This window comes from Vigna unguiculata, chromosome 8 (assembly GCF_004118075.2).
Source record: "Vigna unguiculata cultivar IT97K-499-35 chromosome 8, ASM411807v1, whole genome shotgun sequence".
In the NCBI taxonomy this organism is placed as follows: Eukaryota; Viridiplantae; Streptophyta; class Magnoliopsida; order Fabales; family Fabaceae; genus Vigna; species Vigna unguiculata.
The window spans coordinates 2732657-2804745 of NC_040286.1; the positions used below are offsets into that span (position 1 = coordinate 2732657).

Genomic DNA, 72089 nt, shown 5'->3' on the forward strand with positions numbered 1-72089 from the left:
ATGTTCTAATCCGCAACATTACATTCGAGTAATGAACTTTCAAATTAGCAATCCGAAAAGTAAAAAGGGAAAAAAGATAAGAGAATTTTACACCCTGTAAATTAGCATTTACTTGACAATTTTATTTTAAAAATATAAGATATATTAATAATTTAGTTTAGAAAATATATAATTATAATATAATTAGCTGTGGAACGATTTTTTATTTATCATGTGAAGATATCATCCTAGAAAAATAGCATTCTAAATTGATGTCAAAGAAATTATTGAAACTAAGAAAACATATGCACTTCCATACATACGTATTTATATTTATATTTTTATCAAATAATATAATTTCAAAAAGAAATATTGTAGGAAAAATATTAAAAAAATATTAAAACAAAATAATTTAAAAAATACAAACAACTTTGTAAGAATAATGTTAAAAGAAACATGTTATAGTTATTTTAAAAAAATATACTAAATTTTTCATTAAATAAATAGACTATATTTTATTTATTAAAAGATAAAATCATACAATCAAAAGATTAGACTAAAAGAAATTATCTAATAGTATATCATTATGTAAATTACAACTCACTGGCCTTTTATTGTGTTAGCTCCACCACTTCACAAGTGAAGTGGATCCAATCTTTCTAATTAAACTCCAAGTTCCCTATTCTACCCTTATGCTCCTATGTCCTCATTTCAATGTTGTGCTCCTCTTTTTTATTGGTTTTTCTTGTAGTGTTCTCTACTATGTCTTCAAATACATTATTATTGGTATTTTAATTTTTTTTAATATATTATAAAACATCGAAATAAGTGTTCATAAGTATATTTTGAAAGTACAGAGAAACATAAGAGAAGAAGAATCTAAATCCCTATCTCACACTCCTACTTTGCATGCACACACGAACAAACTTGCTCATCATCACAAGCTTCTATCCATGGCTCTTCAAGTTCCACCATACCATCAACTTATTATGCTCTAACTCTAAGCAAACCTTTTTCTCTACTTTCTTTTCTGACACAAAGTGCAAACAATTTAAAGGATAGTTAAAAATATCTTATCAGCACTTTATAAGTCAGTAGAAACCTTATTTATAATTAGTTTTGTAAACATTCCTTAATAATTATCAGTATATTTCATCATTGGATGCTGTGAAGCGAACCATTAATTATTGTTCAACACTTATTACAGACAAAAGTTAATATCATGTATAGTTACTACGTATTAGGCGTAGTTTACAACTCAAGCTGGTACAGTTTTCTGTATTTAACATTCAGCTAGAATCTAACCAAGAAGTATTAGAAAAAAAAAATAATGCTTCTGTGGTGATTCACGAAGCATTACTAGAAGGTGCAGCCGCAAAAGAGGTAAAAAGAAGAGAGCATGAAGAGCAACATAAGAGTCTCAAACGCAAAAACAATCTTAAAAATGACGCAGTCCATGAAGGAGAGTGGCAAATAAAGGTTCTTGAACTTGAATGCAGACCTCAGAAGCTTCATCTTCCTCATTGATTCCTTTCTGAGCCTCTTGAAGGACCATCTCTTCATCATGCTCCCCATCTTCTGCATATACTATAATTAATCAATGAATTGGTTATGTTGAAGATGAAAGAAAAGTGAGTAGTTAAAGGCTTCCAATGGGGAATCAGTATCTTCTTACCATCAACTTCATTTTAGCTTTTGTATTCAATGAACTCTCACCAAAAGATGCCTTGCAAATAAAACCCCAAGATTACGTTCAAATTCAACAAACAACTAATCACCATTACACTTTACTATGGAATAATTAGTAGATAACTATTATTTTTTAAACAAGATAAAATATCTTTTTAATTTTGACGTGAAAATATTTTTTTTTCCTAAATTTTGATATATTTTTATCTTTAAACTTTAAGATTTAATATATATATATATATATATATATATATATATATATATATTCTTACCTGTTCAATTATATTATATTGTTTTGACGTGTTAAACGATATTTTAGACAAACCTTTAAATTATTTATACTTTTTGATATTTTTTCGTTTAAATGACAACCTATAATGTGTTTAACTGGTAAAAGATAAATTAAATGCATAAATATATTATATTCATTTATTTTTAGAATTTAAATATCAAAAGTTTAAAGGATGAATTTTAATTTTAACTCAAAATTTAAGAAATAGAGACATATTTAATCATAAAAATAGCACATTCATTTTATTACCAAAAACTTTTATGTCATTTTATATAGTTATCAAATCAAAATTTTGTTAAGATTATTGCACTAAATTATTTCAATAGTTAAATTCAATCACAAAAAGAACATATTTATTGTTAAACAAAAAATGGTTAACTTATTGAAATACAACTTTCATCTTAACTTCTACCGAAAGCTTAGACATACAACTTTAACATATTCTGTTCAAATTTCGAAAAGTCTTGGGATGTTGGTTTTGATTACCTAATGCAACATACAATTTTTCTTAATAAAGAATATTGACTTTTTCAATATTCTTTCAATTATCTTTTGTACACCTTTTCAAATTTTCCACTGTTAAAAAGTGTGATCTTTGTTAAATTAGTATATTAGTCCATTCTTTGTTATTGGAATACGTTAAAATCTTGTGTATGGAATTACTATATTTCATGCATGGAATCTACCGAAAGCTCAAACATATACAACGTTATATATATTCCATTTTATATTGCAAAAATTCTAAGGATATCACTTTAGTACGAGTGGTTCATTACCTAGCACAGCACCGAAAAACGTTCAAGAATAAAGTATGTTTGTGTTTTAGAAAGAGAAAAATTAGAAATGATTAATAAATAGATTTTTTGAAAAGAGTTTCTATTTTTTTTTCTCAGTAAGTATTCTATTTGAAAACTTAAATTTTGAGACATTGTTAGTACTAAGTCTACATAGAGAATTTTATTGGAGAGAACAAACACCAAATAAAATCTGAGTCCAACCCCATAAGGTATAACACCATTATCAACTTAAAATCTCAAGACAATATATCGAAATCTTTATCTTTATATACTGCTCTACTTTCTCATTTCTAATCAATATATATAACTTAAACTCACACTTCAATTTCTAAGATACTAAATATAAACCCATAGATTTGCTTGAGTTACCAAAACTAACTCCTTCTATTACTAAGGAGAAGAGGGTAAATTACTACTATCAGTTTGAAGAACAACGTAACCTTCATTTACAGTGACATCCCATTTTTTTCAAGATTTGTCAAGACAATAAATGAACGTTGCAATTCATCATTATACATATTAATTTTGGAAAAAAATCATATGATATTCTATAATTTTAAGCCATTCTTATTTAATTGTCAATATTATTCAATAATCTGGATTGAAAGTTATGCTTTTAGAAAGTGTTAAATAATCAACATCATAAAAACTATTTTACACTCAAACGGTATCAAATAATTTCTTTTCTTTATTTAAATATTAGAAAGCAGGAGAACAAATAAGAAAAATTATCATTAAATTAATAATATAAAAGTCATTGGAGTCGAGCTTTTTTTTTTCTTTTTGTTATAAACATTCAGATTTGAGATTTTTAGATGATAAAATTGTAATTGAAAAGAGATATATAGTAAAAATAAAAAGCTAATTCTCTAAGTTTTAAGTTTCTTGTATATTGAAATATTTTTAATTGAATGTTTACAAAAATATTGGGTTTTTCTGAATATTTATAATTGTTATATCTTTTAATTAAGTTTTTATTATTTATATAAAAAAAAAATAATTTAATAAAGTTTTAAAATTTAAATATTTTTAATTGAGTTTTTAATAAAAAAAACTGTTCTGTCTTAAATGTTTAAAATATTTATATTTTCTAATTGAATTGCTGACATCAATTAAAATTATGTGACCGTTTAATTTTATAGTCTTCAAAGTATTATAAACTTGGATAAAAAAGAATAAAAAAGTGAAGTATTTATCCTAATTAGCTTTATAAAAAAATATCATCTTATTTTTGTTATCTAAGTCTAGGGTGTTTGGCTTGAAAACTCAAAGTGTTATATTATTTAATTGATGAGAAAAACTTATTTAAAAATATTAAAATATTAAATAGAATATAAATTCTTAATAAACATTCAATTAAAAGTGTTGAAATTTATAAAAAAAAATATTTATAAAAAAAAAAAAACATACTCATTAAAGCAAGAAATCACAAAAACAGAAGAGGATGTTGTTGATGAGTATAAATGTTATTTATGAGTATTCGTGATTCTTCATCAAATGGAAAATCTCCTCAGAAAATAAAGAATAGAATTAGGCACTTCTCCATTTTCGTGTTCCATGTTCTAAACACAAGCCAGTCAAGTCAATGGTTTATTGCTTCTCCTTTCTGTCACTATGTTCAGTTTTGCAGTCACTTTCTATGGGCAAAGGCAAAGGGTGCAAAACTTCACCTTTCTGCAACCCAAATAAAAAATTGAGTCAATTCCAATTCCCAAAGCTTTTTTCAACATTTGTTTTCAGATGAAACAACAACATAGTGAAATATTCCACGAAAACCAGACATCTCGTAAACTCCGATGAAGAGGAACACACACATGTTCATCATGTCCCATTCCCCTCCAATGGATCCCAAAATTTGGAGCAAATTGCCACCTGAAATCCTTGAATACATCCTCTCCTTTCTTCCTCTCAAAACCTTCTTGAATCTCAGATCCACTTGCAAAGGTTTCTGGTCTCTCGTATTCTCTCCCTCCTTCATTTCCAAACACTCTTTTCCCTCTTCTTCTTCTTCATCTTCTTCTTCGTCTTCTTCACCCTTCTCTTCCTTTCTCTTACTCTCACACCCTCAATTCCACCGCCACTTCCCTCTCTACGATTGCACACTCGGCACGTGGCGCAACATCTCTCTCTCACTCTCCGATTCTTCACTGCAATGTTTCCCTTCCCTCACCACTCTCGTCTCCTCTGGTGGTCTCTTCTGCCTCTCCGATTCGCTATCGTGCTCCTTGATAGTGTGCAACCTTCTGGCCAAGTCTTCTAGAAAGATTCAGTACCCAAGTTTCTCTCTTCACTTGGAGCATCTCACTTTCGTCACAACCCCAACAGGGTACACCATATTTGTTCTCTGCTCTGAGGCCGCTACGAACTCCGCCTTTGTTTATGACTCAAAAGTTCGAACTTGGAAACGGTTCGACGGTTTTGGACCGGTTCTCGGCGACAATCACCACCAAAAAGGTGTTTTTTTCAAAGGGGGTTTGTATTTTGCAACCGCGGAACCGTGTTGTGTGGTGATATTTGATTTGGGGAGTGGAAGGTGGGAAAAACCCGTTGTGGGGTTACCGAGTCAGCTCACATTCGTTCGATTGGTGAGTGACGGAGCGGGGAAACTGTATTTGGTTGGTGGGGTTGGGAACAACGGAATCTCGAGGAGCATAAAGTTGTGGGAATTGGGTGGAGATGGGAATTGGGTGGAAGTGCAGAGTTTGCCTGATCTTATGTGCAAGAAGTTTGTGTCTGTGTGTTACCATAACTATGAGCATGTTTATTGCTTCTGGCATGAGGGAATGATCTGCATTTGCTGCTACACTTGGCCAGAGATCTTGTATTACTTGGTTTCAAGGAGGACTTGGCATTGGCTTCCCAGGTGCCCCTCTTTGCCTCTCAAATGTAGCTGTGGTTTCAAGTGGTTTTCTTTTGTTCCAAATCTCTATGCTTCAGTCTGATAGATAAAGTGGTGCTGCTGTTCTTGTTTTACTTTTTTGATTGCTGTGTATCTGTTTGTTTTGTATATTTTATCATAAGTTTTTGAATTTTGGGTTATGTTATGTTTGCCATTTTCTGAGGGTTTTGTTGTTACATTTGTATCATGTACTGCTTTTAGTCACAGAAATGGGTTTGCTGATAATTTTCTACCATTGTTGAGGTGTGTATACTGCTAGTGGAAGAAGAACTAGACCTTGTTCTTTCTGCTAAAATCCAACTTAATTGAAAATCCTATGTCATCAATTTGGAGACAACTTTTCATCATAATTAGGATCAACAACTCCACCGAAATTTGTGAAATGTGAGATAACGTAACTGCACAAACATACAATTCGAACAAGTAGTCTTCTCTTTATCTGATACTTTCTTGCTGTAAAATATGGAGTTATCAGAGCTACAGAAAACATTTGAAAGTTCATAATAATGTATAATTTAACTGTAAAAAAGAAAAGAAAAAAGCTTTGATTTTGGGGAAGATTAAAAAACTGATCTTTGTTAATTGGAATCGGTTTTGTCCGTACCGACAGAAGGGTGATCTGCATAATCAATCTGCAGAGATAAGTTCAATTGAATGAGTTGTTGACGACTATGTTTTTGTATTGTTTTCGTTGTGTGGAATAGAAAGATACAACAACCAAAACCAATAAACTACGTCATGTGTTTTGTTGCTGAAATCTATCATATACTTCTAGAGCGTCTCAATTTTTATAATTAATTGAAAGCTACCCACAAATTTATTATTACAATTTTTCCTTTCATATTTATCTTAAATTTCTCCATTTGTTTAGTTAAATGTTTGTCGGGTTTAGTAAATAAAATATAAATAAATCCAATATGAGATATTTTTAGGTTGCTTAGTAAAAAAAATACTTATTATATATATATATATATATATATATATATATATATATATATATATATAACATGATATAAGTATATGTTTATTTTCTCCTTTTGTTAAAGATTTTATTTATAAGTGATTTATTATTCATTCAATTGTTGTATAATAAAGACATTCACATGTGTTTTTCTTCTATATTTTGGCCACGACATAGACTTATTTCATCTTTTAGGTGATCTATTTTATGAAGCCTTAGTTGTCATGCAAAAACATGTTTGAATTTTATGGCTAATGGTCAAATATATATCTAAGCATTTCTAAATTCGAGTTGAAACAAGTGTTGTTTAAGATACTCTTGAGGATAGGGAGATTTGAATACCTATTTAATTATTGTACACAACCTCTCACCTTCAAGTAATAAATGATCTTGAGGCTTAAAATATTTATGAGAATAAGGAGATTACGATATACCTCATAGTACAAATATAAATGAAAATATTTGACTTTTACCGTTCAATAAAATAATTCCCATTCAAGCTATCGATAATATTTATTTTTGTTTAATCTCTATCATTTGTTTGCATTTGTTAAGTGGTAACATGTTTATTAAGTGATACATTAATAATTAAATATGATTAAATCTATATTGTTTCTTGCTTTTGTTCTCCAATAACTTTTACTTTACATATCGCTTTTAGTACTCTAATTTTTTTCCATTTTTTTATTTCTCATAAATTTTTTTACTTTTGTTCAGTTGTTCCATAGTTAGTTGACATATTTTAAATAATGCTTTGTATGTTAATGGACATGTGATACATGTTATTATCGTACTTTAAAAAAAATAATCATATTTATCCAATGAAGTATTATTAGTTTTTTTTTTCTTTTTGGTGAATTTGTATACTATATCTGTATTAGTAATCTTTCCAGGCTTTTAATAAAAAATAGAAGCTTGAGAACTTAAGAAGAAAGAAGTCACTTGTAGGATGTTTTGCTTATTCAATTGAACACGTAAAACAGAGAACTCCAACTTTTGGATTGCAAATATGTTGATGTGATTGAGCAAAAATCCTCAAAAACTTCAAACTTACCTTGTCATTTTTACCCAAAGAGACATCAAATTTAATGAGAGAAATCAATTTTTACACATATGACACATAGAATTTTTTTCTAAGAGGAAAATGCCTTCTTTTTTTTTTCATTTTTGGAGTTCTTGTAGATGGCATGGAGAGCATTAAATGAACTTTCAACTTCAAGCTTTACATTTTTTATTCATTTTTTGTGTGTTTCAAATCTCTTGAAGTAGCTAGTCTCCTATTCATTGTGGTTAAATATAACAAACCGTGATTCTATGTAGTTTTTTTTTTTTTAATTACAATAGATAATTCTTTTTATGATCTTATATTACCTGTTTTTTCTTCATGGTCCCATGACTTGATTGTTTATATTTGTTTTAAGTTTCATTGCATTGAAAAATAATTTGAACAACTTAAGGATTTCCTGTGAGATATAAGATTTGGTGCTTGGTTATTCTTATATCAATAGCTCTTCATGTAAAAGATTAGCGTTTTATTTTAAGTTTTAGACTTTTACCATGAGGGATTCTAATCCAAGTAAACTAATAATATAAATAATAGAGTTATAATAAAAAATGTATTGAAATTCAACTGCTATTGAGCTGAATTTATAAAGTTCAATCTTAAATATGCATATAATTATTGACTTAGTTAAGTTTTATATTAATTACAGATTAATTGAACTGCTCCGTTGTATGTACTTCGATATAGTTAGAAAATCAAAAAGCTAAGTTTAGATTGCTTTTTTTAAGTAAACATTCAAACTAATTACACTATAACATCTTGCTGATATAAGTCAACTTAAATTTTAGAACATGTTAACATGTATCTTTGACTTTGAATATATTTGAAGAAAAATATTAGATCTAATGAGCGTATCCCTGAAAATTACGTTGAAATATTCTTTTACAATAAATAAAATTTATATATAATCTTATATAATAATATCTAAAATATTTATTATTTAAAATTTAAATCAGACCAACATTTATCATGTTTAAAAGAGAGAAACAAATTGATTTATCATTGACAAGTTCAAAGATGGTACTGTGCAGTGTTGACTACCCAGCGTTGAATTTTTGGTTTAAATTTTGCCACTGTAACCTACACATTTTATCTAGTGAATATAATATTTCAGTACGCTTTTATTATTGTTTTTTTTTATACATTGGTTTTATTTTATTTCACTTATCTACCTTTCCAGTACACTTTTGCGAAAACTTTACTATCTGAATTGTAACCACTCAGAATGTTAATAAAACTAGTCATTAGACGTCCTAGGTGAATATCATAAATATACACATTGGACATCAATAATATAAGTTACAAATGAGATTTAGGAGTAAAGTACAAATTAATGTAAAAGAAATAAAATTGAAGGCTAAAGCAAAATTCTTATGATGAACAACTCTTTCTTTAAAAAAAAGTAACTACTATTTGAGCTTCTTTAAAAAATATTTGTTTAAAAGACATTCTTCTGTTCCCTCTACGTAATTCTCCCTAAAATAAAACTTGATGAATACTATTTGAGCTTCTGCAATTGTACAATATAATGGAGTTGCTTAACTCACTTTTGATAGGTCCTATTATTAAATGACTTAAAAGCTTAAACATAGTTCTCTCCTTAAGAACTGGAATAGGGTCTACAATTGTTTCAACTTTCGAGAACAATTGAAGAATGGATAGTTCATAAGATATAATCACATTAATTTCTTCAATAATGAAAATACTTTAAGAATTCCATATGCAATTCTCACGAAAAATAAATGCTCGAGGCATGGTTTTTCAAACCAAGTTTTGTATTTCTTGAATTAATATAACTATAAAAAGTTCAACCTCTTTCCTAAATAATCTATGATTATTATCAAGAATTTGACTTCTCACTTTTTCAAGAATTCATTATCGAAGTGGTAAAAAAGTCTTAATACAACATTCTTAATTCTATTATATTAGTTTTATTTAATTTCCATTAATGAATTAGATAATTAATTTTAGAAATCTTTTACTCTTTTTTTGCTTCTTTTTTAAATTTATAATCAATACTAAATACCAAACTAATTAATTTATTCTTGCTAATTTGGAGTGTTTATAAGGCTTGACACTTAGGTGATGGGCATAGTCATATGAAAGGTTAATCATGTGATCTTGAATCTTGACCTAGATGAGGCCTAAATGCAAACCTTATTTCCTATGCTTCTGTTAGTTTTTAACAAAAAAAATTATTCATACACAGGTACCCATATTTTTACAAAACTAGAAGACAAGACGAATCGTCTAGTACTCTACTCCAAAGTATAAGAGTCTTCTTTTTTACTTGTTCTTCAACCCTTCTAGCTATGAATGTGGTGGTTGGATTCCAGTGCTTTAAATGTCTTGGAAGAGGGCACTGTTCTTCATAGTGTCCCAACAAAAAAAATAATAATAATGATTTCAAAGGACTAAGATTGAAAAAGGCAGGATGAAGTTCATTCTTCACCTATATATAGAAAAGTTCTAGAATCTGGGAAGGAAATTCTCCCTTGTGAAAGAGATTTATTAGTGGTAAGAAGGCTTCTTGAAAGCAAATCTTTTGAACTTGGACCACAAGGAGAGAACCTATTCCACACTAGATGTAAAATTTTTTAAAACACTTCTTTAATTGGATACAGACTCTTCCTACAACACTCGTAATTCTAGGTTGGTAGACAAGGTAGACTTAACTCCTGTGCCCCATCTGAAATCTTATGAAGTCCAGTCGATTAAAGACGATGATGGGATAATAATTAACCAACCAACAAATATGCATATCCATCTATAATAAGACGAATTGCTAACATTTTTGCATTTTTCATGAAGAGTCGTGCATCCTTATAAAGAGTGAGAAGTAATATCCCATTCAAACTACTCTCATGGTCATGCTTTGAGCGCGTGTAGCATATTCCTCGATGGAGCTCAACTAGAACATATTTTACTTGATCATCACCTAGACATTTTAGTAGGAGAGAATAGATTCTCGTCCGAAGAGTTGTTTATTGAACATCACATAATATGAGGTTTGTCATCATATCTTTCTGGCATCTTGTCACACACGGGAAAGTATGTCATTAGGACATCAATAAATGATTACCCAAGTTTATTTGTAGCAAATTATCATGATCCCAACTCAATGCTCTAAAAGTTTCTTGTATTAGGGTATGATGTTATCTTACCATATGGATGCTAGCAAGTTTTGGGAGGATGTGACTCAATTATTCTGCTCTTTTGCATACAATCTATCAAAGTGATCAACCATATTTTTGGCAATGTAATAGTAATTTTGTAAAAGCGATTATTTGGCTCCGCACTTGTCGTTCATCTATTTGGTTTGGAGTTTCTTTGGCATTTTAATGCTTGACTCCCACCTCATGGGCGAGAGTCAGACGAGTTGTGATTGTTACATCGAACTACAACCGTGGCTTAAGAATGAACTCCTCATGTCCTTCGACTAGCAAGATTATGTCGACACTTTCAAAGCTTTGACGTTGTAGATTGACAACGCAATCAAGCTAGCATTGTAGAAACCTAAATTAGCAAGAAGGATGACAACATGGTATGTTGAATTGTCAAAATTTAGATTATTCTTTGGAACTCAATGTCCTATGAAGGCACGGTTTCCTTTGATTTCCCTGTCGAGCTACTCAAACTCAATGACCAACATGAATGGTGGTCTTTAAGCGTTGGTGACTCTAACAAAAAAGTAGTGAAGCCAATGTGGTACTCAAATCCTTGAGCAAGTCTTACAGTTCGACTTCCAAATGTCAAACAATTAGATTGACTATGAAACACTCGTTCCCAATCTAAGACTAGCCCACAAAGAGGGAGTCAAATTTTTAAAATGCCAAAGTAACTCCCCAATGATCACTAGACACAAGATCAACAAATACCAAACCAAAGGGGCACTTCTACAAAAATATTATCACTTAAATAAATTCAGCATTGCTCAAGTCCTAAGAGAGAAAAATGATTGAATCAATGTCCTTTCAAAACTTGCAACTATTGAAAAAGTTGGACAACATCAGACCCTCGTACACAAAACTCTCATAACATCAAATTTGGATCACAATAATGTGTTGGTAATCACACATGGATGACACCTATCATTCAGTTTCCACTTAACAACATACTTCCTAGAGAGCCACAAGAGACTAGAAAGATACAACAACAAAACTCATATTATACAATGTTCAACAAAGAGCTCTTTAGATGAGGATCTCTTCTCCCCTACTACAATTTCAATGATGAAGACAAATACATTCTAGTCGAGCCCCATCAAAGAATATGTGGTATGTATGTGCTCAAAGCATGACCTCTCTATACCCTTCCTCCGTAAGAGTTACATATCATAGTTATCACTTGGAAAATGGAATATTTTCAGCCTATTCCCCTCGCCTAAGGGACAAATCAAATTCTTAATAGTAGTCATTGACTATTTTACTAAATAGATGAAGGTTAAACCTTTGGAAAACATAAAGGCTGAGCAAATACAAAAATTCTATTGGAAGAACATCACTTGTCAACATGACGCTCATCCAATCAATTGTCACAAGCAACGGTCATCCATTCATAAATAAAGGTTTAGAGCAGTTCCTGCAAACAACTAGGGATAAAGTAATGCGTTTGATCAACTGAACACCCACAAACAAATGGTCAAACAAAGATGGCTGACATCAATAAGAACACGCTTTAAGAAAGTCTGTGTATAATTTGCCCACCTTAGTCTAAATGCGTAACTGATTGGGTAAATAAACCTTATGAAGCTCTTGCTGAAAAATAAGTGTGCATGACTTTATTTTATAATTGATACTATAATGGTATCAAATTATTTCCGTACAAGCTTTAAGCTGTTTCCATAGTATCCATATACCCTTAAACAAGTGTTTGTTTCATAAGATAAGTCAATAAATTCTAAATAATTTTTTCCAAACATGCTATCTTATTCTCCTAAACATCAGTATCATGATTCTGAGTACATAGCAAGTGATTGTGAGCATGATACATACCTGAGGTCTCACAATACCGTTGAGCACCCAATATTTGAAGCAGATGATAAGGTATTAAAATAGCCTAATGTCGCAATTTATTAAGGACAATATGCTTACACAACTTCAATCTGCACAGACCGCTTCAGGAAATTTGCTATTGTTTAAAATGGTGCCTGAACTACGAACACAGTGGATTTCTCACCAAAATAGTCCACAGGATCAGGGTTAAAGGATGTCATTCGTGTGACATTTATGTCAATGGGAGATGCTGATTGAGCTCAGATCCTTGATTTGTGGTAAATTTGAATTATAGGCCATTACATTTATCTTCAAAAGAATTCAAACATAATCTATATCCTGGGATGTCATTGGCATTTAGCAAACAAAGGATGCCCTTCAAATATATACAGTTAAGTGTGTGTGAATTAAGCAACATACGTAGTGTCAACATCCTCAAGACAAAATTCACAAACTTCGGACAATAACCAGAAGTTCAGGATAAATAAAAGCTTTTTTTTCAGACAACTAGTTATAAATCAGATGCCATAAAAAAATTAGATGCATTCCCAGTGACAATACCTTTCTAATCTCATACTGTCCAATGAATCACTTGAAGATAATGAGATAAAAAAAATACATCAACAATCTATACCAATTTCCTCCACTTTCTTCCTTTCATTCAACTTAATCGAAGGAAGCTGCGAGATATAACTTAATAAATTACCTCGATTTACGAATCCATTATGGTTTGAGCAAGAGTGAGAAACCAAACTTGGGATTCTTGTCCAAATCCTTTGTTTCAAAAGCGCCCGAGATTGTCAAGAATGATTTGCGTGTTAGCTCATGCTGCAATAAAGCCGCAAGGTTGCCGTGGTTGTTCAGCTTTGCCTTCAAAACTGTCTGAGAATCAACGACATACGAACATCCAACTGTTAAGGTGTTCTCATTCGTAGAAAACCTTCTGCTAATCTCTCCAACAACAGCTCCTCCATTCAATCTTTCTAGCTGGTGTAAATATGACACCTTCATGGAATCTCCCTTATCACCTCTGCAAAAATGAAAAGTGTACCTATGTACCAAAACATAAATTTGCCAACATTGAGACTAATTTATGCCCTTTATTTGTAGGGTTTATCTACACAATCAATGCAGGTAATACTTATTCGATAACTCTTCCAGGGTCAACAATGTTATAAAACTGGATGTGATTTGACAGTAAATGAACAAATCTTTATAGAAGAGGCCTAGCTCCAAATCCTGCAGCAACGTGGGTATAATATCAAGAACTGAAACTATACAAGTAATAGTCAATATCCTGGATATTCAAGATACTCGGGACTCTCCCAAGCCACAAAACTAACTCTCCAATTGTCTAGTCACTCCTCTTAACACCTCTTCCTATATATGTATATAGGCAACATGCCGTATTTATCTAATTACTCCAACTCAACTAACTCTAATTACTCTACTAACTAATATAACTAGCTATAGGCGTTACCTATCACAATGTCTTAAAACACCTACACAAAAAGAAAAATGCTGGTAATACACTCTCTAACACATTTTTATTATTGGTTCAAATTTATTAGAGTTAAGTAATTGAGTAAGTCTCACTTCAATTTAATGTGCCTTCGCTCATTATTTTGTAGTTACCACTAAACTTCAACCTGTAATAGGTTCAACAGAACAAAAGTTTCAGAAAATGTGTTGCTAACACTATCCTCCCTGGAAAAAATAAAACTGAAAATTGTTATAGAAAGAACATTCCAATTTCATTTTACAGACAAATAAATATTCCATCCATAAATACTTGGCTTTGCAAATAGGCGTTCAAAGTACTGATTTAACATTGACAATTAAAAAACACCTCAATTACTTACAAAATTACTGAAGCACTGGAACTTGGCATTTTAAAGCACAGACCAGCATTGTATTTTGTAAATTTGGCAAGACTTGTTGAATAGCTCGTTTCTGCTCCAAAGGCAATGCTAGGAGTGCCCATCGTCCCAGAAAAATCAATTGCAGGGGAGCGGGTTAAACCAACACCAAGAGTAAAAGCCACATGATCATGAAGATACTGAACCTCAAACTACATCAAAAGCATATAATCATTACAAGTCCACGATAACAGACTTCAATCCAAAAGTCCAATCTCAGTACCTTTCCAGAATTGTAATCAGGCAAACGAATCGAAGCAATTGTTTTCGCTGACGGCACAACATCAGAGACAGTGAATGTAGTCAGCACCTAAAGCAAAAAAAAAAAAGAAAAAAAAAAAACAATTACCAATCTAAGTAGAAAACATTATATTGTCAAATTTATAAAATGGAAGAAAAAATAGAGAGAAAGAGAGAGGGAAATACATTTGAGTCGGTATCAACTTTGAAATTCACCACTTTGTTCTTATACTTAAATTCCGCAGTTACATCACCGGAGGAAAGCCCTCTGCTCTTCACCAATGTAGATTTCAGGTCCTGAATTAGTTCACGTAATAATTAACAATCACTATTTCTCTCAAAATTAAGGCTTACTTGATAAACTTCTTCGTAAAAACATAAAAGAGAATGAAAAATAAATAAAGAAAGAAAGAAAATGAACTTCCCGAATAATCTATCTTCTCCAACGGACATGCGTAGATCGATTACACTTCAATTCATTTTACATTTCTCTCATGAATATTCATGGAACATTTTATTCAAACAAAACCTAACACGGCTAAGTTTTCCGTTTCCTTGAGATGCAAATGAACGACGTGATTAAAATCATCAGTAAAAAAATTCGGAACGAAATAATTATGAGCGAATGATAAGATAGAGAAACATAGGGATCGGAAAGTGAAGTGGAAAAACGGAGAAGAGAGAAAAACGTGAACGCACGAGACCGGAATTGGCGGAGGAGGAGATGGTGAATCTCTGATCGGAGTTGTAATCCTTCGTGAGGATATCTGCGAAAGTGAAATAAGAATTTGGTTACTTACGAACGATAACATAAAAGAACTGAGAATGAATGAGAGATAGTTGAATACCTCTCCCACTCTTGCCGATATCGGAGAAGAAACCTGGTCCTTTGCCTGACATTTTCTCTGCAGCACAGAGACTCCACGAAGAACCAAGGGTTTATGTAAACCCTTTCGAGAACCAAAATAAAAGATAAAAGAGGGAAAGAAGAAAAAAAAAACGAAAAAACGAAAAAAAAAAATAAAAAGATATAAAAAAGGAAAGAAGAAAAAAAAACGAAAATAATTGCTCTCGTTGAGAGTCGAACTCAAGACCTCCCGCTTACTAAACGGGTGCTCTAACCAACTGAGCTACGAGAGCTTTATATTTAATTTAGAATTTAGTATTTTGATATATATTATCATTGTATTCTCAACGTCACGTACATTTTTGGTTTGACACAGTCATTTTACTTGTTCAAAGGCAAATTGCATAAAAGAAAAACTTTTGTTTGATAATTTGTGGTTAGTTCAGGTTATGCATGAGTAAAGTCATGCCACTCTAGGATAAATGGAAGACCAAATAATGATTTTGACTTTACCGAATAGTTTATAAATATGTATTAGTAAATCATTAATTTAGATTTAATATATTTAATTTTTCTTTTAATTATTTAAAATATATTTCTCCGAGAGGAAAACTCGGAAGAAAAAAAAAATCATATACAAAATTTGTAAAAATTAATCTTACATAAATTAATTTAAACTCTTAGAGATATGAATTGCTTTTCGCTTTAGAAGAAAAAACAGGGTTATCCAAACACCTTAAGAGTAAGCGCGTGTTGTGTGTATGATGAAAAGAACCCATTGAAAGACTAAATTACTATTTTACAAACGTTTTCCAATTTTAAAAGCTTTCATATAAAACAAAAAATAGGCATGGTCATAAAGAATATATATACATATATTCCAAGTACAACCGAGTCAAAACCAGTAGTGAGTCAAAACCAAATGGCTGAACAAGCCAGGAAGAAGAAATTTGTGAATCTCATGACTCAGTTTCACAATGGTTGGGACCATAACGTGAATTTAACCCATAATTAACAACTATCATAATCTTTTTATTAATGTAATCATACTGTTATTTACTAATAAATTACTGCGATTTAAAAAAATATTATAAAAAATAATAATGCAACCATACACAATCACTTATAATTCGATCTGAATTAGAAAATAAATAAACTATTCATACATTACTTATTACATTACTTATTACTTTAGAAGTTCTTATATTCCATGATTGAAATTCCATGGACAAAATTAGTTATATTCCTGTGGCAACATCAGTGGAATTAATGACTAAGTCCAAAAGTTTTAGTTATACCAGCATGATCAAAATCAGAAAATTTATTAAACAGAAATTTCTTCTTTAATGAATGTCTCTATCCATAAATGACCTTTTATGAAAAAATTGGGTAAAAAGTGGCATAGTACTTAAGAGACATAGCTCCATAACCTCAAAGATCACATTATACCTAGATGACCAAATAAACACCATAATAAGTATATTACATCAATCATTTCAAATATAGTTGAAACTGTCATGGTGGGTACAAAGTACCTGTACCTATTGGTTCAATTTTGACACTTCCTTTTCATTTTAATTATTGATTAAACTCATATCCTTTTGAGAAAAAAAGAGAGAAAACCTATAATAAGAAAATAATAATTTTATTGTGTCCATTATTTGTTGTTGGCTTGTAATTTTCATGATTGTGGTCACGTTATTTTGAAGTTTTTATTTGTAGAATATGAATTTATCCAACAATGTGTTACTTGACATAATTGTAGACCATACCGACCGACTCGCATATATGGCTAATAGATTCAAAGTCCCACGTTCTGGTCCTTAGTTTTATTTAATAAAGTATATATTTTACAAGTCTTCAGAAACCAACCAATGGTAGAATAGCTTAGACATTACAAAACGCTTACCTTCTAATATCCTTTGCGTCACTTTTGTTTCTCAAATATTAATATTATATTACAATCAAATATTTATTTAACCACTGAATTAAACGAAGATAACATTAAAATTGTTAGCATAGAATGTTTTTCATTTCATCAATAGTCAAATGCAACTCTTTATATTTTAAGAGTGTAACAATTCAAACATCACAATTCAATTATGATCCGACTTACTTAACCTCTGTTACGAGATGATTGACGTTACATGCAACAAAAACTAAACTTACCATATGATTATGTATCTTATATTTATAATGCACAAACCACCATATAATAGAAATTTTGTCTAAGTACAATTAAAATTTTTCGAGTTAACTATAATTTTATTATTTACCCCTTCCTTACCCGATTTTTCTTAGCTCTCTTTGACAGAAGAAAATTCTGCATTTGCAGTAGTTTTGTAATTCTTAATAAACCATCATAACAAAGACAGATTTTAATAATCTTTTAGAAAGCAAGAGAAATGACCTTGGTGATTTTATCATGCTAATAAATTTCAGACAACTAAAAAAAGTATATTTCTTCGACAAAAAAGAATATAAATCCAGTGTGAAAAGTGTATTATTCCTATTGGTATCATTGGTAACAATGTTTGATCTACTAACAAATGGGCTTTAATAACAATAACTATATCTGGGACGTATTTAATTCAGCACTTATTAGAATATAGCCAATATCCTATTCTTCTTTTGATTATTATTATTATATAAAGAAAAAGAACGGTGTAAAATTATAGTACTTTCAACTTACTTTCGATCTTTCATTTTCATTTTCATTTTCGCATCTGTGATAGTTATTTCATTGGTTTTCTCTTCACCCATATTAGCAATATATTTCATTATATAAAAAATAAAAAAGTAAAACCAATACGAGTATTTATTTTATTGGATTTATTTTGTTTCGCCGCCGAATTGAGTAATTTTTAGTGTAATAATTAATTTTTTTATTAAATAAATAGTATCATCTTAGATTTATCATGATTTACATTTAAACATTATCGTATTACTTCTATTTTTTTACTTTTATATTATCTTATGTAACTTAGTGTGTATAATTGATTCTTTAAAAAAAATAGTGATACATTAATTAATGACTCATACTAAGTAATATTTGAAAGTAAAAGATGTGAGTCAAAAAATGAGAGTCATAATATCTTATCCCTAAGAAAATTGTGATAAATAAAGTAAAGAGTGAAGCACGTTTATTATAATTATTTTTAAAATATTTGAAAATATGATTTTAGTTTTTACAAAATTTGATATATTTGTATTGGTTATGTACGTACATGTATAAAGTGATTTTCTAGTTTCTATCGGGAACTAAACACATATATTTATTCTATATTCTATAATACTCGAATTATAAATATATAAAAGAAAAAAATGGCATTTTAAAATAATTTAAAAGATCACAAACCTATTTAGATAGAATGAAGTTGTTGTATTTTGCATTAAAAACTTGATTTAATATTGATAATTTTATATTGTTGAGAAATGACTTCAAACTTAATCATACATAACTACTAAACATTAAAAGGTGTTCCGATAACCGGTGCAATAATAGACTCAACAATAACAAATTATATTAGCATAAGTTTTAATCATGACTTTATAAAATCGATTTGGAAAGTGAGACTTGTATACATGTATATAATATAAATTAACTTTATCTCTAGTCGATATGAGACTTCTAACAAAAATTTGTCTTAGTGGAGTAATAATATACAAAAGGTATGTGAAAATGGGTGGTTTGAGAAGCAAATATGTAGAGTTTTTGAGGTAGGAATAAAAAAAATGAAGCTTTGGATGATATTTGGCTACAACAACCAAGCCTTCAACAAACACATTCTAGGCTATTTAGTGTATCTACAGAATAAATAAAAGCACTATATAAGATGAGACAATGGGAGTGTGAGAGATGGAATGTAATCTAAAATGGATGAGCGAATTATTTTTATGGGAAAACAATTTCTAAGAATATTTATTAAACATGCAAATCAATGTATACATGACATTAAAATAGAAAGTCGTCTAGGAATATATATGATGAATTGCGGGACAAGAATGTTCCACCAAAAGTGAGTAATTTCATCAAGGAAAATGATCCAAAATATGCTACCAACAAGAGAAAATTTGCATAAGAGGGGTTTATTACATAATTTATCCAACCTTATGTGTCATTTTTTCCAATCTGATTTAGAAACTATAAACCACGTTATTTTCTCACCACGTAAGGAAGAGGAAATGGAAAAAGTGCTATAGATGGGTTCAACTGAATATGGTACTACCACATTGTGCAAATGAACACTAATGGTAGCACATGGAGGGAACAAATATGGTCAGAAGAGAATGTGGAGTATAGTATGGTGTGCAAATGACATGGAGCATTTTGAGGAAAAAGAATCACTGCAATTTTAAAAGAAATATATTAATAAAAAAGAGGTGCTACAACAAGTCAGTTATTTACGAATGAGACACAATGAATTTAAATACACCATAATATTAGTTTTGTTTGTTGTATAAGAATTTGATATCCCTTATATCAATTATTTTGTATGGGTGATGGTTGTTGACAAAAAGAATGTAGAAACACATTTGAAGAATAAAAATATGAAAATAAAATAATTCTCAACTTAATTATAAAACTATTATTTTAAATGCCAATACTTTAGAAAAAAATATATTATTATTATTTTAAAAATTTAAGATTACAGCAATTATTATTTCTTCAACTTAGTCTTGTTAGTACTAATTGAATAATCAGCAAATATAACATCTCATTAAAAACTGCCAGGTCAGTCAAAGTTACTTGTCCCAATTGTCCTTTTGGCTTTAAGGTTTTTACGGTTAAAATACAATGGCTTTTTAAACCTAAGGTCGTTATAGACATTTACAATAGTTTTACTTTAAGAAATTAAAAGAATTATTTTATCATAATGTAGACAAAAATATTAAAGTAGAATTATAAAATGTCACTGAAGTGGAATATTTATTGTTATTATTGAAAATATGTTAAATAATAAATAAAGTTTTTTATTAAACTATTTTAAAAAAAATGCCTTGGAAATGAGACAGTTTTCAATGAATTTATTGTTTTAAATTTTTGTACGATTTTTTCATTAATTACTTACAAAAGATTGAGCAGAATAAGAACAGGGTTCATCGAGAAACGATGTTGGTACGCACGCACGCGTTTAAAGGTGCAGTCCCGGCACGTGCCTGAGAGATTGGAATGTGGTAAAATCAATCTTCATATGTGCACGTGTCATCCGCAGAGGGCATGGTTGGGATACACATGTAGAAATGTTATCCCACTCGCACTCCCAATTCATAAATCTTCGCTTTTCGCAACTCCCTCACCAGCCCCTTTCTCTCCTTCACATTAATCTTGCTCCGAACCTCACATACAAACCCCAACACGAACCTCCGGTTCGGATCCTAATCCCTCTCATGGGAACCGAGAGTTACACATACCTAGGACGCAATTTCAGCCAACTCAGCATCAACGACGCTTCCTCTTCCTCCGCCTTCAGCGACTGCAACAGTGACAGATCTGGCGAATTCGCCACCGCTTCTTCGCAAACGCGCCGCTTCCTCATCACCTGCGCCACCGAAAACTCCGACGATTTGATCCGTCAACTCGTCGCCGATCTCCACTCCGCCTCACTCGACGATCAGAAACAAGCCGCCATGGAAATCAGGTTGCTCGCCAAGAACAAGCCGGAGAATCGAGTCAAAATCGCCAAAGCCGGCGCAATCAAACCGCTGATTTCACTCATTTCGTCGCCGGACCTCCAGCTCCAGGAATACGGCGTCACCGCGATTTTGAATCTCTCGCTCTGCGACGAGAACAAGGAGGCAATCGCCTCCGCAGGCGCGATTAAGCCGCTGGTTCGCGCGCTGAGCACGGGAACCGCGACGGCAAAGGAGAACGCGGCGTGCGCGCTGCTGCGGCTGTCGCAGGTGGAGGAGAACAAGGCGGCGATTGGGCGGTCCGGCGCGATTCCGCCGCTGGTGAGCCTTCTGGCTAGCGGCGGGTTCCGCGCGAAGAAGGACGCGTCGACGGCGCTGTACTCGCTGTGCACGGTGAAGGAGAACAAGCTTAGGGCGGTGAAGGCGGGGATCATGAAGGTGCTGGTGGAGTTGATGGCGGACTTCGAGTCGAACATGGTGGACAAGTCGGCGTACGTGGTGAGCGTGCTGGTGACGGTGCCGGAGGCGAGGGCGGCGCTGGTGGAGGAAGGCGGCGTGCCGGTGCTGGTTGAGATCGTTGAGGTCGGAACTCAGAGGCAGAAGGAAATCGCGGTTGTTATTCTATTGCAGGTGTGCGAAGATAGCTTGGCGTGTCGCTCTAGGGTGGCTCGCGAAGGTGCGATTCCTCCTTTGGTGGCTTTGTCTCAGTCCGGCACCAATCGCGCCAAGCAAAAGGTATAATTCCATTCCCTTTGCTTCAACATTTCCATTACTCTCTGCAAACTTCCTCGGTGACGTGGCTCTACTCTAAAATCAAATACAGTAAAAAAAAATGTTGTTATTACTATTATTATTTGTTTGCCATCTTATTCTTGTAACAAATTATATAAACACAAATTCTCCTTTAAAATTGAATAATAACTTGTAAATGTAGTGCCACATCAGCCTCATTGCACAGTGGATCTCCACTGTGCAAATAAGTTTGTGTTAGTGAGCATCGACTCAGTTATTCCCATTGCATCGTTTATGCCAATCTCATTGGTTGGGTTTTGGAATAATTTAATTACGAAGCTTGTTTCAGTGCTGACATTAAATTTTAGTTATTGTTGTTGGATTTATTTATTTATTTTTGTTTATCTCTTGGTGTGTAGGCGGAGAAATTAATTGAGCTTCTGCGGCAACCAAGATCCAGCAACGGCGGTGGTGGTGGTCTTGCGTCAGAAGTGGCGGTGTAAACTCTGGCAGTCATTTATTCGCCGTGGAAACAAACACCGCAAAGTAAAATTGTGAATTGGTTAAAACACAACGAGCGTCCTTCCAAGAGAGACGGAGAGTTAATTAAACTCTGTAAATATCTTCGAGAAGCTTTGTAAAGTTTGTGGCACAAATGATACGAGTTTGAGGTTGGTTTGGTTTTTGGGCTATGCAAAATAATGCACTCCCTCTCAGCACCATTGGTTATTTTTCTTCCTTTTTTTTTTTTTCTCGTCATTATTTATATTTTGTTGCTGTGAAGGTGAGGGCTGATGCTATAGCTTTTGGGCCCGCAACTATTTATGTAATTATTGGCGTTATAAGTGTGGTACTAGTTTATTTGGCCTTAAAATTAGAAGGATATAGTGAGATAAGAAAAGGAACATAGTTCTGAAAAGAAGAGAGTTCTTCAAGACTCCACAGCGAAAAGTAACCAGTGTTGTTTTGTTTTTGTACTGGGATTAGGTAGGATGAGAGATAAAGCATAGAGAAAAGAGAATAAACAAAATGAAAATGTGTTAAAAAAAGTGAGGCCTTTATTTTATAAAAAAAGTGAATAAATGTAATTAAAATAGTGGGAAAAATAAAAATAAGTTGTTTCAAGTGCGTGTACATCTGGAATAGCGAGGAATTGGTGGAGATATTTTCGGTGGATTTTGATTTTGAATATTTGATTTAAAATAGGGAATAATGGAAGGATGTTTGAAGCAGCATTAAAAAAATGAGAGAGAGCGGGGAAAAGGATGGTTTGAGTAGAGAAGGGTTCCACATGGTTAGCGTGGAAGAAAGGAACAAAAATCGAAAAGGAAAGTGGGTTAGGAGTTAGGACTTTTGGAGCAGAGAGTCGTAAGCAGGTTTGATTATTATTATTGTTTAATTTCCTTTTTCTGTAGAAATGAAAGGCATAAAGTAGAACAGAAGTGGCATGGAAATGACACGTGTCCTGTATTCCGTTAAAGATTAGCAGTTAGTCGTTCGGTCCCATTATGGATTAGGATGGCTGTCTGGGACTGTGGGTCCTTGTTGACGGCTGTTGACTCAAACTCTCTCTGCAAGCATTATGTTAAATTTTTAAAATGTATATCTACATGTAAAGGAGATTTTCTTTTTTCATAATTTTAATTTTATTTTTTATAACATAATTATTTATTAAATTTTTAAAAATTAATTATTATTTTTAAAAAAATTTATAAAACTATTTATTTATCTTTTTTTATTCTTCTATTTATTAACAATTACTTTTTATATTTTCTCTATACATTTTATTTTTTATAAATATTATTTTATTTTATTTATTAATTTAATAACATTACAATATTATCTTTACATAAAAGTTTTTCTTAAAATGTTCCCTTTTACTATCTAATAAAAATTGACTGGTTTCATATTTTCGTTTGATTCTTAATTAGCTTTTTTAAAATAGACTATTATCGGTTTATGTAAATTATTGTGTGTCAAATTAAAAATATGATAGATAGTTACACGAAGATTGAAGTAATTATTTGATGTTAAATTTAATATTATTCAATTTCTCTTAGTAATCATTAATGTTTTTGACAGTTTTTAATTATTAAAATTGATTTACTAAAGTCTTTATTAAAAAACCAAACTATTTCAACCACTAAAAATCATTTACCAAAAATGTTTATTGAAATTGAAAAAAATTTCAACGACTATAAATTATTAAAAATTCATTTTTTAGTTTTTATGTCTAGAAAAAAAAAAGTAAATACATAACATTCAATAGATTCATAATAAGAACGACAGATTAAGAATGTTCGCACTAACAAATGAGATTTCTCGTATTTCTTTATTTATTATAAAATATATTGATTGGTAAGATTAATTGTAAGTAGTTTTAATTAGTAACTCCCTTGATTTGTAATTTGAATTTTAAAATTAATAAAAAGAAAGAATTTGAATCTGACCACTAAAATGCTGGCCTCTGTCTTATATTTCTATTGTTTCTAAAAACCTATCACAAGAAATAACAACAAAAGTAAATGGATTAAATATTTTACTAATTTTTTATTTCAAAACAGACCTTTTAAGTGTTTTTTTAATTAGAATTGTTAGAAAATTAATAATTATTGAATATAATAAATGTTATTAAATTTAATGCTATGACGTTACTTAATATATTATTATTAATGTATTCAAATCACAAACGGCTATATCGGTAAAATTTTAAAACAAAAACCATAAAAAAAGTTATACTAAAATTAAAAAATTAAAAAATATATTATTATATAAAAAGTAAAAGTATACTAAATAAATAATTTTTATTTCACTTTATTTATTCATAAGAAATTATTTATATAAACAAGAGTTTAACTTATGTATAAATAAAGATTATTGTTTTCCTATTACTACTAAATCGAAAATCGTAAAAGAAACCTTTCTTATTTTGTCTAGAGGATAAAATTGGGCTAGTAAAAAAGAGGATAAAATTTAATGGCAGATACTATTTTGTGTTGAATTGCTAATAATGGTAATCAACTTGTTATGCATGTCTTTCTTTTTCAAGTTTACTTTGTTTTGAAATTGAGTTAATTGTTTTTCATCAACACGATGATTGAATATATGAAAGGAAATGACATGATTTGATACGGTAGTATTTTTAAGGGTATATTCTTTTTTTTAGAAGCCAAGCCATGTTCATTTCACCATTTAGGTCAACTCATCAACGTGATTTGCTTTCATTTCTTTCTCTTTTATATTAGGATTAGAGACTTTAAAACCATCACCAACTCCTAATTTAAATGCCAAATCAGGTTCATGTTTCCACATGGGAACCAAACCTCCAATTTTGGTGAATTTATAAGATGAAAGGGCTAACCCTAATCAACCATTCAATCATCAAGTAGATTTGTAACTCTTTTTAGAAAGAAAAAAATAATTGTATTGTTTTCCTCTTTTTAGGAAAAAATTTATTTATTTTTTCTCCCTTTTTAGGGGAAAAAAATAAACTTTCCTTGTGTAGTCTTGTTATTGTAATTTTAAAGGGTATAAATTAATACATCTCCAATCAAGTGACTTTTTTAGTCTTTTATATTGATTTGATTATAAATAAATTTGAAATTTAAAGATAATTAATTAGGTATTGGTAATTAATGAGACAAATAAACAAAAGTTGTTAAAATTTAAAGGAGTTAACTTTTTTTGTTTTTAGTTTTGTGAAAGATAGTTATTTTGAGGTAATTATGTTTGAGACATAAAACTAGCACAACAATGAATTTTAAGTTACTTTAGTTTTGTAAAAGTAAGATGTTCATAAAACAGAAAAATTATATAAACATTAGTTGCTTTTAATTATTCTTAGCATGTATGAAGTTGTTATAAATATGAAATCAAGATTTTAGCGGCAAGTTTATACACTGTATAATATTTGCTTGTATTTGTGCTTTATCTTTATATTTTCATTATTTATTTGTTTTGGTCTTATTATTTGTAAAATATTTCATCAAGTCTTTTGATTTTAAAAATACAACAATATAATTCTTTTTACTATCAAAAGTTATGATGTCAAAGTTAACCAAAATCATAATCCAATTTACTATTAAAAGGGAAAATTAAATAACTTGTTCAAACACTTCCTTTTTTATTCAATATGTTTCTTTCATAAGTTTTTTTAAATGTGTTTGAACGAAGCATTTTAATAAGAAATTGAAATATTTATATTTAAATTTTTTTAGGTAAAACAGTTGAATTTATCTAATAAAATAAACTTTCATTTTAACAAAATTTATTTTAATATATATAATTTTAAAATTTAAATTTAAATTAGACAACTTAAAATATTCAAATAATGTTTAAATACTAGATTTTAAAAATATTAGTCAACTTCGAATTTTCAATAAATTAATATTAAAAATCATGGACCAACAATAATATACTTTTGTATCAATATCGATTCATTCCATAAAAGAAATATAATATTATTTTTTAACTACTTCGATTACCAACAATAAAATCATTAATTATAAAAGGGCTAACTATGTTTTACGTCCTCCAGCTATTGAGAGTTTTTGGTTTTGGTCCATCCTTCAAACTTTAATCTATTTCGGTCCCTCATATTCTAAAACTCGTGGAATTGGTTCCCATTTTAGCAGGCCGTTAGTTTTTTTTTGAGCTGGCAGACGGAATTTCACGTCACACGTTATTTTTAAGAGAGATATCAGCTACAGTGCAAACGTGGAAGACGAAAATTAAACTTGAGTGAAAAGTTTTTGTTTTTAATTAGAAAGTGCATAAAAGAATTCGAAGAGACCTTCCCACCTTGCCTTGGATGATAGTGGGAGTGTGACTGTTATTTTCGAATAGGAGCTTTAAAGTGGGATTGCGAATTGGAATAGGGTTCTAATTTTGAAAGAAAAATTGGGGGTTTTGGTTTCCAGCTCGAAGACAAATTGGGAGGTTCGTGTCGCGAAGTTCTTCGACGAAGGTAAGTGGTTATTTTTTGGTTTCATTTTTGCTTTCCTCTGTTTAGTTCCATTAGGTTTGCATCGAAGTGATTTTTCTGTTGCTTTGCAATGTAGGGTTCGAAATGAGTTTTGATCTCGTTTTGTATCATATGGAAAGATTTGAAAAGAAGAGGGGAGTGAAGTTTGTTGGTGGAGAAATACATGTGGTTAAATGCATTGATCCTAATCGTTGGTCGTATATTGAAGCATTGGAGATAGTCAAAGAATTCAAGTATGGTGGTGAAGTTAGACTTTGGTGGAAGGGTTCATCCGAAAGCCTATACAACAATCTAAGGCTACTGAGTGATGATAGGGAAGCTTTGAACCTAGCTAAGTATGCAAAGGATAATGAAGAAGAAGTTGAAGTGTACATGGAGCATCTTCCTAGTATGCCAGAAATAATTAAGTGTATTGAAGGAGTGGGCGAAGAGGCGGGACAAGAACATGTTAGGGAAGAAGAGGTTGTTGACCAAGTGATTGCTGATGAACAGGTTAGGGAAGAAGAGGTTAGAGAAGAAGATGTTAGGGAATAAGAGGTTAGGGAAGAAGAGGTGAGGGGAGAAAAGGTGAGGGGAGAAAAGGTGAGGGAAGAAGATGGTAGGGAAGAAGAGGTTCGAGATAGACATGATGAGAGTGAAAAAGAAATGGTTCCTGGTGATGATGATGGGTTTGGCATAGATAATGACAATGTTGCACATGATGTGCCACGTTGAAATTTTCAGCAGGTATTGGAGAGGTGAAAAAGATTGAATCCTCTCTTTGAAGCTTCTGAGTAAAATAAAGTAATTAACTTTCGTTTTGCCACGTTTCACTGTAGCTTAATTGACCCTTAAAATAACGGGTGACATGGAACTCCGTTTGCCAACTCAAAAAAAAAAAATAATGACGTCCTAAAATAGGGATCAATTCCACGAGTTTCAGAAGATGGGGGACTAATATAGATTAAAGTTTGAAGAAGAGACCAAAACAAAAAATGTTCAATAGTTTGAGGATGTAAAACATAGTTAACCCGTTATAAAAATTACAAGTTTAATATATAACATAAAAGCACAACACAATTATAACATAAACACATAAATTAACATCAAAGTTAACCAAAATTATAATTCAAAGTTATGATGCGAAACATTTTAACTATTAAAAAGTAAAACTAAATAATTTGGTCATACAACTCCTTTACTTTTTTTTAATATGTTTATTTTACAATTTTTCTTATTTAATACGTTCAACCTTTGTCTGAGTCAACTTAATTCGACATCGACCTTGGCTATCTTGGTTGGACTTCGACTTGGGCTGACATGGTTGGACTTTGGTTTGGTTCGACTTAACTCAACTTCGACACAGGTTATCTCGAGTAGACCTTCCACACGTACCGACTTTGGTAGATCTTGATCTCGGTTGCTAATAAAAATTATACTTTACCGAAAAATTTTACTGATAAATTCATTATTAATAAATTATTTAGTGGATAGTTAAAATTTAAAATTCATTAATAAAATACAATATTTGTAACGAGACTATATTAAATTGTAAAGGTCGTATTGTGTTCTCTCTTCAAAATAAGTTATTTGATTGAACCTTAAAGTTATCATTGGATTTAAAAAATTAAGTAACTTACTTTCATTTTTTTTAGAGGAAGCAACTTGAACAAAATGAATAAATAAATAATAAAAATTGAGATAATTAAACATAATTTTTAACAATCAATAAATTAAGCTGATTTAGGGGTGAAAAGAGATAAAAAAAACTTGGAGTTTTTAAAAAATTAACTTAAGTAAAAAGAATCTAGGTATTAGTCTTTTAAGAAAGTCTATTAATTAAACTCGACTATGGTGATAAAAAATACAGTAGAATATAGTAGGATTTAAGAATAAATAAAGATAAACTCTAATCATTTTCAATGTTTTGTACCTACTGGATAATATTATTGCAACATTTTGTCTGTAACAGTGGTACAAACAACTACAATAATAGCAACATGACAACAACAGTGAAGGTGATAACACATAATAGTGACACTCTCTAACAATATCTTATATTTACCCTAATATTAAAAAATGTCATTGAAAAAGTATATGAGGAGTATTAATGATAAAAGTTAAGATAATAATAGTCAAGATAAAAAAAATGTTTATTTTTGTGTATGTTACAACTGTGGAATACATTAAAAAAAATGATGAATAAAGAAAAGTAAGTAAAACATGTAAGAGAATGTAAGAAAAGTATATCCCAAAGTCCCATTTTTAATTGCGGGAATTGTGGAACAAAACAATCTAAAATTATTTTCAACCATAACATTATTAATTATTTTTCTTCTACTTATGTTCTCTTACAAAAGTAGTAGTTAGTTGTTCTGTCCCATCAAAAAAATGCCAAGTCTCGTACATTTTGTGGTTTTAGAATTTCCAACTGTTGTGCAGATAAGCCTGCATTGACAATATCCTACCGAATAAAATAAAATAAAATAAAATAAAATAAAATAAATAGATAGATAGAGATGAAAATTTTAAAATTTTAAACTATAAACTAAAATACTATTATATTTTTTATAGGATTATATATGTTTTTGTATGTTAATTTCTAGTAAATTTTGGAATTAATCAATTTTAAAATTTTAGATCAATTTTGTCTTTCATCTTTCAAAATACGTGGATTTAGTCTTTTTAATCAAATTTTGTTAGATTTATTTGATATTTCGTATGCATTTTAGGATTGTATTTGAGTTGCTTATATTGTTTAAAACATTTTTACTTTATGTTAAATCAAATACTATTGTGAAAAACGTTTGAAATGTCAAATAAACTTAACAAAATTGAATTAAAATAATTAAATTCACGTATTTCAAAAGATGAAAAATTAAATTAGTACAAAGTTTTAAGATAAACTAATTCTAAAATTCACTGACAGTTAAAAGACAAAAACATATTTAATATTTTTTATATAAATTTACTTATGACTAGTTCGTGCAAAATCTCTCCACATAAGAATCTGAAATTCATTATTTAGTTGAGAAATATGAAAAAGAAAAAACCATTAGATTCAATCTTTAATTTAATAAAAATAAGAACTTTCTCTACACGATCTCCTCTCATATTTATTTATAATTGTTTTTTCATTATAAAACTCCTCACCAATAAAACAAATAATTTTAGACTATGTATGTTGTTGTTAACACACGCTATCGTTTAGTTGAGAAGGTGTCATCATTATGGTGAGATTTTATTGAGAAGAAGCCAAAATTATATGCAATGAAAATTCAGCCACCGAAGTTGACCAATTCAATGTTAATTTGTCAACTAAAGTATAATATAAATCCATGTGGATGGAGTAAAAATTTCTCCAAAATTAGCAAGCAAAAACCATGGATTTTATTTTCTCATTATTTTAATTCCAATTCTTGGTATCGAATGTTAGAAATAGAAAATTATGAGTTTAAATTTTGATTTAATTAGTAATTTAATTTTTTATATATTTTTATATGTTTTATTTTTTTTTATACTCAATTAAAGTTCAATATATTTTAAATAAAATTATTTTATTTTATTTTATGTTAATGTCGTTTGAAATATTATGTGTCAAAATCTTTATCATCTTTTATTTTATGATTTCTCTGATTTGATACATGATATTTTTTATATGTAATCCTCAAAAATTTGATATATAACACATTTCAAACGATGACACTCATTTAATTGAATAGATCAAATTGATTTCATTTAAACATATTATAATTCATCTGAATAAAAAAATATAAAAACCAAAATAAACTATAGATTAGAATATAAAAATCAAATTAGTTATTAAATCTTAAATTTTATATTAAATAAGAAAATTAATCATCATATAAAAAACTCAAATTCATAGTATTAAAATTTTAGATTTTAGTTACATAAATCTTTTATATGAATTTTGTTTCATATTTCATTAATGTTGTACATTTTTTAAATAATCCTTTAAAAAATTGTAAAAATTATAAAGACATTTTGCTTGGATATACTGTAGCTCAACTAGTATGTGTAATTGAAGGCAAGGCACATTTTTTTTCATATGTTATGGATAATTAAATGAATATAATATGGTATTAGGTATTTTTCAAAATAAATTTAAATTTATATAATGTATAGATTTAACGCACATGTGAAATGTGGAACTTAAGAGAACAACAAAATATTGGGTCAATAATGTTAACTAAAGCCACCTAATAAGACATGCATGAGTGCTTTTAAAGATCTTAACTTCAACCCTGGCTTCTTCTTTTCTTCAAAGCATGATTTGGTAGAAAAAGTAAAAAGAAAACGTTTTTATACATAACGAGAGAAATTAACTTTTCAACATTAATAATAATCATTATTAGATTAAGAATAGTATAATAGAGGTTTACGTTATTAAAATAAATTATTTTACTTTTTATTTTGTATCGTAGTTGCACCTTTATTCATAAATTTTTTTATCATATATTTCTTTAGGAAAATAAAATAAAGAAAGCGCAACATATATTTATAAAAGTTTGCTTGAATACCACAAAGCAATAAAAGAATAAATGGAATTGTTTAAGGTAAAATTTAAAAGTAGATAGAATTTATTTTAAAAGTATATAAATTTTGCTTGAACGATATTTTATATTCAAAGATGTTACATATTTTCAATATTTTATTTTGTCAATGATAAAATTTATCAGAAATTACAAAATTATGTATAAGTTATAATCCTTATGTATTGAGTTCTCACTGATGGTTTTATATTTTTAATAATTTTTTATTAACAATAAATAATATGCTAAAAGAACGGCTTACTCTTGTTACATTTTATATGTTTAATTAAAATGTTAGACTTCTGGTTATTAAAATGTGAGAATGTTCTTTAATTACTCTTATGAAATTTTGGACAAAGTACTATGTTGGCATATGAGATTAAGATTAATACAATTAAAGGACCTAAAATGAGTTAGGTATTAACCATTAGTAAGACATGATTAATAAAAAAATTTCGGAAAATTATCAAGCTATATTGATATCATAAAATATGTATGTGAAGATTTTTGTGTTTATATTTATAGATTTATGAGTTAGTGTGTGTGTGTGTATATATATATATATATATAATCGTAGTTAATTTTAAAGATTTATTTAAAAATACATGCTCTTAATAGTATAACTATAGAACTTTACTTAGAGTATTATAATATTATGATAAAAAAAAAATGATCTTTGATTTGAAAAAATATGGACAATTTATTTTAATAATATCAAAATTCAATTCATACAACAAAAGATAAAAGATATGAATTGAAATAAATGAAAAGTTATTATTTTTGAAAAGAAACACACTATTGAGAAAATTACTAAAAAGACTATTAATTAATAGTTTTGGAAACTCTTATTTAACACCAATATTCTAGTTTATACCTTGTTTTGTCTTTTCTTATAATACTTCTTTATTGTATTGCAGCATTATGGTTGGGCCTTATCTTTTTGGGCCTTATCTTTTGGATTTTTTTGTTTCATTTTTTTTATTGATGGTCTTGTCTTTTCTTGTCCCATGATTTGGACTAAAAAATCGTTTAAAGTAGAGACCACCAAACTGAACGAAATAATTGAAAAACATGTCCAATTAAATAGTTTTTTGTATGAAACTATTACAAATTTATCTTATCATCTAATGTACCAGGAATAATATGAGGAAATAACAATAATAAAAAAATAATTAAAACACCTTATTTGACATATCAAAGCTATACAAGTTTGAAAAATATTTATTTTAATTTAACAAGCTTTATTCGGCATTGCAAATTTATTTACAAGTTGTAAGAAGTTATGAAAAAAAAAGACTTATGTTTTTTACTTTACCTACCCAACCTTATATTATAAATTTACATTTATTTTCAAATTAACGTTCTTTTAAATTATCTCCTTCCTTATTAAATTATGTAATTCTCTTATATTAAATATTTAATTCTTCATTATTAATAATTTTGTTATCTTTCAAACAATTGAACTTTATTTAAGTTTCGGACTTAATATAAAAGTAATTTTTTATTATTATTTAAAATAATTAAATTTATTGATAACAGAATAAATTTTGTGATGTTATAATTTTATTGAATTATAACATGTATTCAACTTTAAAATTTGTTACACCACAATAATAAATTGTGTATTTTTATTAATCAAAACCCAGCATTCATTAAAAGATCTGTAATAAATATTCTAGTGCACCCATCAATTTCTTTTACCACTCCATAAAAAATCTTCCAAAAAATATTCTCTGTAAAAGGGTTTAAATTGCCAAATTCTTGTTCTCAAGTATAACAAGCATCAGATACCCACCTCAGAAAGGGTTTAAATATTTAACAATAGAAGCTCTTTAATAATAATTATCCAAAACTATACATATTCACATTAAGACAAAATACAAATTAGCTTAACGAAATTCGTTTATTATTCAAATATAAAAAGAGTACTAGATTCTTGCTTTGACAAATCATGTGTGTTTTCATGTGAGTCCTACCAAAGAAAATGCGACAACAGTTTAATTAAGTACATAATCATGACAAACTTCTAATTTAGTACTAATTTCATACATTTTTTCATAATAATATTTTAACTCATTTTTAACCTACATTCTCATCACTTCTCAATTATCTATTTCAATTTTTGTTTGTGATATGATAATTTAATCACTCTTTGTGATATGATGTAATAATTTTAGAGTGATTGAGATTATAAATTAAAAGTTGATAAAAAAAACAAGTTAAAATATTATTATCTAATTTTTATGCTAAACTTATAAATATAATATAGATATATATATATATATATATATATATATATATATATAAACTTTTAAGCAACTTTTAAATTATTTTAATTTAAAATCTATACAAATATTATCAACGCACACGTACTTTATCTCTACAATGGTATAAGGATCCATAATCAGATATATATTCACAAAGATATCATAAATTAAGTCCTTACTCTCCATAAAAGTTTAAGGGATAAAGATATCTTCTAATATTCTCCTACTAAGTAAGATCCATCTAAGATTAATATTTGACTTATATTAAGACATAATAAAAAATAAACTATAGTTTGGTGTGATAAGATAGTTCATTGACCTTATCCCACAAAACATTATGAAAAAACTTATTTAGTAAAGTCAAAATATGTGACATTAGTAATAACATGTTTAAGCATTCATACTAAATGTTTTAATTTGATCCATGGTTAATGGACTAGTCTTAATCCTGTCCTAAATAAATTTCACCTTTAAATAGTCCACCAAATAAGAGGGTTTAAAAAGTTTTATCTCCAAAGTCCTCTTTTAAAGTGGATTAAGGTGAGGACTACAATGAATCTGGCTTTACCACAAGACTTTATATAACTTTTAAATATAAGACATTTAGTCTAATACGAAGGTAAAGCTGAGTCGAACTAGATTACTCAACCGAGTTGGTAAGGATCGAAAGTAGAGTTAAGTTAACCTTTGACCTTAGCCAAAGGTCAAATCGAGTCAAGGTCGAAGGTTGAAATATATTAGGCTAAGTTGAAGGTTGAACTGAGGAGCTTAAGCTGAAGGTCAAATCAAGGAGCTTAGACTGAGGGTCGAGACTAGTAGGTATGGGCCAAAGGTTGAGCCGAGACGACCTAAACTGAAGGTTGAAATGAGTATATCAAAGTCGAAGGTTGAGTTCAGATAGCTAGGACCAAATGTTGAAACAGGTCAATTTGGATTGATGGTTAATCTGAATCAACCTGGATTGAAGGTCGAACCAATCAGCATGAGCTATTGGCTTTTTCTATCATATGATTTTTTTTTACCTTGGGCCACTTAGATCGGGTCCAAGCCCTTTAGGCCTGGCAAACTGACAACTCTCTAGTCCACACTATATTGCTTGTTTACATGGGCCTTTGAATGATCACACCCGTAGTCATATGTTTAACAAAATGAAAAATAAACAAATCTCTCAATTTATGTTCATTTGTTAAGTATTTTCCCTTTAATTTAACTGCACATTCATTATTAGTTGATGCTGTGACAGTTAATTTGCATAGCATATATAATAAATCTACATCTATACAACAATAGTTTAAAATTAAATGCCAAGCCCTCTATATGCGTTCCTTCAAATTTATAAAATTAAAGAAAGAGGAATTTGTATTCCATTATTCTTATCATTAAACCAAACACGATTTTATTAGCTAAAAGTGTTTAGTAGGTGTTCTACATATATGAACTGTAAATAATAAAATCATAAGATTTATTGGGATAAAGTTTTCCATAAGATTCTATGTAATAACTAATGAGAATAATGGCGTAGTTTTCACAAGAATAATATCACGTCATTAATGGCGTAGTTATCAATCTAACTTCTATTCCGTTAGTCAAACCACAGGCAAAACTAAATAGACTAACCTATGGCATTATTTTGTTTTTACAATTTTTATACCATATGCATAAAATATTAAAATGAAAATGAAAATTTTTGTAATTTAGCAATTTCAACTTTATCGTGTTCTTAGAAAATATAAATGTGCAGTACTTTATTTCTAGTTGAATAATTTATCATCTAAAAGTAATCATCATCTTAATTTAATCTAATTAGAAATATTAATTAACCATTAACCATTAAACATTAAAAATATTAAAATAGATAAATGTAAAAGAAAACAACACGAAAAATAAATCAATAAAGAAAAACTCAAATAAGGCCGAAGCCCAATTATAAGTGGGCCACAAAATCAAACCAACGCCTTCCCTGATAGCAACAACTACAATCATATTAATATTAATAATAAAAACTACAATCACACTAACAGACACAGACCGGTCTCTCTCATTTCTGCTATTTTTTTTTCTCTCAAAAAATAGGAGAGAACTACAAAAAGCGATAAAAAAAACTAAAATCATTCTTTTTATCATCCACTAAAATTTAATAAAAATCTCAAATTTTAATTGAGATTTAATAAATTTTAGTAAAAAATAAAGAGAATGTTTTAGTTTAATAATAATCATAATAATAATTACGTTGATAGAGAGATACTGCTAAAACAGGGGACGCATCACGTGAAATCCACGTGCAGATTCTTATCCTAAAAAAAAAATCCGAAAGTCCAAGAAGCAAACACCCACACGTTATTCGCCACGTGTCCACTTTCGGAGCCTTTCGTACATTTCTTTCTTCTAGTAGTACCCATCTGTAGTAGCTTCTACCCTACCCTTCTACTTACTACTAATAATACTAACACTGATTCTACTGCAACACTTAATCACTTAATTAATGAACTACCACGCGCCTACCACGCGCCGCCACTCCCACGCGCTACTGCGACAGCGCGATCTCCAACTGCCGCGCCAGATAGGAGGGAGCGCTGAGATGCGGGAGGTGGCCCTCCGTGTCGAGCCACTGGATGGTGCTTTTCCCGCCGATGTGCTCCTTCATGTATTTGGCGACGGTTTCAGGCACGGACATGTCACGTGCCGTTTGCATGATGCAGCAGGGGACGCTGACCAGACCCAGAATCCCCCTCAGGTCGCTGTTGAAAACCGTGCGCGACACGAACAGCGAGATGTCCGGTCGCATGTTGAACAGCGTCCGAGAAAACTCCCTCACCGCCGCCGGCACGTCCGCCCCCACCGCCAGCGGCGCGAAACCGTTCACCCACGCCTCGTAGTTCGCTTCCATTGCCGAAAAAACCTGCTCGATCTCTCCCTGCTCGAATCCCCCATGGTAGTCCTTGTCGTTCAGAAATCTGACAAAATTCAACCACCAGTGAGACTTTCTAATCACTCTTCTTCGATCAATTACTCACACATTACACCACTCTCCTCTCTCCACTCTGCATCTGCATGCACCTAATTCCACTGCTTTTCGTGGATCAAAACTGCAAAACTCCCAAATCTTGTTTTCTTTTTATCTCAAACACCTTTCTCCAACCCCTTAAACTAAACACCAAATATCTCTGCTTATTATGTTCATAATTAGCCTTTCCATTTGATGCGCTAAACCTAAATGTAACAGATGATTCCATTACGTAGTTTCAATCCAAACACAGAACAATTACACTCCGTGACACAGTTTTTACCCTTGTCAACAGTCTTTTTACCTCACACAGCATAAATTAGTACGAAATTATCAAGTTCGCCGGATCAAAAAAGGTTAAGTCAATAAAAGTATTTTCAAATTTAAACTAGTTCTGCAAGAGCAAAATTGGCTCATCCCGATTTCAAATTGGAGACTGAGTAAACAAGCGGTAGCAGAAATCGAAGCAGAGAGAAAGAAAACTGTAGTAATGGATGATGATGATAGATAGGGTTTGGTGGGGTACCTGGGGGAGGCGCCGATGAGGATGAGTTTGGAGAAGAGGTCGGGGCGGCGGATGGAGGCGAGCATGCCGATCATGGCGGAGATGGAGTGGCCGACGTAGGCGCAGCGGGGGACGCGGAGGGCCTCCAGGATGTTGAGGAGGTCGTCGACGTAGGCGTCGAGGGTGGTGTAGCGGCGGTAGTCGAAGTGGTCGGGGTTGACGCTGCCGGCGCACACCAGGTCGTAGAGAATGACGCTGTAGTGGCGCGTGAAGTAGGGCAGCACGCGCTGCCATGCCGACTGGTCCGTGCCGAAGCCGTGTGCCAGGACTAGGTACTTGTCGCCGGTGCCCTCCACGCGCACGTTGAGGGCGTCCAGAATGGAACTCCCCATACCGAATTTGTTCTTATTAAAACGATCAGAGAGAGGAGCACTCACTCACACACACGAGTGGAGTGGGTTTGGTTTGTGTGAGAGAAATAGAGAGCGCGTGGCTTTTGGGGTTTGAAACAGTTGAATCGAAGGTGGTTGTTTGATTTTATATTTTGTTTCCTTTGTCTCTTTGGGTGCTATTTATAACTGCCACCACCACCCTTCACTCAATCACAACACACCATTCTCCCTTGTTTCACCTTTTTCTAAATTGTTCTATTTTAATTAGTTATACTACTTTTTTAATAAAACACAATTACATAGGTTAGGTCTAGATAAAAAATAAATTAAATATAAAAAAATTGTAATTTATTTATAAGTTAGTTAATTGTGAAAATTCTACACCTTATTTAAATTAAGACTAAAAATATATTAATTTTTTTTTTACATAAGTTAGAGTAAACTAAATGGTACAGGCAGTGACGTACTTGTTTATTATTGCAAAAGCAGATGCCGTATGGAAGCAACTAGAAAACGAAATAAATTTTTTTTTATTTATTTCCTTCTGTTTGGGAAGTTCTTCAGTTTTGACGTACAGTGGGGTACTAAAAATAAGAGAGAGAAAAATATTTTCAAACATTTTATTATAACGTAGGATGTGTTTACGAAAAATAAGATGAATAAAATTATGTTGCATAGTAAAATCATTAACGAAAATTAAATGTTAAAAAGTGTTAACAGTAGGTGAAAGCAAAAGTTAAAAGTACTATTAGAGTCAACTTGAGCTGTTTTAATGAAATGTTTTTAACCTTTATTACACACAACAACCAAACGTTAAACTTTAATTAGTAAAACTAAGAATAGAAGTATATGCTAGTTATGTGAGATTTATTAGTGAAGCTATCATTTTGATTAAACATTTGTGATTGAAAACACTGTTATTTGGTGTGATTTTACTTTCTGGAAAACGAATTTGGTATGATTAGTTGAAAACTTGGACTAATGAGAAATCAGAAAAACAAAGCAAATGGTAGATTTTTGAAGAGGATGAGATGAAGATGCGACATGACAATCATCATAACTTTTTGTCGTGCCCAATTATCCCATTGTACGGACGCAGAAATTTTTACACTCTACCTTTTTTTTCTTTCATCTTTTTGGTTTTCACCTATTCAGAATTCAGATTGGAGGAATGTTAAAGAATATATTTTTCTATTATAAATTCGGATTTTGATTAAAATTTATCGGAAAGTACTTTAATGATTATATTCCGAGGTGTAATTATCGTAAAGTAACTTCTTTTACTTAATTAATTTTGACCCAAAGTAAAAAATTACTAAAATATTATACAATAGATAAAGATTTTATGTACGGATATATTATTGTCTATTAACTTGAACGATTTGATTTGACTGTTATATTGGCGGATACACGCACAGACAAGAAAAATATGAAAAAGAAAAAAATATATTAAAAAATGGTGATCTTATAGGTTATTATATTCCTATAAGATTAATTATAGAATTAAAATAAAGGTTATTGTTTTTGGATAAAAAAATAGTAGATTTTAAAAACAATGTAGCAATGTCATCATTCATTCAAAAAGATTTGTAGAATTAATAATTAGTAGTTCAAATTTTATTAAGTTTACATTATAAGAACTTAAATGTTTGAAAACATTATATGAGTTTATAAGATTTAAGTGAACTCTATGATTTTTTTGAAAATAATTTAAAGTTAAAAGAGTTATTGAAGAAGATATTATAACAATTATGAGGTTTTGAATACAAAATATATTTTTTTAACATATTACCTAAAATTCACTGTTTCGCACATGTTTCATATTACATCAAATCAAACAAAAATTTATAGTCGGTGATAAATTTAAAGTTGTTAATTAAGATCAATTCAAATATCAAATAAAAAACATCAAAGTTGATAAAACACTTATTTTTTCACATCAAAAGAAATAATTAAATGTTTTCGTATTTTTATTCTTTTTATGAAAGAAGTAGAAAGATTTAATATTTTTGTTTTATGAATTCGAGAATTAAAATAAATAAAATATGAGTTGGTGCATCCATATCCATAGGGTCAATTAATGTTAATAAATAATCCAAGAAATTTATGTCCCAACATCTATTTTTGTCAGTTGGTTCAGCTGCTGCCTCGTACCGTTTTAATATTATTAAAAGATTTTGTCTTTTTCTCTTACAAAATATTAGTCAATCTTATACAGTAAAAAATTTATAGTCATACAAAAATTATTAAGAAAATCATGAAAACTAACATCACAAATAAATATATCTCTTGTGACCAATCATATTTCTTATAAATACACTATATACCTTATATGTGTGTATATTTATTAAATTTCACAAAACAAGTTAAAGTTCGTTGAAATACTTATTTATATAAATGAAAATTTATTTGTCCAATTCGTTTCATGGATTATATGGATGATTGGAGTCCGTAGGTTATAGAAATCACTAATAAATAACTTTTTAAAATTATTGTCCACTGTTTGATTTTGTTTGATTCCGTATGCGGGTATATTAGTACTTAGTGTTTGATTATTATAAATGAACATCTTTATTGGTTTTAATTATTTATATTTTATTTATTTAAAACTTTAAGATCTTAAGTTTTTATGCTTTATTTCATGTTTAAGTTAGATGGATGTATTTTTCTTCTCGATTTCACTATTAATTAATATTTTCTTTTCTTTTTTAACTATTTTTTTTAATTTTTTGTTAGATATATTTTACTTTTTATAAATTTTAATTCTCAATAATTTTTTTTTATATTTTTTAGAATTATTTTATTTACGAATGATTTAGTTACTCATTATTTGATTTTTGTAGTTATATTAACTTGATCGTTTAGAATTTATATTTAAAAATTATGAATTGTCTTTATATAATTGAATTCTGCATATATAATTTTAATAGTCTTTAATCCTCATCTAAAAATAACACGTATTAAAGCTAAAAAAACTAAAATTTTCCAATTGTAGAAATTAAATAAGTAATTTATAACTTTTTTTTTTATCTTCAATTTTTACTGTAGACTAACACTAGTTGTTTTGAGTATTATAAATAAATATATATATATATATAAATATATATATATATATATATATATATATATATATATATATATAATATCAATATATAATATGTACTATGTGGGTTGGTTGGTTAACTCTAATGATCGACCGTGTGAGATTATTTTAAAGATTTCCAAAAATATGATTGAACGAGTATCTATTGGTCGAATGAGATTATTACGAAGAAGATTTACATTTATGCGATTAATAACTGCTAGGCAGCCGAGCGACCCCTTTTAGTATTGACAGTTGGACTGTCTTCAAGATTATACCATATTGTCCTTTATACAAATTATATGCCATGCCATCCGAGCAATCATGCCGAACGACATTCTAATTAGCATAAAAAGGCTAGTAATAAGGATTAAAAAGTATTTGGGTTATGATTAGGTTGACTGAATCATAAGCCATGTAAGAAACTACAATGCAGATCAAAAGTATGGTGATTGGAACTTTTCTTTCACATTAATTACAACATTAACTATTTTCATCGATCGAACCATCGTTGACTCTTTAACATCAAAGTGTCTTTGACAGGTACTCCCGACGCAACGTACAAAAGCACTAAAATGATAACAAGAGAGAGGATTTAAAGACTTAACAAATTGTTTAGGTGAATTAAAGACTTAACAAATTGTTTAGGTGAACATTTGATCCCTATACCCGAAATAAAAAAGATCATACTTTCCATATTAGTTGCGAATCAATATGAAAAATGGAACAATTATAATTGATTGTAAATACAAATAATATATACCGTTGAATAAAATAAGTTATCAACTTTCTTATATGGACAAATGATAAAATCTCTCTCTTTATATATATAAAGTATATGGGTTTACTACTTTTACATAAAAAAATGTTTACATACATTTTAAATCTATTATTTTAGTTTTCAATCTCTCTTTCTTTATAAATATAAAAGTTAATTTTTTCTAATGACCAAAATATCTCTAAAATTTAAAAGTGTATTATCAACTAATGCAATCCAAAGTATATAGTAGAAAGAGTGTTTGATCTTAATGTTTACGAAGTACTTATCAAAATTATAACAATATAATAATAGCAACTACATCAAACTAAAATCCATAGTCCAAATCTTTTATTGAGTTTTTGACGATTTTTTACTGAGTCTCAAAGTACACTGATATTGTTATATTAAAATAGTTTTTAATGTATTTTAAAACATTTGAAATCTGAGCAACGAGACCACACAAATTCAAATTATAAATTCTACTTCAGTAAACACAAAAAGTCATTCAAAATTCACAAGATTATAAAATTTAAGAAAAGAAAAACACGTGAAATGAGAACCTAAGTAAAGATAGAACTTATTACAGTAGTAAACAAGGTGACTGTGAAACAGATGTATGTAAGGAGCATGAGTATTAGAGCAGTTTGCAGAAAGAAAATGGCGATGACGCTGATTATGACGACAAAAGAATGACAGAAGGTGAGGGTCCTCCATGCATTAATCATGTTCAACCCACTACACTACAACTTAACACAATAACATTATTATTTCCACCACCCTTTTCTGTAGCTCAGTGTTGACGTTTCAAACACAGATAAATCTCTAGAATCTGCATGCAGTTCAACATCAGATGTTATTACAGGTTAGGGTTATAAACTCGAATCTGATTCAATGGAAGTTGCATTCAACCCTTTCTTTTTCTTCACCAAGCTAAACCCTCACACACTTCAATGGTCCATTTAATTTTCTCTTTTCTTGTTTCCGCATCCATGTTACTGGCCACAGAATAGAGAATTGAGACACAGAACAGAAGGATTTGACATGTTGGCTGCACCTTTTCTTGGTCTATTTCAAATATTTCACTATCTATATGACAAAGATGTACCATGCTTTAACTTCTCCTTTCTCTCCACCTTTCTTTCCATACCTATATGCTACTCCAAACCACTACCTAAAGGCATAAACTTCTACCTTATCTTCACCACTAATTCATTTAACAATAAATAAATAAATATACAAGTGCATGCTCTACTAAATTCTGCTTTCTTTCTCTGCCATAAGTTCATAGCCTTGTTTTTCTATGATCAGAAGTTGTTTGAATAATCTATTTCTTTCTCTACCATGTATTCTTCGTTTGAGATCACATTTTTTTTATCCTTTATGATAAACATTTAGAATGCTTTAATTTAGCCTCTACATAATTAACAAACTATACATTATAATTTTTTCATGAATAAATTACAAAAATGGAATGATTTGTGTCAATGAATTTGGATCCATATAATAACTTATCTTTCAGAAATGCAAGTTTTTGTAGTAGGTAGAATTGATTCCCATTATAAAAAAACTCATATTTTCTGTCAATTTTGTTTTGAAAAAATTTTCGTAAGAAATACTTACAAATTTTGTTGTGAATTTTTTTTTCAAGAAATTGCTACCAATTTTCTTGCAAAATATTTTGTATAAAACACTTTTCACAACAAATTTTGTAGGAAATACTTGCAAATTTTATAATTTTATAGGAAATAATTATCTACGAAGGAATTATCTGCCAATTAAAATTCTTAGAAAAATGGCATAAAAAAGTCTTTTCTTACAAATTTTTTTAATAAATTTGCAAGAAAAATCTCATATAATATGAGAATTTCAAGTAGTGTCTGTGTTTAAAATTGTTTTTTTAGTTAACTTTTGTACTATGAAATTTTTAATAGTGAAATTGATTATGAATTACGTTATTTGTAAATATGTGTTATTTAAAATCAATCTTAATCACAAACACGCCCAAATGTGGATGATTTTTAATTATAATCTTAAAAATCTTGAGGAACTCATATTTTTTTTTTAAATAATGTAGTTTTCACTTTAAGAAAGGATGGAAATAAAGTAACAATATGCTACTTAAAGAAAAGAAATAACAAAATATTTACATAAAAATGAGAAGAAAAAAATTGAAAGGAAGTGATCACCATTGACCTAGGGTTCGAATTTGTGTGGTCCGACAAAGTGGATAAAGTGATATGATGATCAAAGGGAGGTGATAGAGTGAATATAGAAATTTATTTTTTGTATTGTGGTTGTGTTTTAGCCACTATAATGGATAATGAATGAATGAAAAGAAAGGTGTTTTAAATTTTATGTGAAAAAGGAAGGAAATTATGAAAGTGTTGCATTGCATAATTCCAATAATTTTGCACCTTAGAGTTGGAAATGGAAGATAAGAGCATGGGTAGGGAAGTTATCCAAAAAGCAAGTTGATAAGTTTTGAATGTTGGGGCCCCAAACCCAACATAACGAGAGAGAAACAATGCAATTGTTCCAAAGTTCCAAGGTTCTGTATATGAATGATGTTGGCACAAAGGAACCACCTAGTTGGGACAATTATTTTTCCACGTTCAAATTCTTCTGCTGACTCATAACTCTCTCATCTGCTACTTTCATATTTCTTTAAAAAGCTATGAAATGCTTTCTGATTTTGCACCTTCTATTATTCTTGAGAGAGATGTATAACTAATCAGCATTTTCTTAAACCTCACAACGTGTTTAGCAGTTTAATTTCCCATTAAATGACCGTATGCATATGAAAATTAACAATAACAATAACGACTAGAAATTCTCATATTATATAAAATTTTTCTTGCAAATTTGTTAAAAAAATTTGTAAGAAAATACTTTTTTCTGTTATTTTTTCTAAGAATTTTAATTGGCAGTTAATTCCTTCGTGAGTAATCATTTTCTACAAAATTACAAAATTTATAAGTATTTCCTACAAAATTTGTTGTGAAAAGTGTTTTATATAAAATATTTTTGCAAGAAAATGAGTAGCAATTTCTTGCAATTTTTTTTTTCATAACAAAATTTATAAGTATTTCCTACAAAAAAATTTTAAAACAAAATTGACAGGAAATATAAATTTTTTTAGTAGTGAATGAAAGCATTTGAAATATAAAAGTATTAGAATATATAAGATTTTTTTATTCAAATATGCTAATGCTCACATAAAAATAAATGAAATGTTGTAAAAATTTTGGATTAAAAGAAAATAGAGATGATGATTTAGAAGGAGATAACACAGTAAATCTCTTGGAAAAGTAAATGCCATAAAATCTAATATTACTAGTCTCGTTTCTTGTAAACACAAGTTTGATAAAAATATCACAAGTAGATTGAGAGAAGGGAGGGTTTATCAAAATTAAAATGATTAAAATATTTTTTTGTTTTATTTAAATAATACAAATATGTAATATTGTATTTTTGATTGTTAATACATATAAACTAAATTTTAGCTATTAATTATAATAAAATAATTTAGTATGTAAAACAATGAATTTTTAATTACAATTATTTATTAATTGTAATTTAAAAACAAAAGATTTTATAAAAAAATTAGTGAATTATTACATGAGAGGAATCAGAACTGTCATTTCGTCTGACCATAATGTGTGAACTTTATGAAATACGTTATATTAACTTTAAAAATGTCAAAATAAAGAAAATTAATAAAGAATTTTTAATTATACATTTTTTTAAATTATATTTAATTTTATTTTTTAAAAAGTAAACTAATAAATTCAAACGTGCATTGTACTATTTTTATTTGAAATGTTTTAATTTTAATGCACAATCTTATGTATTTAAAAATATATTTGTTAACTTGATGTCGGGAAATATAATTTGCATTTTAGGTATTAAATTCAATCTTATCTATTTAAAGAATAACGAGTTTGGATATTTTGAGTGGTTTTATTGTGACATGATGTCTAATAATATTTTGCTTTAGGGTTCCTTCTTATCTTGGTGTTTTGAATTTTCAAAATGTTCCAATTTTCCGATGCATTTAATTGCTGGCCCCTATGCTTATCATATTTTAAATCAATTTAATGCTCACCTCTTGTGGTTAACGTGAGGATATGAGATAAGGTTTTCGAATAAAAAACAAATAATATTATAACTCTCTTATTTAGACTCTTATTTTTTTTTTTTACGTGATTTAATGTAAGTTATTATTAATGTATTATTTTTATTTAAAGAATCAATGACACACTAAGTCATATCAAAAAATAAAGAAGGAAAGGCAAAAAATAAGAATCAAAGTATAATTTTCTTTTTGAATTTCATAAAATATTTGAAATACTCTCAAAATGTATTTTCAATCTCTCTCATCTATTTTGAAAAACCAAAATCAAACCTAGGATCGCTGAAATTTCATTATTTAAAGGCTCAATTACAAATATATATAATTTATGATTTTGATCTTCCACCAATATAAACTTGCACTAAAAAAAATTCTAAATAATGACTAATTTTAATAATAAAAAATTATTAGTCATTATCATTACAAAAATATTTAATTTTAGAAGGGGTTAATTAGTTGGGGTTATAATAACCTCCCGTGAAATACAAAATTTAAATTTTAATTAATTTTTTCATTTTCATTTTCTTTTGTAATTTTTAATGTTTTAGAAACATTAGTGTCTCAGGAGGTGCAATATTGCTTTCCTTTGTCGCGTGGTCGTGTCTTAGAGGAGAAGATAGTTCTCCACTCTCCACCATCCTCTAACACCGCTGCACATCCTTCTTCACTGTTCTTCCTCACTGTCTCATGAAAACTTCTACGTAATGAAGCTTGAGGTAACAAATATTGATCTCCCTTGCTTCCAATTTTATTTTCATATTTCATCTTTCTATTTCATCTTTCGATTTTTCTCTTTCGATCTCCCTATTTTGTCTTTCAGCATTTCAATCTCGATTTCATTTTAATTTCATTTGCTAATGCTTTCGATTTTTTGCTTTTGATTTTGCCCTAATTTCGTTTCTCTTTATCGATTTTGTCACTACGTGCGATTTTGCCAGTGACAAGTAATCGTGTCATTGCTACTTTTTTTTTTCGTGCTCCTCTGTTCATATTTGGTTTTTTGCTCTTTCGGTACTTTCTTTTTCTGCTATTTGCATACTTCGTTGTGCGTGGCTACTTATCCTTTGATGTACTTTGATGGTGCAAAGAATAGAAGTTTAGGAGTTTAGGATTTTTAGTGTTATCCTTCTAGGTCATTAAAATATAAGAACATTACCAAAAATGCAAGTGAAAACCTACACTCAATTTAAACTTAAATCATAAAGCATTTAAATTAAATCTATATACTAGCAAAAAGTAGGCATGGCAAAGGGTGGGCTTGAAGGATGACCTTGAAGCGAAGAAAGTGGTGCTAGAGAAGAGCGTTAGTAGTATTAATAGTAGTGGTAATGTTAATATTAATGGTAATAATGAGAAGGGTGAAGGGAAGAAGGGGTTTAAAATGATCAGTTTGATAGAGAGGTTTAATTGTAGGATGAAGGATTTGTTTGAGATTTTGATGGATGAGAATAAGTGGAGGGGTTTTTGTAAGGATTTCACACATAGCAATGCGAAGATTATCAACGAAGAAAATAATGAAAATGTAAGCCATAGGGAAATTGGTCACCACCTGCTTAGGGTCCACTCTGTTGTGGTAACATTCAAGGGATTATGAGAAGATTTTTTAAGGTGAAACTAAAAAGGTATTAGAAGGAAGATTGAATGCCTTTTAGAACTCCAGAAATCAGTTTATGGAATGTAGAAAACAGGATAAAAAACGGGGGAAGTATAGATAAAAAGAATAGTATTTGGAGGTCCGACTTTTACACACACACACACACACACACACACACACACACACACACACACACACACACACACACACACACACACACACACACACACACACACACACACACACACACACACACACACACACACACACACACACACACACACACACACACACACACACACACACATATATATATATATATATATATATATATATATTCTTTCTAATTAAGAATATAACAATCTAAGCATCACGATTCGATTATGATTCGATTCACTTAAATTCCGTCACAAGACACTTAATGTTACATGCAACAAAATTGTTAATACATATGTGTTAATGTGAATCTTTAAATAATAGATCGAGTTATGAAATAGTAAATTATTTAAAATTTTATAAAAAGAGCGAATTAATTCATTATTTAACCTAATTTCACATGCAAAGTTAAATTTTAACCATTTTATCTTTTTTACAAACCATTAGTGACTACGTTAAACATTTCCTAAAACACTTTTAATTCTCTAATAATATTTTAAAATGCTTAACGATCTTCTTAATTATTTGGATTATAGATCACCAACCATGAAATTGCACCCAATAAATATGATACATGAACATTTTATTTATCAATTGTTGACATCTTGAAATCATCAAAACACAATATAGGTGAAGTCTCTCTTTTTCAAGCTTGTCTTCACCTAAATTATCACATCACTTTATCATGTTGATGCCGCTTGCAAATTAAACACATAGTAAAGTTTAGTCACTTTGATCACAAAATTTGTGTTTGTGTTGTCAAACTTGGGTTGGTGATATGACAAATCATCATGACCTATGTGTCATGCTCGCATACAATGCATATGTGTCAAACAAATAATAAATAGAATGTAAATCACACATGTATTTTTAAGCAATGATGAATGTAAGAAAGAATATTGGGTGATAAGATTTGTTGGATAATTTTTTTTGTTTTTTAAAGTCAACGACAATTTGTCTCAGTTGCATGTGTGACATAAATTTTGTTAATATAGTATTAACTCAATTCAAGATGCTATGTTACATGAAAGTCTCGTAAGGATTCACCATTATCACTGACCCAATCTATAAGAAGATACATATTTTTTCGTCACATGTTTAATAAAAACCATTCTTTCATCTAAAATTTATTAGAATTGAGTTCTTTATGTACAATATTTTATATTAGGTTTAATATACTAAATAACCCATCTTATTTTATTTAGAAAAGTATCTTAATTTAATTATTAAGTTTTGTTTAACTTTAAATTTATTGTGATAATATTATTAAAGTTAATCAATGAACATGAAATATTGTTTGGATTGAAGTCTGAATCTTGATTTTATATTTAAAAGATGTTTTAAAGGATTACAAGAAGAAGATATATTTAAATATTTTTAGGATAGGCTCTAACGTGATTTTGATACCATGTTAGAAGTGGAGTTTTAAGCCTAACTCAATCTCACAAAACCAATTTGTAAAGTAAGGATTGCATCCCATTTATATATTGTGAATTGGCTTTATCTCTAGTCGATGTGGGACTTCCAATAACTTTTGAAGATATAATACTTAAATTTTAGCTCTAGACTCTAATTTATTGAAGAAGAAATTAAAAGATATAATGATATTTATGAAAATAGGAATAGAAAAATATATAAAAAAATATATTTGAAGAAAAAGTGGGTGGGGTGGGGGTGATGCTCCCCTAGTCAAGAAAAAGAGAGTCATACATTGGATTCGAATCCTATCCTTATGATCTATTGGTCACCAAATGATGGTTGTTGAGTTGAGTTAAGATGAGTTGAGAGCACCCAATTAATCCCAAAAAAGTTGCTTCCTCCTTTGCGTGGAACTTCCGTTCAACTAAATGATTCTCATTTTATCCATATGTGGCACGTGCCTCCCCCACAAACAACTAAATCAATCTTTCTTTAACTTTAACATAACACTTTACTTTCTAATCAATATATAATACAATATAACAAAAAACTTAATTATACACATCATTTAATCATAAATCCTCGCGTCTAATGAATTTATTAATCATTTATGCAATCATAGTGCACATTGTCATTTAACTACAAAATATTATGTATCATAAATTTATTAAATTTCACAATAACTATTTCAGAACAATACTAACGATATTTTTTATTAGTTGATATAAAAGCTTTTACAGTAGTCTATAGTCATTAAGCACTTTAAGGGTAATAGTGATTTCTTAACCCGATAAAGTTTTTTTTTTTTTTTATTGATCATACAGTTAATAAACTCATGAAATTGTTTTAGACAACTTATATTTTTCTGTTCATATAAAGTTTTTTTTTTTATGGTCATATAACATTATTTTAAAAGAACTATCGAGTCTTATTATTTTATGCACTTTATTTTATAATTGACTTTTTTAATTAATTAAACTGGAAATAATATATATTCGATATCCTCTATCATTGTGTACCAACCATTCTCTTTTATGTCCATTATAAGAATTTTATCGCCATTCTATACTAGATGCATATTGGTCATATCAAATCTTCCATGAAAACTACTTTAATAGAAATGATTCTGAGTCTGTAATATATATACGATACGTGTATCGGATACGACATATATTCGATATATTTAGGTTTAAATATCTTTTTCGTCTTCATTTGCGTAGTATTTATTGCGGATAATCCTCGTTTTGACAGAATGTTTAAAATGGTTCTTATTTTGACCAAATGTTTAAAATGGTCCTCATTTTCGCAATACGTGTTTTATTTGATCCTTTTCTGTAACGCCGTTTAAATCAATAACGGAGCACTGTACAGGTGGCACTGTTTGTATTACGTTGCATTGGGGTGTGTTACGTATAGTGTACATATGACTAATTAATGTTAACTTTTCAATTTTGGGGAAATTTCGCAATTAGGGTTTGAGTTGGATTGCAGTCACGCTCTTCATCGTTGGAGACGATTTCTTCATCTTCATCTTTCTTGAGCTCGAATTTGCAGAGGAAGCAGCTAATACTTGTCATTTCATCGTTGGATTGCAGTCGCGCTTTTCATTTCAATTTTTCAATTTTCCAGTTAATTATCATCAAAGAGGTAGGTGAGTTTAGGGTTTTCTGGGTTGTGTTTGCCCGTGGGTTAGGGTATTCGTAATTCTATTTTGGGGTTTGTTTGTGCTTGGATTGTTGTGATGTTCTGCATGGTTTCTAAATTACCACACTTGTACAGTACACGTAACACACCCCAATGTAACGTAATACAAATAGTGCCACATGTGTAGTGCTCCGTTACTGATTTAAACGGCGTCATAGAAAAGGACCAAATAAAACACGAATTGCGAGAATGAGGACCATTTTAAACATTCGATAAAAATGATGACCATTTTAAACATTCTGTCAAAATGAGGACTATCTGCAATAAACACCACGAAAATGAGGACAAAAAAGGTATTTAAGCCATATATTTATTATAAAAATAATAGGATATGACACATGATATTGTCTATTGAAAAGTGTGCAATTATTGCTAAAAATGTTATAAATACATGATTACTACTATTTAAATCCAAATTAAAATTATATATATATATATATATATATATATATATATATATATATATATATATATATATATATATATATATATTAAAGTTGTAAAGATAAAAAAATTATAAATTATTATCATCATAAAAGTACTACTGCTTTGTGGACTAGATTTTTCATTAATAGGTATTAGTAAAGTATCCTCAAGTATTGGACACGGATATGTGTCGAACACGGATACATGATTCAAATTGAAATATCAATACATACCATAATATTCCCTAAAATGGCTAATCAAGAAAATTATATATCAATTTAATATTAAACTAGGCTTCATTGTTATTTTATATAATTTTCAAATAATGTCATATAAGACATAACTGTGAATATTGATATCTAAGTTATGTTGGCACTTTAAAGTTTATTAAATATTTATCATCACATCAAAATTTATTAAAAAAATAAATAAAATAAAAAATAAAATATGGGAATCATACATGATAAAAATTACACTTCACGAAATATAAACAAACTATATCTATTATAAAAAAAATGTAAATAAATACATGGAAGTAAAACATTAAATTACTACTTATATTAATGAAAACAAAATCAAATAACTTACATCACAATGATTTTTTTCATGAAAAACATGAGAAACTTTGAACTGCATAGTCTAAAAAATAAACATTATTTAATATCCTTTGAGACCACTTTAACCCCAAAACCTTAAGACAATGTTGTTATGGGTCTTTATTCTTATATAGTTTTTAACTTTGTCTTTTCTATCCAATGTGAGACTTTGACTCACACTTGGACTATTTCCAACAATATATATATATATATATATATATATATATATATATATATATATATATATATATATATATATTATGAATTCACAATTTATTGAAACATTGTGAAATGAATATGTACAAGCGAAAATTGTGTATAAATAAGTTCCTTTACTGGAAGTCTTATATCGATTAGAGATGAAACCAATTTATAGTATATGAGGGATGGAAACATAATCTTATAAATTGACTTTGTAAACACAATTTTATGTTTTATTTATTCATTTATACATAGTTTTAAAAGCTTAATTTATGATAAATGAACAAACATAAATAAATTCAAAGTTAAGCTCTTATCTTTTTTCATTGTTTTTTTTATATGCAAATGTTAATTGTTAGTACTTTGTTAGTCTGAAGAATTGAACCATAATCTCTCTCACTCTTTCTTCCAAACCCTTTAAACCAACTTTTTAGCTTTCAAATATTAAAAAGGAATTGCACTCGCGATCTCTCTCACAATTTCTTCCAACACTTATTATTAAGACAATTTTATAGCACCTTGTCTGTTTTCATTGTGAAAGAAGAAAAAACTCATCCTTGAATGACAAAACAGGTTTTTGTAGATGATGAGAATCAATAAGAAGAAGCTTTTAATGAAAGGAAGTGTTTGGATAGTTATGAACAGAAGCAATAGAAGAAGAAGAAGAATAAAAGATAGATAGATAGATAAATGATGGAGGAGAAAGTGTTTCTATTGTATTATTATTACGAACGTGAAAATATTGTTGGAAGGGGTTTTAGACATAATGATTAAGATGCACTAAAAAACCACAAGTCCATTCACTTTACTTTTATCTATGTTTGATTCATCCTACAGAGGCAGGTATCTAGTCTTGTTCCTTTTTTCATAGATTTGGAAGAGGATAAAGAAAAGTGTGTAATAATTTTTCCTTTTCTTCGCACGCGTATAGCCACCAAATTTCCACTTCCTTGTGGGAAGAAACTCTCAATACGTTAAGAATAGGGTTTGGATGTGACTTTGGTGTAACATCTTTTGACTTTTCATTTTGCATGATTTGTACTTCATTCTATTCCTTTCCTATGCCTTCTTCTTCTTCTTCTTCAATCAAATTATCTCACTAACCTAAATTTTGTGCCTGCCCATAACCAATCAAACATCCACACCTACAACTCCTCATCCAAATCAACATTCTATACCTTTTCTAAATAGCTACATGTATGCATAAGTTAAGTGGACAAAATAATGACACTTCTTTTCGTTTATAATTCATTTATAGCCTTTTTATGTATTGGAAACCTGTCATCTATAGTTCCACCAATTTGTTTTCTCTTGTAAATATATATTGTTCATAAAAATATATTTACTAATTTTTGGGTTAAATAGTTTTTTTTAACTATTTTAAAAATTTAAGTTTAGTCTATAAATTAAATATATATATATATATATATATATATATATATATATATATATTTTGTTCATGTACTATGTGAAAGTCATGTAAAAAAATATTTTTAACAAACATCTTGATGTTGTATTATAGTCTTTTGTAAAATTTTGTTTGTCACATGGTAAACATTTCATGTGTTATTTTTTAAGAAAAATGCTCTACATGACTTTCATAAAGTGTAGAGACGAAATAAATATATATATTTATTAGTTTAGAAGCGAAAAACATATTTAATCTTTAATTCTTTTATAATTAATTTTTGTTAGGAACTTGACTCGTCATGTTTCAAATTTAAATAATGCACCTTCTTACATTAATTTTTATTGGGACATTCTACGTTGTTTATGCACCTACGTGGTGAATATGTAAGTATTTTAACAAAATAAAAATCGATATAATATTTTTTTTCTATATTATTTGTGACCCATAATTTAGGATGATAAATGTATCCAAATCCTTTCCAATTTTGATAAGGAGTCTCCAATTTTTTAAATTGAGTGTGAGAATAAGATGAATATATACATACTTATTCCATTTCCAGTTGTATCCGTCTTGATTTTTGTCTTATTTTGAATTGCTAAATACTTTTAATCAATTTTTCGGATTGAGTATGAGAATGAGATGTATATATGCATATTTATCCCATTTTTTTCCTCATACCTCCTCAATACTCATTCCTCATATTTATTCTCATATTCGTTTTGTTTTAAATTATTAAAATATTTGTAATTTATTAAGTAACTTAAAAGACTTGTATTAACTTTACTAGATGTTTAGTTTCCAGACTCATTTTTAAGAGACACATTTAATCACTTTTATTTTTTTAAATTATTATTTGACATTTATTTAATTCATTACAAGAAAAGTTTTCATTAACCACCAATTTTAGGGATCAAAAGTTAGTAGTCACTACAGTAACCACTCTAGATACCAATTTATAAAATAAAAAATTATTACTCACTAAAATAGTCACTGTTATGAATATGAAAAATTATAATTGATTGCTAAAGTAGTTACTGATTAATTAAAGGCTAATTAAGAAATTAATTCCTTTGGTATAAAAAACTTGGTAGTTAATGTTTAGTGACCAATTTCTTTTGCTAGCTAAAATCTTGGTAACTAAATTTTAGAAATTAATTATAATTTTTTATTTATAATAGTGACTATTTTAGTAACTAATAATTTTTTCTTTTGTAAATTTATATCTAAATTGGTCATTATAACGACTAACAATTTAATACTAAAACTGGTTGTTAATGAGACATTATTGTGTAATGATTGTCATTTGATTTTTATATAATTATATTTTCATTTTTGGCACTTAACATCGGAAAAAATATTTCTATCCTTTTAACATTGAATGGCTAATAATATTATATTTTTTTTGTTGTGTTTTTTATTTTTGACAAAAATAATTTTTAATTAATATTTAGAATATTCAATGAATATTTGTATAAAACGTATAACGAATTATAATTAATTTGACCCAATTTTATAAATAACTTCCATATTACATTAAAAAAGGAAAATGATACATTAACAAAAAAATTTGAACAAAATTTGAGAAACTACTAAATAAAATAAAAAATAACTATTTTATTATTATTTTTAGTTAAAAAATAAAAAATTAATCTACTTTAATCCTATTTATAAAAAGTTTGTTAACTTTGTAAAAATAATTTTGTCAAAAACCTCATTTTCCTAAAAAGCGTCAAGGCACATATTCTGACATATTTTTTCAACAACCAACATTATAGACGCGGCTGCAAAATCACGATTTTGCTTAGTAATTTTTTTCATTTCAGCCACACTTTTTATCTATTAAAGTTGAATTCAAGACATTATTTAGGAAAACTGAATTGAATAGTACTTCAAGGAGCAACTTTTTTCTCATGATTTTCATCTGTGCCTACATATATATATATATATATATATATATATATATATATATATGTATGAATTTAAATTTAATGTAATTAATTAATATGAAAAATATGGATTAACTATATTTGTTTGTATAGCATGTCAATTTGAACATTTTATATACGCAACCATAACTCAAATTATATTCACAAAAGATATGGAGAATGGTTTTAACAACAGTTACTATTGTAGATAAGGAATATCTAAATCACATAGTTACATATGCTCTGACCACTAACGTGGGAAGAAATTTGTAAAAACAAATACATAAATAAATTTACAATTGGAAAGTGGTGATGATGATTAAACCAAGAAATTACGTTTTATTTTGAAGTGTCCATGGTTGATGAGAAGAAAAAAAAAAAGGAGAGCTGGTGTGGTCTATAAGAAATAATTGCACGCATCTAACGTTAACCTCAAACTCAAATCAACTGTAATTGAACTCTTTCTGTGTTGGCACAGCTCAAAAGAGAGAAAATAATGGCAAAAGATCACAGTAAAAGGTTGTGTAACCAATAGAGTTAGGTATAAAGGGTAGCTTTTTTTACACACAGAAGAATTAAAGAATATTAACCCTAGAAATAGATAATAGAGGGAGAGATTAGTATTTATGTGGTGAGGGATAGTGTGGAATAAAAAGGAGGAATAATATGTTAAAACTTTGGAGACTTTAGTGTGGTGATTTGACGTGGATGATTCCCCAAAATTGACGTCAGAAAAACGGTGAAACCATAAATGGATGGTACAAATAATGGGATAAGTTGGAAGAGATAAGGAGACAAGGGTAGGGAGGTGGGGACTTGACACAAGTGAGACCAACCAAATGAAGCATTTGAGCAGTGTGATTAGATATGGAGTGCACGCGTGCGTAAACCTCAAATACAATCACAAACTTTCCCTATCATTGCTGTTTTTCCTTTGCTTTTTCTTCCTCTTTTTTCATTCCACACATGCTTAGCTACTTTATAACCATATTTTCTTCATCTATGTCATCTAATGTTATTGTGGTGCTAGAGGGGGAGATAGAATGGTGATGTCTAAACCGTTATATTTTTGAATAGAAAGTTATACTTTAATTATCGATTATATCTTTGATCCGATAGTAATCATCTGATTCAACAATTGATATATAAACACATTTTTTCTATCATTGTTGATTCTTATTAAGCTTTTATTTCCTCTTTCGCCATACCCTATTTTATCCATCTCTATAATCTAATTTTGTTATTATGGTAGACGCAATGACAATTGAGTCATGATCGTTTAGATTTTTACACTAAAGTTATATTTTTTGATTATCAATTATAACTTTTGATTTAACGATAAACGTTCGGTCTAACAATTAATATCAGTATCCAAAGTCTCAATTGATAATCCAACCGGTGAACCTAACTATACTGATATGCGCTCAATCCAACAATTTTCATATTTTAGTATGTGTTGATTATAGTCTATAGGTATATAATATATATGATTCATTTGGTATTTTAAGGCTTCCAATCTTGCACCGGTCAACAAAGTTTTATAGGAAAAAAAAACAGAAAAAGAGCATATTTTTGAGTGGCGCGATAAATCTGGCCACTATTGTCCTGAAGGAAGAGATTTCAGTCACTCTTGGTTAATGCCAACAAGATAAAACCGAAAAAAGAAACACTTGAAACTTCTATTACTAATTGTAAAACTGAAGAACCATGCTACTCGTTATGAAAGAAAAAATGCCGGGGACTTTAACCAACCAGGCATCAATCCATGAATAGTTCATTGAATGTTTCCGACACACCTCTATCCGTGACATCATCTGTTGTGTAACTTGCCTCATCTTCATAATCAACATCTGCATCTTCATCAAATTCAATACCATCATCAATCTGTAGGTCATCTACATAAGCACCATTATCATCATTACAATCTGCTTCATCATCTTCAATTGGAACAAACAAGCATAAGTCATATAACTCTGATTCTTCATTGTTAGATATGCTTTCATTACTCTCTGTAATCCATTCATCATCAGAAGAAAGATCGTCTATGCTATATTCAACGGCATTTTCAGCTTGGTGCCTTTCGGCTAACTTCGAATTAGACATCACTAGCAGAATATCATTCAGTGTCTGTTGCCTCAAATGATTTCTTCTCTTCATGTGTACCTAAACAAATAAAAATCAAATGAATAAATGGCTACATTGATAGGTTTACAAGTGAAGCTAAGCTAACAAATTTTACCATATCAAAGGCATTCCGGTTATCCACACAGCCAAAGGAATTGGTTGTCAAACTCAGTATTCGTTTAGCAAAATGTTGGAGCTCGGGAAGTTCAGAACCATATGAATCCCACCAATCAGCTGGATTTTTGGTTTTAATTGCAATCTTTGCTATTTCATTACCAAGAGAGTTTCTAGCATGCTTGAAATCTTCAAGCATATGATCAACCTTAGACCAGTCTTGCTTTGCTACCAGCTTGCTTAAAGACCCGTACAAACCAAGTTTAACATCAAAATCTTCTTCGAAACTAGGATCATAATGGAACCGAGGGTTAAGATAATAAGCTGTAGCATGCAAAGGCCTAAGAGTTTCTTCGTCCCATCTTTCATCTATGATGTTCCATAAAGGCATGTAACTAAAAAGAGAAAAAACACTTTCGTCAGAAGTAGTTTACAGAGAAAGAATATACACAAAGTAATAAATCAAATTCATACCAACAGTGAATTAGAGAAACACTATAAAAAGTTTACCGTTTCTTGACAGATTTAAAGGCTTGCTGTATCTTCTCTTTTACTCTCTTCATTTCCTCATAAATGAAACCTATGACTGGTTTCTGGTCCAAACTCACCAAATGAAGCACCTTGATCAGAGGACCAGCGCCAACCAAGCAAATCACAACACTTTTCCAAAACTTATCATCCATAACGAGACTTTGAACAAGCTTCCCACCTGTTGTTCCAGAAAAAAAACTGGATTTCCATTGTTTGGATGTAAACATCTTCACCAATGCCCCCTTCTTATCATAGAGACACTTCAGAGTTAGATAGCATGTTGCAAATTTAGTCACTCCTGGTCTAATCAAATCTTTACCCTTAGTAAAATGATGCAACAAAGAAACCAGACAACTTCTTGAATATATATAAGATGTAATTCTCTTCCCATTTGCAACTGTGTCTCTATGGATCTGCAACTTTTTCACAAAATCCTCCAGCATCAAATTAATGCTATCAATAGCACAAGGCATCCAAAAAAATCTCCTCCTTTTGCTCACCAACATTTTCCCAGCAGCTCTATATTTAGATTCATTCCTAGTAACAACTTGAACAACATTTTCTACACCGACTTCCTCAACAATGCCATCAATCATTTCAAAAATGCCATCAACAGTTTTGCAGTTTTCAGATGCATTAAGAGATTTAAGAAAAACAGTACCTTTCGGGCTGTTAACAAAGAAATTGCAAATAGTGACCCCATAGCTATTAGTCCAATCATCAATCAAGACAGAGCATCCTGTGCTCTTCCATTCAGCTTTATGCGCCTCTATTGATTCCTTGATCTCAGCCACTTGTTGCTTCAAATATTTCCCTCTAAGTTCATCATAAGAGGGTGGCTTGAACCCCGGGCCTGCAATAAGGTTGACCATTTTCTGAAAAGCTTCACCTTTTGCAACCTCCAAGGGAATGGCATTGATGTAGAAAAACCTAGCAATTTGCCTACACGCTTCCTCTCTCAAATCCACGTTGCTACTGGATTCAACGCTCTTGCTTCTTCTCTTCGCCATGATTCCAGTGTTGCTCAATTGCTTCCCTTTTCTTTTTGCCATTTTCAGTGAAGGCGAAAAAGTCACAGGATTCGCAGTTTCGCAGACAGGGCCAAGAAGCTAGGGTTCTGGGTGGCTCAAATTTAGGTTTAGGTTAAATGGTGGAAGTGTTGCGATATGATATATAGGGGTTTTCGGTCTAGCCTCTTAAATTGGGTCGTTTCATTTTCCAATTAAAATCACGATTTGAATGTTTGATGCTGAATCGTAACGATATTACGATTCTACGAGTTAAATCGCTAGAATCGTACGATTCTACGAGTTGAATCGTAAAATCGTGCGATTTTACGATACGAGGTTGCGATTTTGACAACATTGGAAGAAGTGTCGCAGATTCTTTCTGGTGATGGTTGCCAAAATTACCTGCATTTCCCAAAAATTTGAAAATCATTAATTGAATTTTGTTTGATATTCCTTGTTCTGTTCAGTTCAATTTCTTCTTTGTTTTTCTGCAAACACAGTTCATAGAACACAGAATTAATCTCCTCTTCAGAGCTTAAAGTATATAAAACCTCTCTCTTTTCTTTTTCTGGTATGTATGAATTGGTGGAACATGCTAAGTTTACTTTCAGTGAGCCTCAAAATCCTAATGATGAATTGATGATATGAAAAGACTCTGTATTTTTATACAGCAGAAGTTCTGCTTCCAATTGCAGTAGCTGCAGAGCTTTCTCATCTCTTCCAAGTTTTTACCTTTTTTGAAGGCACAACAACACAGACAAGCACCAAAAATGGATTTGACAGTGAACAAAAATGTGAAAACATAATGTATTTGATACATTATGTTAAACTGCTGAATTAACCATATTTTATTTATTTATGGATATATATGAGATTAAATTTAAATAATGACTTGATTAAAATATTGAATCAATCCTTCATACAAAAGGAAACGTCGTCCTAATCGATTGGTACGTAGCTAGAATTGAAGCATATGTTCTTAGGTTTCATGTTCATAAAATAATAGAATAAATAAAATATAATTTGACCTACCTTAATCCATATCCATTAATCTTCTATTTTCTCGAATCATTTTATCGTTTTGATATATATATATATATATATATATATCATTCTCACTTGTTTATTAATATTATATCACGTGAATTTTTATGGTTTTTTTATTATTAAAAACATTATATTTAGAATAATAGTAATCCATAACAAAAACATTTTTTTATCAAAATTAAAGGTACCGAGAGAATTTATGTTAAAAAAATTAACGTGTAACATTCCATTTAATAACATAACTACTAAATAAAATATTTCATATCCTAGTACACAACAAATAATTAAATATGAAAAGTATCATATATTTATAAAGTTATCCAAGGAAATAATTATAAAAAGTATTATAAACAATTACATCAATAACCGATTGATACATTTAGTATCTTGAACTATTGTGTTCTACCAATGGATTTTGTCACTCTTGTCTCCGCCACCTACTTGTAGGGTCATATGCTGACATTATTTGGTGATCATTGCAAAAGAAAACAAACACAATAATTAAGAGAAGGGTAAGTTAATGTATTAAAACATCTTCATAACAAACTATATCATACATAAGCAATATACTCATGAAGCATAAGTCACAGAACTCTATCAATTTATTCAAATTAATTGACTCTAGACTTGATTATGCAGATGATGCACTTGCTATAGAATTTTAAGGAAGTATACACATGTGATGGTTTATAAACTCTGCAAACTCCTGCCACTCTTACCACATAATTCATTCTATTATAGACGAGTGTGGATTATTATAATTCAGAATACCTTCCTACTTAGACATCTCCTATATTAAGGCATATACTAAAACACCATCATACTATGATTTCCCTTGAAATTCTTTTAATCAGTCATATTCTATTCTCACAAACATATCATTGGTTCAAATATCAATAACATTTATCTTTATATAATACAACATTTCCCAAAATAAATTAGCAAAGTATTTCTTAAACTTTGATCAACTTGCTCAACAAACACATCTTTTCGATCGGCAAAGATTACCCCTTCGATCAGCAACGAGATTGCTCGTCCAACAAGTTTACTATTGAAACTTCAGGGAAAATAGTCCCCCTTAATTTGCCCAAGTCATACCAGAATTCCATTTACAGAAAACACCATCATGAAGGAACCTAAACACATTATCAATTACACATATTCAACCAAACAGTCAACATCATAATTAACACCAATTTGCTACATAGTTCATGCTACAATCAAATTCCATCATCAAATCTAAGAAATTGAAACCAATTCAACATTTACACTAGTCAAACCACGACCTTCCCTAAGTCACAAGGTACTTTATGTAAAAACAGATACATCACAAAATGATCAGGTCATATCCTCATGATCTTTAATCAGCAAAGAATAAAACAAAAGATGACAAAATCACATGCGATCTTAATTTGATGATTAGAAAACACCAAAGATCAGATGAAATTCAATTTAATCAATTTGAGAGACTGATCATATGAACTTGAAGATCTCACTACGAGGATCACACAGACGGTTTCCGATCTTCAAATAGATGATTACAAAGTCAAGAGGAGATGTAGAGAGCTAATAAAGAGATTTTTAGAGAGATAAAATATTTTTAAGTAATGAAACCCCTTTATAAAAATTTTATTTATAATTATATATTATATTATCAGAATAATATGATCTCATTATTTTAAAACACCATCACTCTTAAAATATTGTTTTTCTAGATTATCAAAATAATAGAAATATTAAATTACATTAACAAATTATATTTTTTAAATACATATACTATTTATTGAATATAATTAAAATACCTTAACGATTACGGTTGATAGTAAAATTTTGTCTAATATTAGCAATGTTATGTTATAAATTAGACCAATTAACATCTTATATATTTAATGAAATATTGCAATTAATTAACTATTAATTATTGATAAATAATTTTGCAATTTAAAAAATAAAAATTAATATAATTAATAGTTACTTATCACTGATTTTTTTTTAGAAAATAATGACCCTCTTCTCAACAAGACCTTACATACAGAGACACATACCAAATCACGACCTAACCTTTCTTTTAATAACTCCTTGTGGGTTCCATTTTAGACTAATCTAAAATAAGCACTTAATACAGACAAAAAGTTTGTACTCATTCAACATATTTACATTAATTAATTCAACTCACCCTCTGTTAATAAACAAACATGTGTTAACGTGAAGGTTACCAAAATCAGCTCTTTTTTTTTTTTAAATGTTATCGCATATTTTATTATCCATTACATATGCAATAATATGCTAACTTCAAAAATTAAAATAAAAACTTAAAAATTACGTCATTTATCATAACTTTTGTGAAATAGTCTTGACATTTTTTATCTTTTTTTAATAACTACTAACACATTATATATAAAGTGGGAAAAGTTGAAGAAGGAGATAGGATTTATTGTAAATTATCTTATTTAATATAATTGATTATTTTACTTTAAATTGAGGATGAATGTGAATATGGATTTCATATATAAGTTGAAAGTTTCAGTAAAGATTAGTAAATATTATTATTAATAAATCACAGAATTAAAAATATAAATTTTACTCTCTTTCTCTTATTTATTGTTTTCCACCCAAACAACATCTAATTCAACTCGTTTTTTTTTCACTTCCTTTATTTCCTAAAATGTGCATAATTAAAAAAGATAGCTCTAAAAAAGAAAAAAGAGCGTGACAAAGTTCATTTATGTCAACGGCTTGTGATGTGCCACGTAATAACTCCACAGTACAGAGTATGTGGCACACCACATTCGGAATATTCCACACCACCCGTTTGAATAATTCCCTTTCAAGCTTCCACCCAGCACAGCAAGAACCACACCACGCCACACACCATTCCTCATTTTTCATCTTCACATCAAAATTTCATCTCAGATAAAACCAAAAACTCTCTCTCTTCTGTTTCTTCTTCTGAATTTTCATGGCTCATCATTCACTATTCTACCTATTTCTCTCATCCTCCTTCTCTCCCAATTCCGTTCCCTTCAATTCCCTCCTCCTCACACCTTTCCATCGCATTTCCATTCCATCTCGTAACACTTTCTAACGCTCTGTACTCAACACAACACCGTTGGAACCGTTGCCGTTATGGGAAAGCGTAAGAGCTCACAATCATATTCTGTTATATTTAATTTTCTAGGGTTTATTATTCTTCTTAATTATTGGATCCATCGCGCATTAATTGAAATTGCTTAGTTGATTAACTGACTGACTAATATGAGTATGTTAAGTGCTGCTATTATGATGTCGAGGCGAATGAATGATGGAGTTTGAATTGAATGAAGTTGCTGGTTGTTTTTGTGCTGTGTTTTGGTTATGTATGAGTAGGTAATTCTCAACGTAAAAATGCTGCAATGTTGGATAGCGACGATGACAGTAGTAGTGTGAGTTCGTCGTCAACTTCGAGAACTGATCACTTCTCCGTCTCAGGGAACGAAGAAGTGCACTTCGATCAAGACGCTCTTCTCGATCAAGCTCTCGATGCCTTGGACGAGAAAAGGTACTTGGTTTACAGCTGCAAATTCCAAATCTAAAATTATAACAAGTTTTAGTTTACGAGTGAACTCAACTAGTGGAAAATCGTCATTGATATGATTTTCAGACAAGTTAGTCAGTATTCAATATAACGAACTTACTGCACATGATGGTTTATGGTGTAAAAGATTTTTACATTATCAATGCATGTATATAAATTTTGTTCTCTTTTGTTTTGGAAATAAAGGAGTTCCACGAGGGAGAGAGCATTGTCGGTGATCGTTGGGGCATTCAGTAGCAACGTGCAGCATCAGTTTGTGGATAAGAAGTAAGCAACTATCGAGTTTTACGTTATTCAACCGTTTACTTCTTTCTGCTGTATCATTTATTTACCTAATTGCATTGTATGTGTAACAACTCGCTAAAGCAACATAAAGAAAATTGATACATGTGCTTTGTCCAACCTAGCAAGCCCTCACTAACCTTAAGAGGATACCTTTGGCTTTGAGTTTCACTCTATTTTGATTGTGTTGGAGATCCCACAATGTCTAGAGATATGACTAAAATAGAGTATATAAGTAAGTGCATATATCACTTTACAAGTCAATTTTGTAAGGTTGACCGAGACTTATATTACTTTCTAAGAGATTGCATATAAAGGATAAAGTCAACATGGGAAGTCCGCAATCTCAATTTAGTTCTGAAAGATGAAATTTGATTCAGCAGTGTTTCTTTATCGGTTGCAGCTATTGTCACTTTCAATTGGCTATTCGCATCCCACATTGCTCACTTTCATTAGTAATTTTTAATGTAGTTGGCAGAATTTAAGAAATTGCTGTGAAAAGTATTTAGTGTAGATTACACTTGAGATTAAAACAGAGAAAAATATTTTCAGAAGGCTCGAAAGATCCTTCTCATGTTCATATATTTATATTGAGTGGGAGCTGGTACAATGGGGAGATGGAAAGCTAAGAGACTGGCCTAGACCGCTAGGTACAATGATTAGAGATAACTCAACACTCAACTCCCTACCAAAGTCCTACTGACTACACTAGCAGAAATAATTATTTCAACACTCTCTCTCAAGCTGGAGCATACAGATTGTATGTACCAAGCTTGGAAAAAATAAACTCTATCTGGGGTCCCCTTAAGGACTTGGTGAATACATCTGCGAGTTGGTCATTTGATCCAACAAACTCAATACATATTTCTTTTGTCAACAACTTTTCACGAACAAAATGACAGTCAATTTCTATATGTTTAGTTCTCTCATGAAATATTGGATTTGATGCAATGTGGAGAGCAACTTGATTATCGCAATACATCTTCATAGGATTGGTGCAGCGAAAGCGTGGTGGGCCTATAACCCACAGGTCTCAGGATCGGAACCTGACTCTGATACCAACTTGAGATTAAAACAAAGAAAAATATTTTCAAAAGGCTTGAAAGATCCTTCTCATGTTCGTATATTTATATTGAGTAGGAGCTGGTACAATAGGGAGATGGAAAGCTAAGAGACTGGCCTAGATTGCTAGGTACAATGGTTAGAGATAACTCAACACTCAACTTCCTACTAAAGTCCTACTGACTACACTAGCAGAAATAAGTATTTCAACAATTACAAATGAATATGAAATTGGAGTTCCAATAACCCCACGTTTGTTTACTTGCCAAAAACAAAATTGATTGAGAAAGTGCTTAAGTACTCAATGTATGAGATTCCTCCGTGTATATATAGAATAGAAACTCTTTCCTGTTTTGAATGACCACATACTAAAAATAAAAGCATCATTCTTTGGTGCTTAGATTTCCTTCTTTAGACTTTTATGTCTAGAAATTTCTGTGTTTCTGACTTGTCAAATTAACAACCAAGCTATCAACTAATTTCAGTGTTTCAGTCTAGTGATGATGCTGATGTATTCAACACACTCGCATTTTTGTGTTTTATGCTGTGTTCCTAAATCTTATTATTTCTAATATAGTTGTGTCATCAACTGGCTGGTTTATGTGGAAAACTACATTAATCTGAAAAAAATGTTATATGTTTCCCATATATATTTCCTATACTTCAATAGGATGGTTGCAATGTCAAAAAATATTCGTGTTCAGTACAGAGATGTGATATCTTGCCCATTGGTTTATTTATTGCAATAAGTATGATGTTTCTAACCTTGAGGCCCTTTCCTCTATCAGATTTGCTACTTTATTGCATCTATGTCTTGCTTCAATAAAAAAGGGATCCAAAAAGGCATCTGCAAAGGAAATAGCTTTGGCATCACATGTCATTGGTATGATTTGGATCATCTTATGAATGTATAATGTTGCATTCATTCATATAATTAAGCATATAATTTGATTATTTTGTAGGTTTGCTGTCTCTGACTGTTGGATGTGGTGATAATCGTGCAAGGGAAATTTTTGAGGAAACAGCTCGTCCTCTTGATGAATTTCTCACATCTAAATCAGATTTGACAAGAATTCCTTCAGTAAGTATTAGCGAGATGTGGATTATTTTGTTGCTATTGTAGCTGTTGTTCTCTGTTGTAAATTGGGGCCATAAATACCAAGCCCATTAGGCTTTCGGAAATCAGTTTTCTGTTGTGTTTCTGTTTCTAATCAGTTGTATTATTACAGTTTCAACTGATTCTAGAAGTATATATAAACTCTGGACAAGCTCTCAGTGGCTAGATATCAAAATACCAAAGATTTCTCAATACTTTCAACTTTCTATCACTTTCTCATGTTTTACTTTCTCATGAATTTTAACAGTAAGTAGGTGTTTGAATATTTTGGAAAGACTTCTGTACTCAAAATTTGCCTTATGAGTCATCAGAGACTCTGATTCTGAATCTTCTCTCTTCAATGCCATTTTTTTTAGTTGCTGGCATGCTTGGCTATAATCACTTTTGTTGGTGGGAATGATCAAGAGGAAACAGAGAAATCAATGGACATACTGTGGCGAGTGATTCATCCCAGATTAGGTTCCAATGTAGGCATTTATTTTCAAATATACTGTTAGTACTATTTCTATTTTGCTTATTAATCCAAAGTTTTGTGTATCTCTATTAATAGTTGTTTTATTTTCAATTATTATTGCACTTTTTTTCTATATTAGTGCTCCTAACTTTTCTACCTTAAATTTACTTAGCTATTTTATTGTTTAGGTAGTTGCAGTCAAACCTTCTGCTCCATTAATAACTGCCGTCATATCTGCTTGGTCCTTTCTCCTATCTACAATGAGCGAGTTCAAGCTAAATTCTAAAATTTGGCAAAAGTAAGCTATCCTGTTTCTGTGTATCCCTTTTCATTTAATCCTGCACTAGTTTTTGGTATTGAAAAAAGGGCATAGCTTGCACCTTTACATGGCTTTAGTTAGCTTAGTTCTACAGTTGACCTGGGACTGCAACTAGTTGGAACTTTCCTCCTAAAAACCAACCTTGAGTTCATTTCAGATCTGCATTCTAGACTTCTAAATAGTGTGACCTAGTTCTTGACTCATTCTTCTTTGTTATTGGAAGAGAACAAAAAGCCTCTGTGTGCATTCGTTTTTATATATGACATGCAGTTTAGCAGTCCAAAATTTTTTGAACCTGTTTGTCATAGAAGCAGGTGTGTAGGATTTGAATACCAGAAGGTTGACTGGAAGTTTAAGTGAGGACAGGGAGGATGAAATTTTGTTGTGAAGGATTATGAATACTTGTAATTTTTCTCCCATGGAACTTGGAATAACATGCGAACTGGGGGCAGGGAAAATGTTAATAGAATTATTAAAACTAAAGATGTATTAAGGACCAGTTTAGATGATGTAATTGAACTTATTGTTTAAAATTTTAATACTTGTTTCGATGTTATCAGTATTGGATCTGGTTCTAAATGTAGATTTTATCTTTGCGTTGTGTACATCTTGGAATTAAAATTCTAAGTTTGATAGCGTAGAAGTTTTTTCATCCATTGTATATAATTATTGACTTCTATGATAATTATTTAAAAAGTCAGGTCTGAGATGCATTTCGGTTTTTTGTTTTTTGGGTTGAGCACAATTTTAATTTCATTTTCTGCGTGTGGTATTCACAATTTTTTAGGATGTTGAGTAAGTCCATGTTTGGCTTACAGTTTGTAAAATTGATTTTTATAAACTTTATTTTTCAAATTTGATTATAACGAGAAGTTTATTTGAACGTAATTTTAATACAACGAATATTTGTTTATATAGTGTTGATCAAAATCACTTTTTTATGTATGGTAATTAATATGGGCACATAAATATTGTTAAAGTAATGACATAATATTTAAGCATGATGATATTTTTATCTATACATATTCAACAGGATTTTCCTTCGCCTCGAAAATATTGCTTTTGTACTGGCGCAACAAAACCATGGTTTTGATCTCGAATCAGTTTTGTTAAAAAATTTCTTATCACATTCAAACACGTATCTAAAATTGCAATGAGAATTGGAAAGGGCCTCAGTAATCATTTTGTATCTCTAGGAATTTTCATGAGTTATGATTCTAATTCTTAAAGGCCTCCCATAACATGATTAAATTTAAGATCCAAATTCATTTCCATCCAACTCAAATTCCAAACTCCTTATTCAATTATATATTTAAAATCCTGACCATGTTTTAGGATTGTTTCATTGTCTGGGATCCAAATAATTGATTTTGTTCATGCAGTTCAATATCTTATTTATCAAGTCTTCTAGACAAGGAAGACCGGCCTATGCGTATTGCTGCTGGTGAAGCACTGGCTGTAATTTTTGAGAATGGAATTATAGAGAAATTTTCTGCTGATTCTAAGGGTGCAAGTGAAATGATTCAAGAAGAGATTAACCTGCAGGAAAGTTACATCCATTTACAAGGATTGAAAGGGAAGGTTGTCAATCAAGTCAAAAACCTTTCTGTTGAGGCTGGTGGAAAAGGTTCTGCTAAGAAAGATCTTAATAATCAGAGGAACTTGTTCCGAGATATTGTGGAATTTTTTGAGGTACTTGAGTTTCCTTTCTAATTAACTGTAATTTATATTCTAAGAAAAGCCTGGTTACCTTATCATGTGTTCAGATTCTGTAAATAGACTCTGGGGTTGTAGGGCTGTGTACATGTACCCTTCTCAAACATCGCTTACTTGGAATCTTGTGCACTAAGTCACCCTCTTTTAATAGAAGATATATTGCATGTGGAACACATGCTTATTTACTGACCTTACTTTAATACCTTGTGCTACTAGTATGGTTACTCTCCTGAAGTTTCTATGAAAATTGGTGGTGATTCACTGCAGACATCTTCATGGTCCCAAATGATACAGGTTTTTTCTTTTTATCTTTTTTATTCATCTGTTTTTCTGACAAAAGCTTCCATTTCTGTGTTAAACTTTAACTTACATTTTTGCAGTTGAACTTTCTCAAGCACTTTTTAGGGGGAGGATTCATCAAGCATATGCAGGTTGGCTTAATCTTGTCAATTTTCATCACTAACATTTTAGTTTTGCTGAAAAGCTTATTATTTCCTTGGTTAACTTATTTCTCCCTTGTCAAATTAGGAAAATGACTTCCTTCAAGATGTATTTAATTTCACACCAAAGAGAAGATATCTTAATGACAATGAACATCGGATGTCTAGCGGTGAAAAGGTTGGTTTCTATGACTGATTACTGATTGTCTGTTTACTACTCTCACTTGTTATATACTTTTTTTTTTCTTGTTTCTTGTCATTGTGTACTTATCTGCATTATTGTCCCTCTTGCAGAGAATGTTTAAGTCTCCAAATTCAGTTCAGAACAAGGCTAGGACACAATTAATTAATAAGCAACGGTTGTTATCTGAGGTTGGTATTCTTGCCATGTAACGATCTTAAGTCTTATTTTCCCATTTAAAGTACTTGGTTAAGAGTGGTATACCTTGATAATTTTTGCTACAATAAACAACGGGCGGGTTACCTTCCTCAGACCTGACGTTGGAGCGAGCTAAGGCTCTCTCTCAATTTCAATGAGGGGGATTTCTGAGGTGTTTCATTCATGTGAACTGTCCCAATAAGAGCATTCTTGTTTGATACAAACTAGTTTTCTCGATCTATTTGTCTAGACTGTCTATTACATTTGGAACTAAGTTTTCTGGGTACAATCATGCTTTGCCATTTATGTAATCAGCTTGAATATAATGGGGGTACCTTAACAGTCATACGGTACTGAATTTTGTTCTCTTCCTTTTTTCTCTTCTGGTTAACTACAGGGCCGAAATTTGGGTCACTACACAGCCAGTATGGTTGACGACGAGGCGTTTTGAGCGGGACATGTAATTATTATTATCAGGAATTGTGTTCATTTCATGATTCGATCATTAATTTTATACTTTATTTTTTCTTCTCTCCAACGCTTTCGACTTAATGGCTAGGAAAATTATTTCTGCAAACTATGCCAGCTTGACATGACATATATATATATATATGCCAAAAAATATCTTATGCATGTTCGTAATTAAAAACTCAAATGACTATTCGCTGGATTGAGAACTAGCTTGCTTATTTATTGTTATTATAAATTTGTAATGCAATAAAGTGAGTGTTCCTGGGGTTACAGACCGTGTTTTCCCCCCTTTATTTTAATTTCAATTGGAAGACGGAATCTTTAAATAGATTTAAAGACTTAGAAATAGCGAGTTAAACATTAAGTAAACTAGCAAATTTTAATCTGAGAGATATTAAGACATAGTGATATTATTAAGATAAACCCATTCAATATTAATAATGCTGGAATCAATGTATTGTTTATATTTACCAGCTAACTTTTTTAATTTTAATACTTTTGTTTAATAGAAAACAGAGTTAAAAGCTTCACTCCGGTAAGTAAATCTAAGGGGGGCTTGAGTTGTTATTCCAAACCCTAATTTCTGAGAAAAATTGGAAAATGCGTTGAAGCTGTAAAGTATGAAGGATGAGAGAGAAGGAAGTTGACATGACAGAAGCATGTGGTGTGTGTGAGTATGAGAAAGTCGCTGGTTGATGAAGGAATCTCGGCTGCAGAAAATTAAGAAGCGACAAAACTAAAGGTAAAGCAAAAGAAACTACCACTCCATGAGTCCAAGCTGCTTTATTTTTATTATTATTATTATTAAATATTAATAATACACTTTTAACACTTTTTTTATTGTTATATTTTTATTGAATCTCACATTTTATATAATCAATATTTTGTAAACTTTCAATAAGTTATATATGAAGAAATTATAATAGAAAATTTGTTACTCACTTTTTTACATTGATTCTCTTGGTAGATTCCCGCCAAATCAGCTCCACGTGATAGCCACCTGAGCTGGGTTCCGTTTGAAGGTTTTGTCCATGTGCCTACGCTTGAATGTTCTGGCAACCATCATTGCTTCTTTTTCCGAACTGTTAACTTTTGAATATTGTCACGCACTGTTCATAAAATGTTTCTCTTTTAGGAAATACCAAACAAACACCCCTCATTAACGCACCACTTTATCATCGTCTTGTCAATCATTTTCTCAAGAAAATTCAGCCGAGAAATTTGGTAAATTTTGTATTATTGATTTTTTAAGTCTATTTGTTAAAATGATGTTTTCAATCTGCATTTCATCATTTTCGATAATTAGGTCATTTAGGATAATTTTTAATTCGAAGTTTAAGGTTTTTCTCCTAATTTTTTATCATAAAACAAAAATAGCATGACGCCTTTTCCACTATGTTAAAATTAATTTAATTTAAGGGGTTTTGTCCAGAAACAAATATAAAAGCGTACTTATGTAATGGCGACCACAGTCATAATAACCATGTAAGTGCTCTGGTAGTTTACAAAGGTGATGTTGCTGTCAAATTCTGATTTTATGCTAATCAAATAGAAATTAATAACATTAATAATATTTTTTTAGTAAATATGAAATTTAAACAATTATACTACGAAAAAGGAAAATCATGTGATTCAATGAAATTGATATAGATTTTATTTGATAATATTTTCTTATACTAAATAAATTATCAAATTAAAATAGTAACTTAGAAGTTCGTTTATGGAAGAAATTTTTATTGTCCAGAAAGTAACCATGATGCTATAAAATCACTTAATGATTTGATTAGACAGTAACATAACACTCTCTGATATAAGATAAGAAAGTCATTATAATATTAATCTTTATCATGGCGCGATAATTAAGAGAGGCGTGCCTTAATTTATCCGCTAATCTCGTTAATTTCAAAAAGTGACATTCAGTTTTCAAAAAGAAAAAGGTTTTCTATTTTCGAAGTAAGAAAATTATTTGTGGATGTATAAAATTATTCATGGTGAATACTGTATACTATCATTCAACAAAAAGTCAACACAAAAAAATTGTTGAGTTTTATAATAATAATTATTTGTCATTTATGATGGAATGAACATGAAACTTGTTTACACTTGAATGTATATCCACCAAACTCTTAATTTAAATATTTAGTTTAACTTTTTATGTATGAAAAATATGAAATTACTCTTCAACCATCCTCTTCCCATCATTCTTTTTTTTTTCTTGATCTAATCGTTGTAAGCAAAAAACTTTTACGAAATTAAAAAACGACAATAAAAAATAAATTAGGATAATTATCCCTCTTATTTACATATTCATGC

The 72089-nt window shown here is 29.9% G+C and overlaps 6 protein-coding genes and 1 non-coding gene across 9 annotated transcripts; 3 read left to right on the top strand and 4 right to left on the bottom strand.

Annotated features, from left to right (window-relative positions):
• Positions 1 to 4262: 4262 nt before the first annotated feature.
• On the top strand, positions 4263 to 5941 carry LOC114193341 (F-box/kelch-repeat protein At5g43190-like). The gene has a single exon (XM_028083093.1). It carries the CDS (start codon positions 4554 to 4556, stop codon positions 5697 to 5699), a length of 1146 nt encoding a protein of 381 aa, XP_027938894.1. The 5' UTR covers positions 4263 to 4553; the 3' UTR covers positions 5700 to 5941.
• A 7120-nt stretch (positions 5942 to 13061) lies between these two features.
• On the bottom strand, positions 13062 to 15815 carry LOC114195601 (mitochondrial outer membrane protein porin 2-like). Of its 2 annotated transcripts, none has more exons than XM_028086122.1 (6): positions 15682 to 15815; positions 15533 to 15600; positions 15020 to 15130; positions 14817 to 14903; positions 14537 to 14745; positions 13062 to 13725 (listed from the first exon to the last, which is right to left on the bottom strand). In XM_028086122.1, the coding sequence occupies exons 1-6, from the start codon at positions 15731 to 15733 to the stop codon at positions 13398 to 13400; spliced, it is 855 nt and encodes a 284-aa protein (XP_027941923.1). In that variant the 5' UTR covers positions 15734 to 15815; the 3' UTR covers positions 13062 to 13397. The 2 variants fall into 2 exon arrangements, with proteins under 2 accessions (XP_027941923.1, XP_027941924.1); XM_028086123.1 differs by having other exon boundaries at positions 13062 to 13704; positions 15682 to 15809.
• An 84-nt stretch (positions 15816 to 15899) lies between these two features.
• On the bottom strand, positions 15900 to 15973 carry TRNAT-AGU. The gene has a single exon. It is a non-coding gene; the product is annotated as a tRNA-Thr (tRNA).
• A 4925-nt stretch (positions 15974 to 20898) lies between these two features.
• LOC114195316 (U-box domain-containing protein 4-like) lies at positions 20899 to 22920 on the top strand. The gene is made up of 2 exons (XM_028085736.1): positions 20899 to 22049; positions 22466 to 22920. The coding sequence occupies exons 1-2, from the start codon at positions 20925 to 20927 to the stop codon at positions 22547 to 22549; spliced, it is 1209 nt and encodes a 402-aa protein (XP_027941537.1). The 5' UTR covers positions 20899 to 20924; the 3' UTR covers positions 22550 to 22920.
• A 12793-nt stretch (positions 22921 to 35713) lies between these two features.
• LOC114195233 (strigolactone esterase RMS3) lies at positions 35714 to 37894 on the bottom strand. The gene is made up of 2 exons (XM_028085630.1): positions 37360 to 37894; positions 35714 to 36783 (listed from the first exon to the last, which is right to left on the bottom strand). The coding sequence occupies exons 1-2, from the start codon at positions 37728 to 37730 to the stop codon at positions 36354 to 36356; spliced, it is 801 nt and encodes a 266-aa protein (XP_027941431.1). The 5' UTR covers positions 37731 to 37894; the 3' UTR covers positions 35714 to 36353.
• Positions 37895 to 56643: 18749 nt separating this feature from the next.
• Positions 56644 to 59145, bottom strand: LOC114193906. The gene is made up of 3 exons (XM_028083892.1): positions 57885 to 59145; positions 57376 to 57769; positions 56644 to 57299 (listed from the first exon to the last, which is right to left on the bottom strand). The coding sequence occupies exons 1-3, from the start codon at positions 58955 to 58957 to the stop codon at positions 56895 to 56897; spliced, it is 1872 nt and encodes a 623-aa protein (XP_027939693.1). The 5' UTR covers positions 58958 to 59145; the 3' UTR covers positions 56644 to 56894.
• Positions 59146 to 62798: 3653 nt separating this feature from the next.
• On the top strand, positions 62799 to 69985 carry LOC114195584 (interferon-related developmental regulator 1-like). 2 transcript variants are annotated; one of them, XM_028086102.1, is made up of 13 exons: positions 62799 to 63098; positions 63329 to 63500; positions 63723 to 63803; positions 65669 to 65763; positions 65843 to 65961; positions 66354 to 66464; positions 66640 to 66749; positions 68153 to 68462; positions 68703 to 68780; positions 68867 to 68917; positions 69015 to 69104; positions 69221 to 69298; positions 69703 to 69985. In XM_028086102.1, exons 1-13 carry the CDS (start codon positions 63089 to 63091, stop codon positions 69754 to 69756), a joined length of 1359 nt encoding a protein of 452 aa, XP_027941903.1. In that variant the 5' UTR covers positions 62799 to 63088; the 3' UTR covers positions 69757 to 69985. The 2 variants fall into 2 exon arrangements, with proteins under 2 accessions (XP_027941903.1, XP_027941904.1); XM_028086103.1 differs by having other exon boundaries at positions 63431 to 63500.
• The last annotated feature ends 2104 nt before the right edge of the window (positions 69986 to 72089 follow it).

Bases quoted from the DNA above. Each gene is read 5' to 3' on its own strand.
- LOC114193341 (XM_028083093.1), top strand. From the start codon at position 4,554: ATGAAGAGGAACACACACATGTTCATCATGTCCCATTCCCCTCCAATG.
- LOC114195601 (XM_028086122.1), bottom strand. From the start codon at position 15,733: ATGTCAGGCAAAGGACCAGGTTTCTTCTCCGATATCGGCAAGAGTGGG. The intron at 15,131-15,532 runs GTGCGTTCACGT...GAACTAATTCAG, and splicing joins CCTCCGCCAATTCCGGTCTC to GACCTGAAATCTACATTGGT. The intron at 14,904-15,019 runs GTATTTCCCTCT...TTTTTGCTTTAG, and splicing joins AAGTTGATACCGACTCAAAT to GTGCTGACTACATTCACTGT.
- LOC114195316 (XM_028085736.1), top strand. From the start codon at position 20,925: ATGTTATCCCACTCGCACTCCCAATTCATAAATCTTCGCTTTTCGCAA. The intron at 22,050-22,465 runs GTATAATTCCAT...CTTGGTGTGTAG, and splicing joins CCAATCGCGCCAAGCAAAAG to GCGGAGAAATTAATTGAGCT.
- LOC114195233 (XM_028085630.1), bottom strand. From the start codon at position 37,730: ATGGGGAGTTCCATTCTGGACGCCCTCAACGTGCGCGTGGAGGGCACC. The intron at 36,784-37,359 runs GTACCCCACCAA...GAATTTTGTCAG, and splicing joins CTCATCGGCGCCTCCCCCAG to ATTTCTGAACGACAAGGACT.
- LOC114193906 (XM_028083892.1), bottom strand. From the start codon at position 58,957: ATGGCAAAAAGAAAAGGGAAGCAATTGAGCAACACTGGAATCATGGCG. The intron at 57,770-57,884 runs GTAAACTTTTTA...TTCTCTTTTTAG, and splicing joins TTTAAATCTGTCAAGAAACG to TTACATGCCTTTATGGAACA. The intron at 57,300-57,375 runs GTAAAATTTGTT...TTATTTGTTTAG, and splicing joins ACCGGAATGCCTTTGATATG to GTACACATGAAGAGAAGAAA.
- LOC114195584 (XM_028086102.1), top strand. The intron at 68,463-68,702 runs GTACTTGAGTTT...TTGTGCTACTAG, and splicing joins ATATTGTGGAATTTTTTGAG to TATGGTTACTCTCCTGAAGT. The intron at 69,299-69,702 runs GTTGGTATTCTT...GGTTAACTACAG, and splicing joins AGCAACGGTTGTTATCTGAG to GGCCGAAATTTGGGTCACTA.